Source organism: Somniosus microcephalus, chromosome 18, assembly GCF_052327205.1.
Source record: "Somniosus microcephalus isolate GS21.2 chromosome 18, FLI_Smic_1.0, whole genome shotgun sequence".
In the NCBI taxonomy this organism is placed as follows: domain Eukaryota; kingdom Metazoa; phylum Chordata; class Chondrichthyes; order Squaliformes; family Somniosidae; genus Somniosus; species Somniosus microcephalus.
Genome location: NC_141004.1, coordinates 24388855 through 24460943, shown reverse-complemented (window position 1 = coordinate 24460943; position 72089 = coordinate 24388855). Strand labels below are relative to the sequence as shown.

Below are 72089 nucleotides of genomic sequence, written 5' to 3'. Positions count from 1 at the left end.
GCTTCGGCCGCGATCTTCTATAGCGCTCCCTGACTTACCGCCGGATGCTATGTCTGACAGGGTTAAGGGGGGCCTACCTGCGGCCGGGGCGGCGCAAATTAAAGGGAAGGTGCCGGGCCGCCATTTTTGTTGCTGGCCGTCTGCCAGCATCTGCCCCCTCTGCCGTCCCCGGCCTCCTCTGCACCCTCCCCCCCCCCTCGCAGAGTGCTGGCTGCGCTCCGTGAGCCCGGCACTTCCCTTGAGTGCCCGGGTCGCGCTGCGCTTAGCCCCTCCCCTTTAATAAGGGGAGGAATGCCTGCAGTACCGCGGCGCGACGTGCCACAGCGCTAATATTCACTCACAGTGCCCCAAGAGGGAGGTGGGGCACTTCCAGTAGTGCTACCGGTGAATTTCGGCCGCGGGGGCTCTAATGTTTTTCGGGGCGCTAAAAGTACCGCCCCGGCAAAGTTAGCGCCCCAAAAAGGGGCGCAACCCAATTTTTCCCCCATAGTGTCTTACAGGATCGCTGCTTTAAGATGGGCTGAATGGCCTTCCTTATCCACAGGTACCTTGTGATCTTATGAAATTGGTTAACACCTCCGCTAAAATAGTAGAGAAAGAATTGTCACACAAACAGTCGTTTCTAAGTTATAGTGAGAAATCACTGAATAACTTGACAGTAGGTGCGAAATTCTGTCATTTGAATTTTAAGTCAAGTTTTATACCTAATTTTTCATGTTTTAATATGATAAACTGCAAGTAATTACAACTATTTCACATAAGCTGCTTCTAGTTGAAAAGTACCTCAGACTATGTTGAAAGTAGGGATGGAGTTTCATCTTATAAAAGAAAAAACTAGCGCCTTTCACAACCCAAAGCGCTTTACAGCCAATTAAGTACTTTTGAAGTGTAGTCACTATTGTAATGTACATAAGAACATAGATGTAGGAGCAGGAGTAGGCCATTCGGCCCCTCGAACCTGCTCCGCCATTCAATGAGATCATGGCTGATCTGATCTTGGCCTCAGCTCCACTTCCCTGCCCGCTCCCCATAACCCTGGACTCCCTTATCGTTCAAAAGTCTGTCTATCTCCACCTTAAATATATTCAATGACTCCTCCTCCACAGCTCTCTGGGGAAGAGAATTCCAAAGATTCACGACCCTCTGAGAGAAGAAATTCCTCCTCATTTCCGTTTTAAATGGGTACCCCCTTATTCTGAAATTATGCCCCCTAGTTCTAGATTTCTCCATGAGGGGAAACATCCTCTCTGCATTTACCCTGTCAAGCCCCCTCAGAATTTTATATGTTTCAATAAGATCCCCTCTCATTCTTCTAAACTCCAATGAGTAAAGGCCCAACCTGCTCAACCTTTCTTCATAAGTCAACACCTTCATCTCAGGAATCAACCTCGTGAACCTTCTCTGAACTGCCTCCAATGCAAGTATATCCTTCCTTAAACATGGAGACCAAAATGTAGGTAGCATTATACTCAGAGTGACTGGAGATTTCAGGTAAACTTTAATAATATGTCTTCTAGTTGTTTTCATGGAGGTTCTCTCCAATTAAGCAGCAATGGTGGTGAAGTAGACACTCACTGGAGTAGGAGCTCTCTCGATCAGGCCTGTCCTAGGTACCAAGCCCATTGTCACAGGGACATAAGGCAAGAAATCAGTTCAGTCTGACACCAGTAACTGTCTGTTTCCTTTTTAACATGTCTTCTTTGCTCAACTGATTAGAGAAGAGGGAAATTTTACAGCTTTCTCTTTTTGGGAGATTTTACCCAGGCTATTTTTTTGGTCTCTCTCAGGATGGAAAATTAGGGCAAGTCCATGCCAGTGGAAAGAGGGATTGAAGGTTTAGGAGTAAGTGCAGCCACTATTAATAAAATACTCCATGGAATACCATAGGTCAATGCTGTGCGGACTAGGGAGTCACCTTTGTGGAATGAGGTTAAATAACGTACCTTATAATTGTGAATTAATGTTCTGGAGACTTTGCTTGATAGCCTTGGGAGAGAGGAATGCTCACAGAGAAATTTCATGTTCTTCAAGGTTCTAAGGGATATTTATTAAAATGGCAAGAGGTTATGCAACAGGCTTTTGGGCTCAATGGGTTAAATAACCTTTACTTACACTGATGTTGAGCAATGAAAAAGTAAGCCATAATTCTGCTTTTATCTGATAAGCATCTTAGGTCGAGTTTAATATAGAAATCCGGGCATAGAGGCGGCTTCCGCCGCACTGCCAGTGAGGTTACGGTTCAGGGCCAAGAGTTTTCAAAAATGGCCATGTCAACTTATGTCACTCTCAGCTTCCAGAGGATATTGCCTACAGTGCCAGTGTGACGTCACCAGTCCCCATATGTTTTGTTGCCTTATGGTTTTTCTGAACAACACAACTAAATAATTAGTGTGAAAGCCAAGGTTAAGTTAATACTGGCTGGCCTCATTCCGACTGGCAAGTGGAATGAGACAGCATGAGCTCGATCTGCCCTTTAAGCAAGCAGGAAGGCTTTGTAAGTTAATGAGAATTTTATATACTCATTAACATTGCTTCATTTAATTTTTATTTGCCCCTCTCTGTTCCTGAGTTATTTTTCTTCCTCCACTTTGTGGTCATACCCCACTGGCTGACCGAGGGTGGGTAGGCCTCCCGGCCTCCCAGACCTCCGCCAGTGTAGCCAAGTGGTTTATTCAACTTTCCCTCCGACCTTTCCGTGGGGGGCATGATTTGACTCCTCGGGATGCCTCCCCCTGATAGCCAGCTGAAACTGGAACTCACTATGTGGGGAACTGCAGGCCTGCTGCTGTGTCCAGTCACTGTACGGTGCAATGCATTAACACACCAAGTGACTGTGCCGCTTGTTCACTCCTCTGGCTGGATTACAAGCATTTTCAGATCATCTGTAATCAAAACTGATAAAATGAGATCGAGAATACTCTTATAAACGGAATTTAACATGAATAAGCATATTCATTAATTGGACAATTAAGGTAAATCATTTATAAAAATTATAGAAGGGCTAGGTGGAGAAATAATTTTAATTACTTTTTCTTAGGACCTGGAGTCCTATCCAACTCAAACAGATGTGTTGAAATTCCTCTCTCCGATGAATGTGGTCGATTTATATGAAATGAGTTTGGAAATGTCTCAAATCAATTCTAAATGGGCATGAGTCCAAAACACCAAACCACCCTTAAACATAAGTACAGTACAGAGCTCAGTGATGGAGGCCATGAGAATAGACTGGACGGGACACATTAAGTTCAAATACAGCAGAGGATTGGGGAGGTTATTCGAAAGGGGAACCCTGACATGTTGCCATGGTACAGTAAGGGGCCACTCTACATTGCATCCGGCCTGGGTTGGATCTGACCTGGAAGTACTTGGGGCCGTCATTAGGTGCGTGTGGAGATGTTTCATTTCCTAGTACTTGTCAGGCTCTTTTTATCTTGATGAACCAAAATACACACAAAATGGTTACTACATTTTGATTAATTCCAACAAAAATCATTTCTAATTGTTTAACCTTTTACAGCCACAAGCTAAAGGGGGTGAAATTGGGTGCCTTTGTGCCTCCCGTTAGTGCCCTCGGGAGGGTATGGGGCACAAATGGCTTTGCGACCGGGCGTGGCGCTGACATCGACTCCCGCCATATTCAACTTGAACCCACAAACGTCTGACTCAGAGGCGAGAGTGATACCCACAGAGCCACTTGTATGCTTCTGGTTGAAGCAAACTTCAATATATGATAATGGCTGGATTCCAGTTGAGCTGCTTTATATGATTAGTAGTGACAAAGCCAACAGCTTGTGTACTATATTTCTGTGGCAGTCTCTTTGCAGAATATATTTTCCTCCATGTTCAATGTCACAGATGACTCCTGTAAGTTAGCCCTTGCTCCCCATGGAGCAGAATGTTCCTTATCTTACCAAATAGCTAGGAAACCCTAGTCATAGGGGAAAAAATTCATCCCCTTAACACCTCCCGTTAGCGCCAATAGATGGCGCTAATGGGGCGCTAAACCAGTATTGCCTGGGCGAGGCGAATCCAGCGGCACACGCCAAATCTGCCACCCCCCCGTAGCGTTGCCAGTAAGAGGTATCGCCAGGAACGTCAATATCAGGTAGATCGTGACCGCTCGATTTGCAAAATTGATTCTCGCCACTTACCTCACTGCCTGGAGTAAACATTAACAGGGAGAGCTGGTGTGCAACACCAGGAAGCTGGCTCCAGGGAATCATCAGTAATCACTCGCAGCTGTCAGGTTAATGCAGTTTCAGTGGTTTTTTTGTTAGTTTCACCCACTGCAACAGTTTCATTCAGTAATTTAAAGGTTCTTTTGTATCAGGAGTCTTCTGGCAACTAAAAAGTAGCTACATTTATTCTTCAAAGATTCCAACTGCTACACTTGGTTACATTAATGGGGGCTATACTGGCGCCACCTCACCCACCAGGATCTATGGCAGAGGGAGCGTAGGCAGTGAGAAATATGGGAACATGTACGCAGAGAGATGAGGAGGAACATCAGGGCTCTCATCAGGCAGCTATACCCTCTGAGGGTATTCCAAGATCACTTCTCCTACCTTCAATGAAGCGAGGAGCAGTTTATTAGATGGCTCTGCTTCACCAAGGAGGTGGTCACAGAACTCTGCCACCTCCTCCAAACAGACCTCCAGTCTCACACCCAGGATGACTTAAACCCCAGATCCCCATTGCTCACCACATCCCCATCGTTGTGTCCCTGTCACAGACCATATCACACCGCAAAGCTGAAATGAGAGACACCATAAAAGAATGGTAAGTGAAGTCATAAATTCATAAAAAAGTAGTGGACACATATTTACACCAAAGATATTAACTATTCACCCTTGTGCAATCCCTTAGTGCCTGTCGTTACTGTCCCTTTGCCTACACTAGTGCTCCTACGAAGTGTTGGCCCAGTGGCTGCAGCACGGCTGGCGGAAGACTGCTGAATGTCCGTGCGGGAGACTTCAGATGGCCTTGCAGGACGTCCTCGACCAGCTCTGGGCCTGGAAGGCTTGGCTGTAGACTGCACCACCTCATCATGTACGGCAGCAGGCTGGGCTGGCTCAATGACAGGCAGTGACAAGGACAATGGCGGAGTGCCAGTGGTGGGAGCAGGAATGCTGTCATCCTGAGAGAGGACAGCAGGTTCCTGCTCCACTGACCCACTGCCACTTCCTTGGGGCAGCACCTCAGCATCCCTAACAATCTGTTGCAGCACAGATTGCTGGCCTGCTGCGACACCGTGAAATCCCCGGATGACAGTGGTAGACCCAGCCATGATGGCAGCAGTCAGAGCTTGCATGGCATCAAGCTGAGACTGCATGAGAGCAGTCTGAGATTGAATGGCACCAAGCATAGACTGCATTACAGCACTAAGACGTTGTGTTGCTTCCACCTGTGCTGCAATGGAAGCTGCCAGACCGCCCATCACACGTGGCATCAGCTCTGGGTTGCCACGGTCTCTCTGGGAGTCTATCATCCTTGCAGACTAGAAATGATGGGTTCCATAGTGTACACAGAGCCTTGTGCAATGTTGGAGACAGACTCCTCCACATCCCTTATCATTGCCGAGAGGCTCTCACGCATCCTTGCCAGTGCACCTATCATCTCCATGTGCATGCCCATCACCCTTCTTCTAAAAGCCTCCCCATCGAGGTCCTCATCTGAGTCCTGTGCAGCAGAACTTGCACGCGAACTCGCCCTCCGGGGAGCTGGCCCCCGAGCTACTCTTTCCGCTACTATGCTAACCTCTAAAGAACGCATAGTGCCAGTGTCTGAGCTGGTGTCTGTGGGTGAGAGATGCAGTGACGTGGTGTGTTCTTCCTCCTCCTCTTCTCTCGCCTCACTCTCTACCATGCCCTCAGGGACAGGAATCTCAAGTGCTTGCTGATTATCTGAAAGCATAAAGGCACAAGAGTCAGGTTAAGGTGAGGGGAGGGGGGCAGAAAGGCAGAAATGCATGCATACAGCATGAGTAGCTGGAAAGTGCGAAATGCTTGTGGGGTGAGGGCGATGTAGGATGTGAGAAGAAAGAGTAGGGATGAACATACCGCTGTTGTCTCCAAGGGGGTCAACGTCGCCGGTGGCCACGGCACCCACCACCTGGCACCCGATGATATGCAGCACTCGATTCTCCAGCGCAGACAGTGGTTGGATGTCGGCTTGCCCCCACCTGTGCACTCCTGCTCCCTCCTGTTGCGTGCCACTTTGGCCTGCAAGAGAAAGGAAAGTGTGTGAGTGAGTGTGGAGCAATGTTGAATAGCTGTCATTATGTGCAAGGTGTGAGATGTGGGTGTGAATGTTGGTAGGTAGAGATTGTTGGTGGGTGAGTGCTGGGGGTGTGGTGTTTTGGGCAGTGTGTGAAGATTGTGGTACAGTTGTAGCATTTTTTGAAGCATTCACTCACCCTGACCACCTGAGTGAGGTCATTAAATTTCTTCCTCCACTGTGTGTGGGTCCTGGAGACCACAGTGCTGCCCTAGATGTGCTGCACTGCCTCCCTCCACATGGTGTGGAAGACTTGGGTCAAGGGCCTCCTGCCACTTACCGGGTAGAGCACCGCCCTCCGTCTCTCCACAGTGAAAATCAATGCCTCCAATGCTTCATCGGAGAATCTGCGGGCTCTCTCCCTGAGGCGTGGACCTGCCATGAGCACACCTGGTTCAGTCCTCTGGCACCTTCTCCTTGTTCTGCTTCTGCTTGCTGAGGCAGCTGCACAGCCAGCAAGGCTGAGAATGAGGTGCTGTAGCATCAATGAATCTCCCCTTTAAGTAGTGAAAAAAGCCTGTGGCAATGATGAGTTGCGATTAGACTGTACCTGATATTGGTCCACCCTTTAAGTGTAACACCAATGAACTTGGCTTTTAAGACTTGATTTAGGACTCCAATCATTTTATTGAGCAGTTAGCACAAATTTTTCGTGCAGTCTAAAGCATTTACGCCTGGCGCTCTTTTGGCTTGTTATGTCACCATGTGCTTGCCTTAATTTCAGAAGTAAAAAAAAAGAAATGCTCTATCAGATGTCAGTTGGGTTATAAACCAATAGACAGATTTATTGAACAGTAAACAGGTAAATGAATAGTAGCAAAAACAAACAGATTTACAACAGCTAAAAGAAGGAAAAAGAAAGAACTTACATTTCTGTAGTGCCTTTCACGACCTCAGGACATCCCAAAGCGCTTCACACCCAATGAATTGCTTTTGAAGTGTAGTCACAGTTGTAATGTAGAGAAACACGGCAGCTAATTTGTGTACAGCAAGGTCCCACAAACAGCAATGAGATAAATGACCAGTTAAACTGTTTCAGTAGTGTTGGTTGAGGGATAAATGTTGGCCAGGACTCTGGGAGAACTTCCCTGCTCATCTTCAAAATAGTGCCATGGGATCTGAGAGGGCAGATTGCAGGGGCTCTGACACAAATTTTCAGAACCTCCCTGGCCACAGGGGAGGTGCCAGAGGACTGGAGGACAGCTAATGTAGTACCATTATTCAAGAAGGGTAGTAGGGATAAACCAGGGAATTAAAGGCCAGTGTGCCTAACATCAGTGGTAGGGAAATTATTGGAATAAATTCTGAGGGACAGAATTAGTCTCCACTTGGAGAGGCAAGGATTAATCAAGGATAGTCAGCATGGCTTTGTCAGGGGGAGATCATGTCTAACCAATTTGATTGAATTTTTCGAGGGGGTGACTAGGTGTGTGGATGAGGGTAGTGCAGTTGATGTGGTCTACATGGACTTCAGTAAGGCTTTTGATAAAGTTCCGCATGGGAGACTGGTCAAGAAGATCCCATGGGATCAAGGACAATTTGGCACATTGGATCCAAAATTGGCTTAGTGGCAGGAGGCAGAGGGTAATGGTCAAAGGCTGTTTTTGTGACTGGAAGCCTGTGTCCAGTGGTGTACCGCAGGGATCGGTGCTGGGTCCTTTGCTGTTTGTAGTGTACATTAATGATTTAGGTATGAATGTAGGAGGTATGATCAGTAAGTTCGCAGATGACACGATAATTGGTGGAGTGGTAAATAGCGAGGAGGGAAGCCTCAGGCTACAGGAAGATATAGATGTGTTGGTTAGACGGGCAGAACAGTGGCAAATGGAATTTAACCCTAAAAATTGTGAGGTGATGCATTTTGGGAGGACTAACAATGCAAGGGAATACACAATGAATGGTAGGACCCTAGGAAGGTCAGAGGATCAGAGGGACCTTGGTGTGCATGTACATAGATCCCTGAAGGCAGCAGAGCAAATAGATAAGGTGGTTAAAAAGGCATATTGGATACTTGCCTTCATTAGCCGAGGCATAGAATATAAGAGCAGGGAGGTTATAATGGAGCTGTACAAAACGCTAGTTAGGCCACAGCTGGAATACTGTGTGCAGTTCTGGTCGCCACACTATAGGAAGGATGTGATTGCTTTGGAGAGGGTGCAGAGGAGATTCACCAGGATGTTACCTGGGCTGGAGCGCTTCAGCTATGAAGAAAGACTGGACAGGCTGGGGTTGTTTTCCTTAGAGCAGAGAAGGTTGAGGGGGGACCTGATTGAGGTGTACAAAATTATGAGGGGCATAGATAGGATAGATAGAAAGGAACTTTTCCTCTTAGTAGAGGGGTCAATAACCAGGGGGCATAGTTTCAAGGTAAGGGGCAGGAGGTTTAGAGGGGATTTGAGGGAAAACGTTTTCACCCAGAGGGTGATTGGAATCTGGAACTCACTGCCTGAAAGGGTGGTAGAGGCAGGAACTCTCACAACATTCAAGAAACATTTAGATGAGCACTTGAAACATCATAGCATACAAGGCTATGGACCAAGTGCTGGAAAATGGGATTAGATTAGACAGGGCTTGATGGCTGGTGCGGACATGATGGGCCGAAGGGCCTCTTTCTGTGCTGTATAACTCTATGATTCTATGAGATGGGACCTCAGTTTAATATCTAATCCAGAAGACAGCACCTCCGACAGTGCAGCACTTCCTCAGCGCTACCCTGGAGTGTCAGCCGAGATGATTGAATACTTAACTATTCTTAAGATATAGAAGACCATAAGACCAATTCTCCTCAATATAAGACCGAACCTGAAACAATTTCCCTTATTTTGATGATGTGCTGCTGATCTACCACAAAATCTCAGGCTTGCTCTTATCGCCAATGGCTTCTGAACAATTGTCAACTTGGAGCAACTCAGACCAAAATATATATTCAGAAGCCTTTGAAGATAAGTTGGAATAGAGGAAATTTGAAATGGATCTCTCAAACTCAAATAAAGCAACCAAACAGAGATATGCTTTAGAAAGGATACTTGTGATTGACTTGAATATCTTGGTACCTTCTTGAAACGGATTCTTCTGTTCCAAAAACTCTTTGGATAACCTGTTAGACATGTCCCTTTACAAGAACAATGGCAGTCGTAAATACTTGCATATCATCTCTGTGTAGGTCAGCTAGACTGGGCCACAGTTTGACTTTAACCCCAAATGTACCATGGCAAGAGAAACAAATGCATTAATATAATCCATCATAGATGTCACATCCATATCCTACAGCTCTGTGGTACAACAACAACTTGCATTCATATAGCACCTTTAACATCGTAAAATGTCTCAAAGCAATTCACAGGAGCATTATCAAACAAAATTTGACACCGATCCACATAAGGAGATACTTCGACGGGTGAGCAAAACCTTGGTTAAAGAGGTAGGTTTTAAGGCGAGAGAGGTAGAGAGGCAGGAAGGTTTAGGGAGGGAGTTCCAGAGCTTAGGGCCGAGGCAGCTGAAGGCACGGCTGCCAATGGTGGAGCGATGAAAATCAGGGTGTGCAAGAGGCCAGAATTGGAGGATTGCAGAGATCTCAAAGGGTTGTAGGGCTGGAGGAGGTTACAGAGATAGGGAGGGATGAGGCCATGGATGGATATGAAAACAAGGATGAGAATTTTAAAAATCAGGCATTGCCAGACTGGGAGCCATTGTAGGTCAGTGTCTTAACACCGCAACATAACACGCCAGCAGCTCATCCCAATTCTTGTTGTTTTATTTTTGAAAGCAATTACTATGAATACCATTGTCATTTAATCTCTCTTCCCGTCCATCCTCTCACAGACCCTCCCTTTTGATCTTTCCTCTCCTCCCCACTTTTCCTGCCACTGTACTTGCTTAAAACCTGTTACATCTCTTAACATTTTTCAGTTCTGATAAACCTGAAACGTTAACTCTGTTTCTCTCTCCACAGATGCTGCCTGACCTGCCGAGTATTTCGAACATTTTCAAGGTTTGGCTGTTAACACATGGCACAATTTACATAAAAATTGAATTTTTAAAGTACTCCTGTGACAATAAATTCTACTGTAACAAGGACATTATTACAGAAGCAGAGGTTTAAAATGGTGCATTACTGTCCCAGTATAGTGAGGCTGCTAATGGCATTACAATGTTCAGTCAGATCATTAAGTAGGTGGCAAACTGCCTATTAGATTTAATTCAAGTTAGAGAGACTGGGCGACAGCTTGATAAAATTGGGTGCATTCCAAATTCTAGATTGGATCGTGCTTTATAAAGCAAAAACAAAGTTGTACTTAATTAGTAGTAATTACCATAATCTGAAAACCCACTCAATTTTAGAGTCTATTGAAACTGATGGTTAGCATGCCCCTCATTGAATGATGGACCTGGCTGGACTCGAATCAGTGAGAAAGATGTCTTGTAGTCGCAAGTAATTGGGCTCGTAGTAAGAAATTATTTTAAAGAAATCTTTTGGCACAAATGTTCGATCACATGAAAGCCACTCAGCGCGCCAGCTCTTGAAGTGTTTCTTTGGTGTTTGGAAGTGCAATCTTTATTTGCTAACCTATCATTTACATACAAACCGAAAACCACAGACTTTAATTGTGGCTGTGGACAGTCTTAGTTATTCATTCTGAGTATCTTTTATTCCATCATAGACTTACTGGAGTCTCGGCGAGGAATTTTAATGACCACGACAACCACATCCCTAACTCGGAATCAGCTTTGCTAAAGTGAGATCACATCGGTATATTTTATAAATGCCCCCCGCCCCCGCACCGCCCGCCCCCCATCCCATCTTTCAATGATTCAATCCCACATGTAGGCTTGAACAAAAAGAATTTCAGCACAGAGTGAGGCTTCACATCAGAGGTAGCTACTCAAAACGAATTTCCCTGTTCTTTTTCCATACCCTTCACGTGTTCATCTAATTCCCTCTTAAATGCAGTGAGTGACTCAGCTTTAGTAATCCCTTATGGTAAAGCATTCCGTATCCTAATTACCCATCCCCCCCCAAACAATTCCTCTAGCTGTTCCCTTTATGCTTCTAGTCCTAATCCTAAATTTATGCCCCTTGTTCATTGACCAGTGGAAATAAACTTTCACTATTTACCTTCTCAAAGCCTTTCATACAGTAGGCCACACTAACCTTCTCCTATCCAGTGAATACAGGCCTAGTTTTCTGAAGCTCTCATGAATGTATCCTCTATAAGTATATTGTCATAAATCGCAACTTCTACAAGGAAGTACTACTGAACGGCCAGCTGAGGGCGCCGCCCGAGGAGTATAAATACTAGGGCGTGGGCCCAGCTTGGCCAGAGACAGTCTGGAAACAGGAAGCTAGTGGCTACTAACTAGACCTCCATGTTTTGTTACAAGTTGATTAAAGCCTTGCTTTATGTACAGCCAAGTGCGTAGTGAGTCTTTATTACGTCAAGTATATCATCTTAGTGAAGGCACATTGCAACTTTTCCATGACTTTGATATTCTATCTGTAATAAGGTTGCACAGTGCTCCAACTGTAGTCTAACCAATGTTTACTCCGACACGGCAAGAGAGCCCCAGGTGGGCAGAGGAAACGCTTCAAAGACACCCTCAAAGCCTCCTTGAAAAAGTGTAACATCCCCACCGACACCTGGGAATCCCTGGCCCAAGACCGCACAAAGTGGAGGAGAAGCATCCGGGAAGGCGCCGAACACCTCGAGTCTCTTTGCCGGGAGCAAGCAGAAGCCAAGTGCAGGCAGCGCAAGGAGCGCACGTCAACCCAAGCATCCCACCCACCCGCCCCTACAACCACTGTCTGCCCCACCTGTGACAGAGACTGTAAGTCCTGCATTGGACTCATCAGTCACCTGAGAACTCATTTTTAATGTGGAAGCAAGTCATCCTCGGTTCCGAGGGACTGCCTAAGAAGAAGAAGAACCAATGTTTGTATACAGATTCATCATTACCTCCTTGGGTTTTGACTTTTCCTTATTTTCAATAAAATTTTAGATCTGCATCTCTTTAAACGCAAATTAGATGCAATAATGATTTTGTGGATGAAAACACACTTTACACACATTATATATATATATTGATTAAGGTAAAAAGTTATACATCGAAGTCTATGTACAAATCTTGAGGAAATCATTTTAATGTTGCATCATAATAGTGTAAGTCTCTTCTCCCTGTCCCATGATGTAGGATTGCATGCTGGCAATGGTTGCATTTTGTTGCAGTGACCAAATACAGTATTGGCATAAGCTTGACCTGAGAAAACTATTGGCCCAAATGATACAGGGAAACCGTATCCATAAAATAGCATAGTCATTTGCAGCATGTTGCTGGCGAGCAAAGATAACCATTCTGCCCTAGCCCTGAACCCACATCTTTCCTCATACCCTCACACTGAGGCCGGAATTTTACCAGCGCTCAGAGGGCGGGTTCGGAGGCGGGTCCGCTGTCAAAATCAAAAAGATTGACAGCGGGTCAGTATCTTACTGTCAACCCGCCTCCGTGTTAGTTTCCCAAGGGTCGGGTCTGTCATTCCTGAACAGACCCCACACCAAGCGACGGGTCAGCCAATTTAGATAATTAAAAGCTTGTTAAAAGGTAGTTAAGCAGGATTTTACCATGTACTTACCATTTTACCAGCTTTTCTATGAGTTTCCTGGCACACGGGGATCACGTCAGGTAAGTAGGTCAGGTATTGTGTCAGCATGGAATGATTTACTAACGTGGCAGCACGGTGGCATAGTGGTTAGCACTGTTGCCTCACAGCGCCAGGGACCCGGGTTCGAATCCGGCCTCGGGTGACTGTCTGTGTGGAGTTTGCATATTCTCCGTGGGTTTGCTCCGGTTTCCTCCCACAGTCCAAAGATGTGCGGGTTAGGTTGATTGGCTATGATAAATTGACCCTTAGTGTTAGGGGGATTAAATACGTGGGGTTACAGGGATAGGGTGGGATATGTGTTGGTGTAGGGGTTACGGGGATTGGGTGGGATATGTGTCAGTGCAGGCTCGATGGGCCGAAATGGCCTCTATCTGCACTGTGGGGTTTCTGTGATTTCTGTGATAACCTGACAGCTGCAAATGTTCTATGAAAGCTCCCATTTCATAGGTATTCACTTTTCAAGCTCAGAAGCTGTTGCTTACTGCAATTGGCAGACAGATTGAGCTTTATGCAGCTAGCAAGTGTTTGGAGCAAACTCTCTATCCAGTGTCACCTCATTGGAACCACCTCTCTCACCCTTGACAGATTGCTTCTGTCATCTCAACATCACTTGCCATCTATTCCATCAGCATCGGAGCCCTTGAAAAAATCTCACCTTGGTCTTCAGAATTCCAACACGATCAGCCCCAACACCAGCATCACCAACGTCCACACCAACCTTCTCCATAATCAACTGATGCTACACAGGACACAGGACATCATCACCCATGCACATTGCTGCCCGGGACATCAGCAATGGCCTCACCATGTCCAGATTTACTTCACTTAACACTGTACACCCTGGCTGCCACATGATGCACCAGGTTGGCACCACCCCACACCAGCACCATAAAGCATCCCTACTATGCCCAAGCCATTCTTTTCATACTCATTACCATTGGGGGCTTGGGGGGGGGGGACATTATGCCTCACCATTCACTGGAACTCACTAAGACACTTCCAAAGTTGCACACAAATCAATCCAAGAACACAAAGTGTTGAAAATAAAGATTTAAATGTTTGACAGCACATTAACAGAAACTTCGCATGAACATTGGCTAAACCACCCAAGTGGCTACCCTTGTGTGTTGTTAGTTGGTATGATTGGACTAGGATGAAGGTGAGTGTGAGGGGTGGCTGGTGAGATGGGGAAGTGATAATGTAGATAGAGGGGGATGGGTGGAGGTGCACGGTAAGTTGGTGTGAGGATGTGCAGGAATAGGGTAGGGAAAGCAGAGTGATGGAGGTGTGATGAGTGGCACAGCAGGATGAGGTTGAGTGTGGCTTTGCAGTAACATGTCGTGATCTACTGAGATCATTGAAAGGTTGGCGCCACTGCAGCCTGATCTTTCTGACAACATCCCTGCTTGTATCCTCCTGTGCAATGTGCAACCAGGCTGCGTTGGTCTCCTGGGGGGGTCTCTTCCAGCCATTTGTAGGGAAGAGAACCTTCCTGCATGCTGTGACTCTCTCCATAAGCATATGGAGGGAGTCATGGGAAAGCCTGGGTACAGCCATGCACCTCTGTGCAGTGATTGACAGTGTTAGCAGCACCTCAATGCTGTAGAACACTGACGGCACAACTGTCAAAATCAACGTGGCCATGGTCCCTTTAAGGAAACTGACTGATGACACGTCATCAAATGACGTCATCAGACCCGCTTCCTATTAATTGGCTGGGAACCTCGCAGGGCGGGCTTAACATTGTCCCTCGGTTCTCCGACACATCAAATTTAAAATGTTCATCCTCATGTCTAAATCCTGCAATGGCCTTGCACTTCCCCATCACTGATACCTCGTCCAGCCCTACGACCCTCCTGAACTCTCCTTTTCTTTGCCTTTGGCCTTCTTGTGCCTCCCTCCTCCCTTTGCCCTACCATCATGACCATGCCATCAGCTGCCTAGGCCCCACGCTCAGCAATCCCCACCCTAAACCCCTCAGCCTCTCCATCTTCCTCTCCTCCTTAAAACTGTAAAATATAAAATTAAAAGACCCTCCTTAAAACCTAGCTCTTTGATCACCCCTCCTAATATCTTCTTCCTTGGCTCTGCGTCCATTTTTTTGCTTATGGCTCTGTGAAGCATCTCGGGGCTTTTTGTTTCATTAAAGGTGCTTTACCAACGCATGTTGTTGCGTTATATTTAATGCTGAGAAGACCAAGCCAAAATGTGAGAAAGCTTGATGTTATCTGCCTTCTTCTCCCCTATAATGGTAACAAAACTCACTTCATTTACAAATACCCAGCTCTTTGTCTTTGTAGTCACATCTATGCTACACTGTAGGCAAGTAAGTGGTGATGTCTTGCTCCTAGTTGATACAGTCAGGGACACTGCCATTTTACAGGGTATGTATCTGTGAATGATGACTGTAAAATCTGAATAATAATGGAATAGAATGTAGTAGGTGAGTTAAATGGTTTTATTTTGTTCCTTATTTCCCACTGTAGTGGTTGAATTCCTGTTCCAGGTTAAAAAATCATAGAATAATACAGCACAGAAAGGAGGCCATTCGGCCCATCACGTCATTGCCGACTCTTTGGTGATGTGATCTAATGTGTCCCACACCCCTAATCTTTCCTCATAGGCCCGCAATTTTTTCCCTTCAAGTATTTATTCAATTCTCTTTTGAATGTTACTATTGAATCTGCTTCCACCACCCTTTTCAGGCAGTGCATTCCAGATCACAACAACTGTAGGGGGCATCCTTTACCTGGTTTACGGTAATTTACCTTTATTTACCTGGTTTACGGTAATTTACCTGGTCAGGCAGCCTTTTTGCCACTGCACTTTGACCAGCTCCAATCAGCGGTTTCGAATCGCTAAACCCCTCCTTCCAGTTCTGACTGGAGGAACTTATAATTAATGATATATTAAAACGGACAAATGGTCTGGATGCAAGAAAGTCAAACTTTATTAAAACTAAGAAACTACACCACACGATCTTGTAATCACGGTAAAATTGCTTAAATAGGGGAGAAAAAAACAGACACAACGAGGGAAATCGACTAAAATACAATTCTAACGAAATCCCCACCCCTAAGCCTATCCTAAGTTGCCTTGTGGAAGGCCAGAAAAATATATGCTCACCACTGCAGTGCCAGCTCCGTGTCCCACGAGATCTTCACTGTCCTGAAGTAAAGAAACACCCCAGTGTTTTAAAAGTTAACTGCTGTTGTTCTTACTTCTTCAGACAGACTCCCATGCTGTGGAGGGCACACGGAGGCAAGCCAGAGAGAGAGAGATGCCTCTGAGAAGCTATCTCTTATACCCTTGTTTTGGGGCCAAAATGTTCCCGCCGAGATCCGGAAGTTTCTGGGCTAAAACAAAAGGGATCCAACTGTCCCCATTGTCCAGTAATGGGTGATTCAAACCCATTCATTTTAAACTGTTCCCTTCCTCAGTTTAAGTGTTTCTTTTCAAATGTCTGTGCTGAGCCTTCGAACCATCTCCATTCACCCTGATGGGTTTTGAATGGAGTTGTATTACTATGTAAACAGAAACCCATTATCTTGTGGTCACTAAAACCGCAGTCAATTGGTTTAATCCCTTGTGCAAACATCCTTGTAGCAGTTTCTGTAAACAAACATCGATTGTCTCTGCAGGGAGGGGAAACTCCCCTTTTGATTGACAAAATTTGACTGCCGTTGCTTCACAGACACAGAAAGCTGCTTCCAGGCCCTTTGTCCTTGGCCACGTAGTCTGACGGCCATTTTATCCCATGGCAATTTACCAAACTCAAGAGTACCTTTTTTTAATAAAAATGTACTGTCTTAAGGTGTGCGATTTTTTTTACAAAGTTCTTTGATTCCAGTGTTGTCCAAGTGCTGCCTAGCTTAACGCAGCCTTCTTGCGGTTCTGGGTATGTTTTAAAACATTGTCCAACCCAGAGACAATTTAAATCACGCAAAGTCTTCGTCCACGATGTGGATTAATATTTCCCGATCTTCGGGGGCTGAGGGGATTTTGCGAACCCCTACACAACTCGCTGTGTAAAAAAATTGTTTCCTCATGTCGCCTCTGGTACTTTTGCCAATCTCCTTAAATCTGTGTCCCCTGGTTACCAACCCTTCTGCCACTGGAAACAGTTTCTCCTTATTCACTCGATCAAAAAAACATTCATGATTTTGACCACCTCTATCAAATCTATGGACTGCGGCAAACACAAAGCAAAGCTGCTTATCGTTTTATCACAGTAACTGTAGGGGGTTTTCGGCGTGTGTGCCCAGTCAGCTCTGTCCCTGACTGTCTCTGAGCAGTTCGAATCGCTCCACACCCCCTGGGTTCTAGACACCGGGCTTAGGTACAGGCGGCGATACAGAAAATCGAGTAGACAAGTGGTTTCGTGCAAGAAAACCAAATTTTATTAAAAGGCTGAATAAAGCATAATACTACTGAGAATTACTGGTATAGTTACAGACATAAAACAATTAATATACTTATATGGGAATGGGGAACACACGGCACATTGAGGGAAACAAGTACATTAAAAAAGCTATGAGGGGCCAGGAATTCATGCTCACCAATTTAAAACCTGTCGCTTTAGATGGTGGGGTTTGAGGTCCGCTCTTCCTGTCCTTTGGGGTATTCCGTCACCACGTGGTCACAGGGCGCGGCGCTGAAGTTGTTTGTGCGAGGCACCCTCCCTTTTTCTCCGTTAACGTCTTCATCGAGTACTTCGTCGCGATGGGCCTTCTTCTCCTTTGGGCGGTCGCCGACGGTATTGCTGTGGCCGGGGGTCGGTTGGCGGTCTTTACCGTCTAATGATTTTGCTATCCAAGCTTGGAACACCAGCTTATTCTTCAACTGGGCTATTACTGTCCATGTGACAAACGCCAGCTTATAACTAGGCCGTTTGTCTCGATTTTGCTACCCATTCTTCGAACACCGGCATATTCTTAAATTGGGGTTTTACTGTCCATGCATGTAACACCAACTTATTCACAAAACACCAGCTTATAACTAGGCGTTTGTTCCCCAAGGCGTCTTTCGCTGCCCTTCTCTGCTCTTATTGGTTTACCATATTCTTCATCTCATCTCGTCTCGTCTGCCCGTTTGTGGCCTGTGTGTCCTGTGTGGTTTCGAACTCGGGTCTTGTTCTCCTCCCGCATTGGGCCCTCGGTGTAGTAATGGGCGTCCTTGGTGTTGAGTGGCACGGGGAGCCAGAAGAGAGCCTGCCATGAGGCCAGGGCACGAGAACGAGATGCAGCAGGCCAAAAGTCAAATGATAAGAGGCCAGAGCAAGAGAGAGCTAAGAGACCGATCACAACCGATGGGCCTACAATTATACCCGATTCTTCATTCCTTATCTGCGCGCCAAATCAGGTCAGTCCTTTGTCTCACTTTTGGTGGGCTCGTTTAAACTGATTACAGCCATTTACTTTAACGACTCCTGAAATGGTTGTCTCTGTGTTTTAATGGTTTTGATGTCCTGGCTGTTGGGTATGTATGAAACTTAATCGGGTTTTCCTGACTTGACGGCTTCTGTGAGCTGTTACCGATTAAATATGCAGAAACCTGATGGCCTTGATTGAGGCCCATTCTAACCTGATCTGTTTCAAGGCGAATGGAATGCATATTCTGTGTTTGCACTGTCTGGCCCCAAAGAGTCTATTCACAGGTCTATGCATTTTAAGTTTCGTTCCAGGCTTGAAAAAAAGGTGCCTACCTGTTTGCAGAGCCTTGCTTTTAAAATCCTGTCCTTTTGGTCATGAGGTTGCAGAAGCCATTTTGGGTACCCTGTCTTTTCATAACTTGTCCATGCAGGGTCCCTTTATCCATAACTTTGGGGAATGTGGGAATTTTGAGAACCCTACATAACAAAGAAAGCTTTTACTTTCTTCACAACGCTGGTTGCTTCAGGAATTATACTGAAATTTGTGTTTTATTTATTCATAAATCCCATAGGCTAGGAAAGATGAATGGCTTTGAGTTCCACCCACCTGTGCCCTCCACACTGTTGGAAGACTATTCAGCCTGAGGTTGGATCCAGTTGCAGCGGCATATGTCGAGAACATAACAAACCCGAAGGCAGAGTTTCTGAAATTTTAAGGCGTATTTCTCGGATTGTTTGCTTTTTCTTAACCCATTCTCTGTTGAATATTACATGGAGCTGCGATGTTCCTCTGGAGTGAAGGTACAGAGCAGAAAGCATTTTCTACAAATCCCACGCTGGCAGCAAAAGCAACCGTAGACTATACCAATGTTTATAGGTTTTTTTATTGAAGGAAAGATAAAGCAGGGATCGGATAGGGCCATGCATTAGAATACTGTCCGTTCACATAACTCTAGAATTATCTATCATCTTGAAAGTTCCGGTTTTATCATGGTCAGCAATATAGTTTTTGTAATGGCCATTCCACTGGTACCTTATCACATATGTGACACATTGCTGATCTCTGTTTTTAAGCATGTTAGTGAATCAGTTGTTACTCCCTTAGACATCTCCAAAGACTTTGGCACGGTTTGGCACATTGTCCATCTAAATAAGATGCCTTTTCTGGCTTCCCATGAAATCTATGTTCATGGATCCCAAAACAACTTTGAACCTTAAGCACCACTCCCATTATCTCTCAGACAGCGGGTGCTGGTAATGGAGCATGGCTACACCGGAGCCACTGGGAGTGGAGGAGGTGTGGGCTAGTGCTTGGAGTGGAGGGCCCCTGTTGGTACATGGCTGGCAGGGTGGTCCACACCCCTGGGGTCCACCTACAACCATACGCCAATTATATAGGGCCTTGGTGAGACCACACCTAGAGTACTATGTACAATTTTGGTCTCCTTACCTAAGGAAGGATATACAGTACTTGCCAACGAAGGTTCACGAAATTGATTCCTGGGATGGCGGGACTGTCGTATGAGAAGGGACTGAGTAAACTAGGCCTATATTCTCTTGAATTCAGAAGAATGAGAGGAGCTCTCATTGAAGCATACACAATTATTACAGGGTGGATGCTGGGAGAATGTTTTCCCTGGCTGGGGAGTCTAGAACCAGGGGCCACAGCCTCAGGATAAGGGGTAGGCCATTCAGGACTGAGATGAGGAGTAATTTCTTTTGTTCTTTCCCTGCCCCCTTTCCCTTGGCTCTGTACTTGCTTAAAAGCTGTTCATCTCTAAATCTTCCAGTCCAGAATTTTTTGTGTTTATTGCAGATTTCCAGCATCCGCAGTATTTTTCTTTTATTTCATGGTTATCTAGTTTCCTCTCATATTGGTCCATCTATACTGTTGTTGATGACCCATTCTCCACTATTGAGTAGATTGGGCCTATACTCTCTGGAGTTTAGAAGAATGAGAGGTGATCTGATTGAAACATGAGATTCTGAGGGGGATTGACAGGGTAGATGCTGAGAGGTTGTTTCCCCTGGCTGGAGAGTCTAGAACTAGGGGTCACAGTCTCAGGATAAGGGGTTGGCCATTTAAGACTGAGATGAGGAGGAATTTCTTCACTCAGAGGGTTGTGAATCTTTGGCATTCTTTACCCCAAAGGGCTGTGGACACTGAGTTGTTGAGTATATTCAAGGCTGAGATAGATAGATTTTTGGACTCTAGGGGAATCAAGGTATATGGGGGATCAGGCGAGAAAGTGGAGTTGAGGTCGAAGATCAGCCATGGTCTTATTGAATGGTGGAGCAGGCTCGAGGGGCCGTATGGTCGACTCCTGCTCCTATTTCTGATGTTCTTATGTTCACTCTTCTTTCATTAGCTCATAGGGATCCCCCATTCTGTCTCTTCTTTACATCAGTGACCTCCTTCACTCATACAACCCTATCTTTTGCTGATCGTCCCTCACATCAATTTTCTTCAGGTCACCCAATGTTAGCACACACAATGACCATTCACATCTCTCTTCAAGGAGTGAATGACTACACCTTGATCTTCTCTGTGCCCTTCCAGCGGACAAAGAAAATCCGATTTCTTTCAATTCTACAAGCCATCGTCTCTTCGCGTCTCGCACATGTCTAAGCAACTGCCACTAAGTTAGTGACCTTTTCTGAATATGAAAAGGTTCACTGTCCAAACCAATTATCTCCAAGTAAATGACTGAATTGAATTATAAATGGGTTCAATTACAATTGGGTTGTATTGCATTTAAAATTGCATTTTTTTTTTAGTTTATTGAAGCTTCCAGTTGTACACAGACAGATATTGCCCACTGATTAAACACCAGTCTTCCTTTTGTTCTTGTGTAATCTGGAATTCGCATGTAGCAATTTGCATTTAAATGAACTATAATGACATTGAACCAAATGGGGGAATTTGGATTTACGTTTCTATTGCATTTAATTGTATATTTTGTTATGGGAGTTTGAGGGGAGTGTGTAATCTGTTTGGTTTGTGGTATGCGGTGAATTATAGTATTTGAATGCCATTGAAGGTTAAAACGTTACCCAATTCATGCACGTCTCATTTATAGAAGTGATTATGAGCAAACAGTCCACCTAATGATTAACATATTTAGATGATCTTGCCAATAATGTGTACAGCACATAAAGGTCACACTGGAAAGCTGTGCATAAGTACAGTTCAGGGCTTATCCACCCAGACCAGAGCTCCTGAAAGCCATTTTTTTGTATTTATACATACATAGCATAGATAGAAAAACAATATAGTCAGTAAACAGTTTTTGTGTAATATAGACAGAAACAACAAACATTTTAGGTTGTTTGGCACTTGATACAGAGGAGAAGGAGGTCCTTAACATTATTTGCTTACATCTGGACTGAGATTCATTGATCGGTCTTTTTGAGATCAGAAGATGGATTGTTAACTGAAGACCTGAAAATGGATGATTGATCTGGACTGAAACTGTTTACTCTGTCATCTAAGAGGGAGATACCTGACAGAAGCCTAGCCAGTCTAGCAAATTGCATCCAACTTAATCCAGTGTTCTTAAATATACATCTATCGAAAACATTTGTTGCAGTGTTCATAGTGTAGCATTAGAATTGGGCCAGGAAGGAGCCCAGAGATCAGAAGCCTGGACTGGTCTAACACAGCGAGCAAGAGAGAGGAAGTGGAGCTAGTGATTCATCAGAGAGAGACAGAAAGCAGGATAGGGCCACTGATGTAGTATAAGGAGCATGGGGAAGTGAACCAGGGTCTCGAGAGCACAAAGAACTAGAGGGTGGGCCGGAGAGCACAGAGTGGGGGCTGAGCAGTTTGGCAATTGGGAGGGAGCAAGAGTTCAGAGGCTGGTACATGTAGAAAGAAAAAGGCTTTGGAGCTCAGACACTTAGTTGATTCAGGGGATTGCTGTCTTTTACATCAAAGATGGACTTTTGTGCCTCTGAATATTGTTTGTTTGCATGAGGACTCTTATCCAAATTTGGACATCTAATCTAGCAGCGAGCTGGGTACGGAACGTGTGGTGGTGGGTGGGGAGTGGGTGGAATAGTGAAGGGAAGGGAATGCATACAATCCAGGATGTTCAGAGACTCAGTGAGCTGTTTGTGGAAAAGGGTGGAAAGTTGTTGATGCCAGGTTTATGAGAAAGTTTGTGAATTTTCTTTTGTACGTTTCTTATGCAGTACATTTTATTTTCAGGGGAAGATAATGAAGCGAGAAACTGTCAAAGTGGCTGCATGTCACAGAGAATAACTTCAGTAAAATATGTTTTGCTCATTCATAAAACTACCAGTCAAAATGACACTTAGAGATGGATTAGGGATGTGATTGGATCCTGGACGTGATTGGTTGAAGACACAATGGTTTCTGATTCGTGAAGGGTCTCTACAATGTATAGTGTTATATTTAAAACCACAAAAGCTATTAACAGTATAGATGGGGATACAGATTTAACGTTTTGGGCAAGAGATACAGGAGGGATGTGAGGAAAAACTTTTTTACGCAGCGAGTGGTGATGACCTGGAACTCGCTGCCGACGGAAGTGGTGGAAGCGGAGACACTCAATGTTTTCAAGGGGAGACTGGATAGGCACTTGAGGGAAATAAACTTGCAGGGCTATGGGGATAGAGCGGGGGAATGGGACTGACTGAATTGCTCTACAGAGAGCCGGCACAGACTCGATGGGCCGAATGGCCTCGTTCTGTGCCGTTATGACTCTATGGGCTGGATTTTGCCAGCCCTGGGGAGGCGGGTTTGGAAGCGGGACTGCCGGGAAAATGGCAGAATCTGGGGGCGGGTACCCATTACGCCCCCAACCTGCCTCCATGCCATCTTCCCAGGAGGCGGGTAGCCGACCCGCGCCGGGTCCTGTCTCCTGGAGGCGGGAAGGGGATTACAGCCACTTAACTGCCAGGGTCAGCGAGGCGAGTAGTGGGTCTGCGGGGGTCGGAGAGATCCAAAAGTGCGCTGTGGAGGTAAGTGTGGAGAGATAAGTATGTGAGGTGAGTGGAAAGTGATAGAAAATGTTTACTTACCTTTGTTTCTTCCTGCAGGCTTCAACAGTTGGGGATGCGGAGAGTCTCGCATCTCACTGGCAGAGGTGACAGAATAGCTGCTGCATTCTCCGATGCAACAACCATCTAATTTCTGCTCACAAAAAAAGTTTGATGAGTCTTGAATACAAGAGCTCATCAAACAACATAGACTGTCAGTGTTTGACAGCTTCACAGAGCTGTCAAACAATGACAATTCATCTGTCAAAAATGTTTGACAGTTGAAACGTCATACGTTGTTGTTCTCTGTAACCGGCTTCCCCTTAATTAGCCTGCTAAGCCCACTGGGCAGGCTTAACAAGGTCAATCAAGGGAAAATAGTGTGGGTTGGCCACAAGTCGATGGAGGCGGGACTACAACCCGACAAGCAGCAGTCCCGCCTCCAACGCGCCCCCATTGACAAATTCACCCCCATGATCAATGAGATATTTTAGAGCAGTTTATCAATATCAGTCCTTGCCTTGGTCCAAACCATTAAACCAACCATTAAGCAACATTTTTCTATTAATTATTCTTACAGAGATCTTTAATAAGAAAGCAAGACAATTTAGAGGACACACAAGATAATATAACATTTGCCTGGTATTAAATGTATTTTATGCTGAATTATCAAAAAGGAATTATTTTAATTGTTGGTCCACGCAATATAGCGATAATTTTTAAACTTAGACATGCTCAACAGAAAGTAGGCTCAAAAGGTCAGCAGTACTCTGTGCCTACTGCTTGGCAATCTAGGCCTGCAGATTCCTGTGGGCATTGTGCTTACTGATGTGCCTCAATAAATCCGAGACTCGATGTTAGCGAAACAAAACAAGGCTTTTATTGACTTAGAAGGTAACACACAGAGGAGAATGTATCTTCCATCCAGAGGTCTGCCATACTGGATGTGCTGCAGGCTGGGCCAGCTTACATAGGAGCCAGGTATGGGCGGAGCCCTACACACAGTACAATACAATGGAAATGAAACTGAAACCAACCACAGTCACAGGCAGAGAAATACTGATGAGTGATGAATGGAATATTTCATCACACTTACCACCTAATTTCTGAACTGGTGCTAGGGGGCAAATTCTCCCTGCATCTACCCTGTCAATCCTGCAACAAATCACGCACTGCATGTTCCACGATTTTCTGCCCGAGCACTGCAATGTTGTATAAAATGTCCCAGAGGCACTAGGAACGATTGCTTGAGTAGATCCAAGGAATAATAGCTCTCCTTTTTGCTTCAACAAACCACCTGCTACAAGAATGAGATAACATACAAGGAAAGTCTCTTAAGAAGCTAGTTGTCTAGCCATGATATACTCCAGCTATAGAGGAAAGTTTACCTGATAAGATATATGAATACACATTAAATGTCTATGATTCTTGCTTGGCGAAGACAGTGATGCATTTCATGTGGTATATTATCTCGCTTGATGCTGTTGCCATCCAGTCGAAGCACCTGAATCTTGGAGAAGTTCATTAGTCCCATGGTTTTGCAGAAGCTGTCCACCGTAAACTCTGCAAGCACCACAAACTGAAAGGTTATGCTTGAAAGTGTACAAGTGTACACAGAACTGATACTTAAAGAATTACACATCAGATATTGCATCAAATACAATGTGCTGTAAATCCTTGGAAATGCACAACAATAAATTACTTCAGGAAAATGTTGTTGAACTGTAATATTTATTGCTTAGACCATTTGGTTACTCATTCTGTTCTTTAGTCTTAGCTACATTCACAGTAAAACTGCAGCGTCAGTGTGAAAGAATTTCTGTGCCAGTGCTCCAGTCATAGGTAAATACTGTACAACTTGAGCCGAGAGCAAACCAAAGAGATAGAGATCTCCTGGAGGAGTTAGTCTTGGACAGGAAAAGACCCCCTGGTCCAACCAGCCTCTCAGTTCAGAGACGATTCACACGGTTGATTCCTGAGATGAGGGGGGTTGTCTTATGAGGAAAGGTTGAGCAGGTTGGGTCTATACACATTGGAATTTAGAAGAATGAGACGTGATCTTAATGAAACATATAAGATACTGAGGGGGCTCGACAAGGTAGATGCAGAGAGGATGTTTCTCCTCGTGGGGAAATCTAGAACTCGGGGGCATAGTTTCAGAATAAAGGGTCGCCCTTTTAGAACTGAGATGAGGAGGAATTTCTTCACTCAGAGGGTCGTAAGTCTGTGGAATTCTCTGCCCCAGAGAGCCATGGAGGCTGGGTCATTAAATACATTTAAGGTGGAGATAGAAAGATTTTTGCAAGATAAGTGAGTGAAGGATTATGGGGAGCAGGCGGGGAAGTGGCTTTGAGCCCAAGATCAGCCATGATCTCATTGAATGGCGGAGCAGGCTCGAGGGGCCAAGTGGCCAATTCCTGCTCCTATTTTTTATGTTCTTATGTTCTCTCCCACGCAGTTGTGATACCTTTTGTACCACAATATATACACTCTGCACCCCACCCAACCATGTGGTCTTCTGGGAGAGGCAAAAATTCAGATAAAAACCCAGGCCAATTTGGGGGGGCAAAATCTGGAAAATTCCTCTCCAACACCCCCCTGGCGATCAAAACTAGTCCAGGATACCACTCTGGCCCTGATAATTCTATGCAGTGCCTATGTTTTGTACGAGGTGATCTCCACCCTAGCCAGATACAGGTCCAGCTCTTGCTTGATATAAGGGGTCATTTTAACCCCCAGGAACGGGGTGGATTTGGGGCAGATGGGAAGTAACATTTTTTAAAATTTCAAACCTGACCCCAACCCACCTCCAACACACCCACTTCTTTTTAATGGGGGCGCGGGTGAACAATCCACTCTCAGGAGGTGGTCGGTCATTGAAATCTTTTAAGGAGGCTGCATGCCTCTATTTTATCATGAGTTTTATTTTTTAACTAATGTTGGCTGGGTTACCCGGACCTCGGGAAACCCGACAGGTCAAAGGAGACGAGAAGGGCCGGATCCAGAAGGTAAGTGCCTTTACAGCACTGCTTGTGGGTCAGGAGGAACGGGAGTGTTTCCTCCAGGCCCAACAAGCAAACCTCTTCACAGAGCCCGCGATTAGCTGATGCCGCACCTCATCTCTCCGCCGCCCAACCCCAACCAAACTCAATGATCTCCCCTCGACCTCCGCTATCTCCCCTCTACCGATTTCTTCCCTCCTCTCCGCTCTGCTCCCCGGCTGTGGCCTTGTGTGGGTCGATTTTTTTTTCTGTATGTTTCCCGTCTGACAGCCAGCCTGATTGACAGGCTGTCAGTCAGTAAACTTGCAGAAAAAAATTAAACGACATCCTGCCATTAACTTCAGTAGGACGCCCAGGGAACCCGTACCTCCGGGTTTCCCATCTGGAAATCCGACCCACTCCTGCTCCTGCTCTCTCCACAGTAAATATCGGGACCATAGCCTCTGTATAGCATCAATATTAATGATCTGGATGAAGGTGGTGGGGGAACTGCTTGCCAGTTCACAGATAACACAAAGATTTGTGCTCGTGTTACAACCTTGGATATATCCGATCTCAATGCGATGGAGGAATGGGCCCACGTCTGGCAAATGGCACATAATGTAGATAAAATGTAGTATTATGTCCATGGGCAGGGTTAATGCCTAGCATGTGTATACCATGCAGGGTTCTGAACTAAAGTCTGTTGAGCGGGAAAGATACCTAGCTGTCTCTAAAAGGTACACAACCTGTGCCACAAAGCTTTAGGAATAGGAAATTAGAGTATTGGGATATATTGCTATGAAGATCCAATATAAAACATAAAGCACTAAAATGTCCTTGTACAAGACTTTGGTTAAGCCTCATTTAGAATACTGTGTCCAGTTTTGGTCCCCTAACAGGGTAGGTGATGTAGAGGCCCTGGAAAGATTCAGAGGAGGGCTACTAAATTGATTCCCAGTTTTACAGCTCTTAGTTATCATGATAGTCTTGGAGAGCTGGGTCTTTTTACTCTAGAAAATATAGACCTCGGGGAGATTTGATTTACGTATTTAATGTGATGAAGGGACTAGACTGTTCAAATAGATAGGCTATTTGAATTAGATAGGTTAGGAAGAACGAGGGCACATGCATATAAGTTACATAAGCATAGAACTAGATTTGATGTCAGGAGGTTTTCCTTTTCGCAGAGGGTCATCAACCTTTGGGACAAGTTATCAGGTCATGCAGGGATTTGCTGCGAGTGCCTGGCTGAGGCTGATATAACTGTGTACAAAAGGTAGGTGAGCTGTTGGGTGATATGCTTCATGGTCAATGTGATCTCATGGAACTTGTTACGATCGCCTTCGGGTGTAGTAATGAAATCTCCCAGAATTCTTTTTCCCCATGATTGGCCTAGCGCTATTTTTACTCAGTTTTTTTTAACCTCTCCCAGTAGATTACATAGCTACTGGTGGGTGGGAGCACTGGGGACCATGACACAAGTTTTAATGTGATGGTGTGGCACAGGCTCGATGGACCAGATGGTCTTTTTCTGTCCATCAGTTTTATGTGTTTGTAACTTGTTATTATTTGAAAGATGATTAATAGGTGCTCGTAGTCAGTAATTGTTTTCTCATACCCCAATTCTCATCCCACCTCCTCCCTTTCCTTCCACCTATCCTCTACTCCCCCCAGCCTGCTTAAGGTGCTGACGCTGGCTCAGGGACATGTCCACAGGTGTCACAGTTTCCCTTAGCCAAGTGGACAATGTTCAGCCAAGTTCCACAGTGGAAGTGTGATGGAGTGCGTGTCAGTGTATCCGGGTCAAGGGGAGGTCACTTAATTTACATGGCAGTGGCAAACACTTGCATCACTATGGACACTGTAATGTCCTTTAGGGAAGGAAATCTGCTGTCCTTACCCAGTCTTGTCTATATGTGACTCCAGACACATAGCAATGTGGTTAACTCTTAACTACCCTCTGAAGTGACCTAGCAGCTACTTAGTCTCAAGAAGAAGACCCACCTCTATTTTTTTAGGGCAACTAGGAATGGGCAATAAATGCCTGCCTTGCCAGCAATGACCACATCATGAGAATGAATTAAATTTAATTTAATTTAATTTTCACCAAGGAAGCAGGAAAGGTTAAAGGTAGCACTGGCCAGTTGCTAGTGCTACTGGCCAGCAAGTTGCTTGCCCATCTGCCCCATCAGCTCCCTTTATAAGGGGATTGAAAGCCATACTGGTGCTGGCATTTTGATTCAGTGACCAGGCCAAGACCCAATCCTGGACCTCCAGGTAGACCTTACAGACACCACTGAGCAGACCTGTACGTTGGGTGTGTAATGTATATACCTTTAAGGGGGGAACTACTTTTTACAGCTCATGTATACTGTAGTGCCGGCAGTGACCACATCTGTATATAACGCTGAGTAGTAATCTGTACAGATCAGTTCCCGTTTGAGCCACGTTGAGTAAACACCTGTTGTACCATTCTCCTGCAGTCTGTGTCTTATTATACCCAGACACAACAGTGGCGACGAGGCAAGTTCGAACCTACCTGCAACTCTGCATCACCTCCCGGGGATTCGTTCCTGGAGATCAGTGGCTTGGAGGTCAAGGCCAGAGACTTGGGCGTCGACCACGGGCAACCGCCCAGTCATCCAGCAGAGACTCGAGAATTGCGGGGGAGGCTGTCGAGAGCCAGGCTTGGCTTTCCAGTCGAGGTGGACCAACGAAACGGGCTGGCAACAGGTAGTGCGCAGACCCTTCCTGGACAGCGGCGGGCTAGAGCCCGACCGAGCGGCACAGCAAAGGGCCGAGCAGCGTCGACGGGGGAGAGAGAGAGAGGGCAGAGCGCACAGGGTGCAGCCGGTGTTCAGGGGCCGAGCAGCGTCGAAGAGAGGGAGAGACGCGCAGAAACCCGCGAGGCACCGCCATTGCCACGAGGACCGCCGAGAGCGATGTTGGCAGCAGCGGGGGAGGAAGGAAAGCGCGGGAGACGCCATTTTAAGCCATTGGGAGACGCCATTTTAAACCACACCCAAAATGCCGAAGAGCGGCAGTATCACCGCGTTTGACAATGAAGTCAAAGATTGGACTACATATGTCGAATGAATAGAGGTATACTGCAAGGCAAATGAGGTGTCAGATGACAAGAAAGCGTCGGTATTGTAAAATTTAATGGGTGCAAAGACGTATGGTTTATTACGAAATCTAGTAACCCCAACGAAGCCAATGGAAAAGAGTTTTGAAGACATAGTAACGATACTACAGGAACATTTAAACCCCACACCGCTGCTGATAGCAGAAAGATTCAAGTTTCACAAACGGAACCAGCATAAGGATGAAAGCAATGCTGATTATTTAACAGAACTGCGCAAACTATCGAAACACTGCCAGTTTGGAGCGGGACTGGCAGATACCTTAAGGGACAAGTTTGTGTGTGGGCTTCAAAGTGAAGGAACCCAGAAACGGCTTTTATCTGAAAAGGACCTTACGCTGGAAAAGGCTTTCAGCATTGCGGTATCATATGAAGCAGCAGCACGGGGCGCTGCAGAGATACAACAGAGACCGCAAGAATATGGCACAAACGAAATGTCATATGGAACAGAGAAGTGCTATCGCTGCGGCAGAACAACACACGACCAGAATGATTGCTGGTTCAAAGACAAAGTATGCAGACAGTGTGGAAAAGTAGGACACATAGCACGAGTCTGCAGGTCGGGAAAGAAAACCAGCAATAAGAAACCTACCAAAGGAAAGTACCAGAAGGTACATAAGATGACGGAGAATAGTTCAGACGAACAAAAGAGTGATAACGACTCCGAAAGCAGGGAACTGAGTTTTCTGAAACTACATAATGTGATCACAACGGAGGATCACCGAACCATTTGGGTCACTCTCAAGATAGCAGGAGTCCAGGTAAAGATGGAATTGGACACAGGATCAGCCCTAACAGTCATAAACCGACGGGACTACGAGCAGCTATTGTCACACATACCCTTGAGAGACACAAAAATTATTTTGAAGACGTACACGGGGCAAAAAGTCTACCCCAGAAACAGTAGCATCGGAAGCTGATGAACCAACCGACGACAGGGGGCCAGAATTGCCTCCGCACCAAGAGCAAGACACTCGGGAAAGGCGCTATCCAGAAAGGATCAGGAAGCCTCCCCAAAGACTGAATATATAAATAGACTATTTTCAGCTAATGTTGCATGTTAAAAGTGTTAATTGTAATTAGTTTGATATTTAATTGTTAAATGAGTGTTATGGTACTGTTAATCTAAAAGGGGAGGAATTGTAATGTATATACCTTTAGGGGGGGGAACTACTTTTTACAGCTCATGTATACTGTAGTACCGGCAGTGACCACACCTGTATATAACGCTGAGTAGTAATCTGTACAGATCAGTTCCCGTTTGAGCCACGTTGAGTAAACACCTGTTTTACCGTTCTCCTGCAGTCTGTGTCTTATTATACCCAGACAGGGTGCATCCTGGCATCCAAACTCTTCAGAATTAGGGAGGTTGGGGGCCAAGGAAATTCCCAGTGTGAGAATTCCGTCCCCCCCTGGCCCCATTCCCTCCAGCGTCATGGATCATGTTTGGACTGGACAGAGGTTCCGTCCCAAACAGATCCTGACGGAAACTTAGAGCCACGGATCATATTGCTTCTGGCTCACTGACAGTGAGGTGTAGAGTGCTTGCATGTGGACATTCAGAGCCTGAGTGTCAATTGGCTATTCAACCATGAAAGGCATCATAGCTAAGCCCAATTCTGTTTCCACCCAATGCCCGTACGCATACACGCACGCTGTTTACATTGAGGTTTCAGTGGATAAGAATCAGAACTTCAGAAGTGAGAATTCTGGCTGATTTTCCGGTCTCCTTCCAAGTCCAGCTACACTGAGGTCAGTAGTGACAACCTTGGCTGAAATGAAATCATTCAGCGCAGTCTTGGGACTTCCTGATCTATATTGCTCAGCATCACGTTATCATCATGATTAGCGTCCTCATGTTCTATTATATCCAATTCAGTCGTTGGATTCCCCTTCTGCCAATTTTGGAAGTGTTGACTCTTGCTGGGGTCTGGTTCCCAGTCTAAAGATAAGGGGTAAGCCATTTAGGACTGAGATGAGGAAGAATTTCTTCGCCCAGAGAGTGGTGAACCTGTGGAATTCTCTACCACAGAAGGCAGTTGAGGCCGATTCATTAAATATATTCAAGAAGGAGTTAGATATATTTCTTAAGGCTAAGGGGATCAAGGGATATGGGGAGAAAGCAGGGACAGGATACTGAATTTGGATGATCAGCCACGATCTCATTAAATGGCGGAGCAGGCTCGAGGGGCTGAATGGCCTACTCCTGCTCCTATCTTCTATGTTTCTATGTTCCACAGGCAGCTCTCCAGTAGCTCAGTCAAGTGGCCGTTCTTGATGCGTGAGCCCAGCAAGTGAGTGTTAGCAGATTCTTCAACTAGACAGGATATCACAGCTGAGCCCAAATGGATTGCACACTCAGAATTCCCAGCTGGGGTCACTGGAAAGCCATCAGGAGCGAGAACCCTGGCTGGTTTCTTTTTGGGCTCCCAGTGATATCACCAGCCATTGACATTCTCCAACTGCTCTCCCAGCTGAGGTAATCTAGCTCAGCACAGATTGGGGATTAAACTGGGATCTTCAGGTCTGTATGGCTCAGTACCAGGCCTCGTGGTCAGTGTAGATGTTGGCTTGGGTTTTCCACCAGCCCCCCAGTTTTCTGCCCATTAAAGTGAGTGGAGGGAAAATCACAGATGGCAACCGCACTAGTGGAAAACTGATGGGAAGTATGGATACTGGCATCGGGCAAGATCGTGTAGGAGAATTTAATTTGCATACACACCGTTGATGCTGACTCAGTGTTACAAATGATAAATCTGCTCTTAATAGTTATGATTAAGAGTTTAAGGGGGGAAAATTAGTTAGCGACCATTTTGTGTCGCTAACATCGCCTGGGCGCTACATTTAGCGCCTGGCAAAAAATAGCACCGGCGATCGCTAACTTCAGTTTTAGCGCCCCAAGAGGGAGGTGGAACACTAATTCAAGAGCTTCACTTCCTTCTTAGAGCGCTAACCCTGAATATCGGGCCGGTGCGTTCTGCAGTGCTACACACTGGGCCACATAGCGCTGCCGCATGGAAGAGCTGTTCCCCCCATTAAAGGGGAGCGCCCAAGCCCACAACTCTGCGGGGCCCTACCTGGCCCACCGGGGAGCGGGGTGCTGTGCCAGCAGCCCGGCGCACAAGAGGAGTGCCGTGCTGCCAAATTGCGGCACGGACCCCGCGTTCAAAGAGGCAAGTAAGTTGGCCGATTTTTTTCCCCCACCTGCCACCTCCCCTTTAGTCAGCGCCCCGTTCCTGCTCTCTCCACAGTCATCATCTCCATGACTAGATCAGTAGAACATTTGGAGAGGCTGATGTGCACACTGTTGTTGGGCCATTAGGAGAACTAAATAAAAGCGTAGTTATATGAACACCTACATCAGCCAGTCCTTTCCAGAAATGCAAATTGATCAAAATGGAGTTTTATGTTAACAGAGGGGACATGTTTAAGTCTCAATTTCTTAAAGGGCCAGGGGCATCTGAATGAGGCCAAAATCCTGTTCCATTTTTCCCAGATATTTGAACCTCAATCTGAGCCTGCTCACTTCAGATTTTTGGTTTAGATTTGACGCTCATCCCTACCACCAACTTAGAATTCTATGCATAACAGCTGCAAATACATTTTTAATGCAGGATAATAAAGTCAAAGTTTTGGGCCAAATACTATCTTCTGACTTAACTTTTGAACAGACTCATTTCTATCCTTCACCCCCAATGTTGGGTTATTATCCAGCCGACCTTTTCCTGAAGTGGATCTATGGTGACCACCAAGCTTTCCAAAGTAAATTAAAGAGCAGCATAAGTGACAGACAGAGCAGTAGGGGGTAATAATAGCACCAAAGGAATGAGAGTTCTTGTTAGATCCGTGGTTCAGTGGATAAATAATTACACGGATGCTGTACATAAACAAATAACAGGTCTTTACTGGAGGAGGGTAATCTCTAGACTGGGGTACAGAGGCATGCGCACAGCTTATATACCGGTGTGGTCACTGCCGGTACTACAGTATACAGGAGCTGTAAAAAGTAGTTCTGACTTAAAGCACATACACTACAATTCCTCCCTTTTTAGATTAATAATACCCCCTTAATATTCAAATAACAATTACATTTTTACATGTACATTCAATAACAAAAGTCCATTATAGATTCAGTCTTTGGGGCGGCTTCCTGACCCTTTAGGGATAGCGCCTTTCCGGAGGTTCTTGTTCTTGGTGCAGAGGCGATTCTGACCCCCTTTCATCGGGTAGTTCATCGGGTTCCACTGCTACTGGGTCTGAAGTAGATACTACCGGTATGTCGGGTTCATCCCCAGGTACTCGAGACATGGGGTTGACGCATTCCTGTGATGCTAAGATCTGATCAACGTGGCGTCTCACAATGTTCTCCCCGACATCCACTGTGTACATTAATGGCCCCTGCCTTGTACATATCATTCCGGGTTGCCACTTCTCTGTTCGATAGTCCCGGGCCAAGACTGGTTGCCCTATATTGAAGCTCCTTGTCGGCTTCTCGTTGATGTGCTGGAATTGTTTGTCCTCAACATTTCTTCGCACATTTGGTCTGAGCAAGTCCAGACGAGATCTCAACCTTCGGTTAAAGAACATCATGGCCGGGGTCTGGTTGGTAACTGCATGTGTCACGTTTCGGTAGGCTAATAAGAAATTGTCCATCTTATGCTGTAGTGGAATTTCCTCGTTGCACATGGCCTTTATTGCCTTCTTAAAGGTTTGTACGAACCTCTCAGCCAATCCATTGGTGGCTGGATGATACGGGGCGGATGTGTAATGCCTTACCCCATTCCTTTTCATTAATTTTTGGAACTCATCGGACACAAACTGTGGTCCATTATCAGAGCAGATCTGCTCTGGCAACCCGTTTCTGGCAAATATGGTCCATAGGACTGCAATCGTTTTCTCTGTAGTGGTTGAAGACATCTTTATCACCTCAGGCCACTTTGAATGAGCATCCACTGCTATTAAGAACATTGAGTCCATGAATGGACCAGCGAAATCAATGTGCACCCGTTGCCATGGAGAGGAGGGCCACTCCCATGGGTGTAGAGGGGCATGTGGTGGTGCATTTTGGACCTTCTGGCATCCTAAGCAGCTCTTAGTTAGGTCTTCGATTTGTTGATCGATTCCCGGCCACCACGCATAAGCCCTAGCTAGGCTTTTCATTTTCACTCCCCCCAGATGACCTTCATGTAGCTCATTTAGCACTCTCTCCCTTAACTTGGGTGGAATCACCACTCTGGATCCACACATTACTGTCCCCTGGCATACTGACAGCTGTTCTCTTCTGGATGAGAATGCTAGCAACAGTGAGTCGCCATGTGTTGGCCAGCTCCTCACCGTCAATTCATATACCCGTGACAGCGTCAGATCATTGCGGGTCTCCTTCTCTATATCCGCGTTTGTTGCTGGCAATCGTTCAATTATCGACGAATAAAATATCTCGATAGGGTCCACTGCTGGTGCTTCCTCCACAGTAGGCAGTGGCAGGCGCGATAGCCCATCAGCGTTCCCATGCTGTCTCGTGCCTTTATATTCTATTTCATATTGATTCGCCCCTAGAAACAGGGACCATCTTTGTAACCGCTGTGCAGTCATTACTGGCATGCCCTTCTTAGGATTAAAGATGGAGACAAGTGGTTGGTGGTCAGTCAGCAAGATGAACTTCTGGCCATGCAGATAGTGGTTGAATTTTTTTACTCCCCATACTAGGCTGAGGGCCTCCCTGTCAATCTGGGCATAGTTGCGCTCGGCTGAGGTTAGTGACCGAGACGCAAAGGCTACTGGCCTCTCCAACCCGTCTGGGAATTTGTGCGACAGCACCGCTCCAATGCCGTAGGGTGATGCATCACATGCCAAACGAATTGGTAGTGCTGGGTTGAAATGGGCCAACACCTCTTTTGATGTGATCAATTCTTTACACTTCTGGAAAGCTCATCTATGTTCGTCATCCCACTTCCATGGTACCCCTGTTTGCAGTAGGGTGTTCAGTGGGTGTAGTACCGTAGACAAATTTGGTAAGAACTTGTGGTAATAGTTTACCAGCCCGAGGAACGACCTCAGTTGTGACACATTTTCCGGTGCTGGAGCCTTGACTACTGCCTCTATCTTGTCAGGGGACTTATGTAACCCCTCTTCATCGATGACGTGGCCGCAATACGAGATCTGTTTCTGGAAAAACTCGCACTTGTGGCGATTAGCTCGTAGCCCATATTCCTTTAATCTGGCGAGCACCTTCTCCAAGTTAGCGAGGTGATCACCATCATTTTCGCCCGTGACCAAGATGTCGTCCAAATAACACTGGGTCCCTGGAATCCCTTGCAGGACCTGATCCATCGCCCTTTGCCAGATAGCCGGAGCCGAGGCTACTCCAAACACCAGCCGGTTGTATTGATAGAGACCTTTATGGGTGTTGATCATAAGGTAATGTTTCGAAGCTTCTTCTACCTCCATTTGCAAGTACGCCTGGGCTAGATCAATTTTGGTGAAGCGTTTACCACCAGATAGCGAGGCGAAAATATCCTCAATTCGTGGAAGCGGATATTGCACCGTGTGAAGGACTGGGTTCACTGTCACCTTAAAATCCCCACAGATGCGGACCTTCTTTGGTTCCCCAGGCGTATTACTCAACGACCTCTTCATTACAGGAACGATGGGTGTAGCCCACTCGCTCCAGTCCACTTTGGACAGTACTCCTGAACGTTCCAACCCTTCCAGCTCTGCTTCAACCGCTGGTCTGATCGCATAAGGCACTGGTCTGGCCTTCAGAAACTTTGGGCTTGCATTATCCTCTATTTTGATTGTTGCTGTTATTCCTTTTAGTGGTCCTAGTCCCTCCTGGAACACTTCTTTTGCGTCAGTTAGCATTTTTGACAGTCGTCCAGGTGTGACGTCGTCATCCTTTTTGGCCTCCACCTTCAGTGCCTGTATGGAATGCCAATCTAAATGTATCTTCTGGATCCACTCACGTCCTAGCAGTGGTGGTCCTCCATTTGGCAATACATATATATCCATTTTAGGTATTTCCTGACCTTTATATGTCACTTTCACCCTTATTTTTCCTTTGGGGTAGACTTTTTGCCCCGTATACGTCTTCAAGACAATCTCTGTAGCTTTCAAGGGTATGTGTGAAAATAGCCGCTTGTAGTCTCTTTGATTTATGACTGTTAGAGCTGACCCTGTGTCCAATTACATTTTCACTTGGACTCCGTCTATCTTGAGTGTAACCCAGATAGTCTGGTGATCCTCCATTTCGGTTACATTATGTAGTTTCAGACAACCCAGCTCCTTGCTTCCGGAGTCTGTGTCCCTTTTCTGTTCGTCTGAACCACTGTCCATCACCTGGTGTACCTTTTTGTACTTCTCCTGTGGAGATTTCTTACTGTTGGTTTTCTTCCCAGACCTGCAGACTCTTGCTATGTGTCCTGCTTTCCCACACTGTCTGCACACTTGGTCCTTGAACCAACAATCTTTCTGGTCATGTGTTGTTTTGCCGCAGTGATAGCACTTCCCTGTTCCATAGGTCATTTTGTTGGTGCCATATTCTTGCGGTCTCCGTTGTATCTCTGCAGCGCCCCTTGCGGTTGCTTCATGTGATACTGCCATACTGAAAGCTTTGTCCAGCGTAAGGTCCTTTTCTGATAGAAGCCGTTTCTGGGTTCCTTCATTTTTTAGCCCACACACAAACTTGTCCCTTAACGTGTCTGCTAGTCCCGCTCCAAACTGGCAGTATTTCGATAGCTTGCGCAGTTCCGTTAGGTACTCAGCATTGCTTTCGTCTTTGTGTTGGTTCCTTTTATGGAACTTAAATCGTTCTGCTATCAGCAGCGGTGTGGGGTTTAAGTGGTCCTGTAGGATTTCTACTATGCTTTCAAAATTCTTGTTTACCGGCTTCTCTGGGGTTATTAGATTTCGCAGTAACCCATAAGTTTTTGCACCCATGGAATTTAACAGAACCAGTGCTTTATTAGCATCTGGCACTTCATTCGCCCTGCAGTACACCTCAATACGTTCCACATATGTCGCCCAATCTTCGACTTCATTGTCGAACGTAGAGATACTGCCACTCTTCGGCATCCTTGGTTGTGCGTTAACTATCACCAATGGCGCCTCCCGCGCTTCCCCTTCTTCTCCGCTGGCACAAAATGGCGTCTCCTGCGCTTTCCTTCCTTCCTGCACTTGCCCGTCTTCTCCGCTGCGGCTTCGCAAAATGGCATCTCCCGCGCTCTTCCTTCTTCTCCGCGGCTCAATGGCGCCTCCCGCGCGCTCCCTGCTTCTCCGCGGCTCAATGGCGTCTACCCTTGCTTCGCCCCGCGGACCCTGATCAGCCCGTGATCCCTGGCTGTGCTCTGCGCGTTCTTCTCTTGATATTTGTCGACGCCGCTCAGTCTAGAACCCGGCTGTTTCTTACCCTCTCTCTCTCCGGTTTGCAGTATTTTTCCTTGATGCCGCTCGGTGATCAACCCCCAGCTGCGTCCTGCTCTCTTCACCCTCTTTCTTACCCCGTCGACGCTGCCCGGCTCTCTCTCTCTGCCGTCGGTCGGCTCCAGCCGCCGCTGCTCGGGAAGGGTCTGCTCTGGACCTGTCGTCGGTCTCTTACTGCTCGTTGTGGCTGGGGAACCAAGCCCGGCTCTCCACAGCCTCCCCAGCGAAGTTGGATCTCTGCCTGACTGCTGGGCGGTTGCTCGCGGTCGACGCCCGTGTTCCTGGACTCGACTATTTTTTTTTTTATGTTGCAGGTAGATTCGCATCAACACTCGTCGCCACTGTTAGATCCGTGGTTCAGTGGGTAAATAATTACACGGATGCTGTACATAAACAAATAACAAGTCTTTACTGGAGGAGGGTAACCTCTAGACTGGGGTACAGAGGCATGCGCACAGCTTATATACCGGTGTGGTCACTGCCGGTACTACAGTATACAGGAGCTGTAAAAAGTAGTTCTGACTTAAAGCACATACACTACAGTTCTCAGTGATGGCTGTCGAATAGTAAATGACAGCTATAATAGGCCAACACTTGCCCTACTTTATTGAAACACCCTTAAGAACACCTGGCGGCATGCATACAGCAACGAGACCCACAGTGTCTTGCAAAAATGGATTTAGTTCTGAGTTGGTTTCCACCATTTATCTGTTTACATTCCCCCCTTTTTCTGAAGATGCTCGAAGAGTCAGGCAACTTCAAAAATGGCAGATGTTTCTCTTTAATTTAAAAGATATGGGCTGGTAGATTCCAAAAGGAAACCTTGATAATATGCCAATTTCCATGAAATCTCCACACGCATGAATACGCACTTAGGATTCCATAATGGATTTTTCCTATGGCCAGCCTCTGGTACTTAGCCCAAGTGGCCCCTCTTCATACGTGAGCCTAGGTACTGGGTGTGTTGTGGGGGACATCATAGCTAAACTTGATCCTGGCCTCATGTGAGATCAGCACATGTGCATTACACAAAGAGAGTTACTGAATAACGTTGGACAGTGGGAACCCTAGTTGGTTTCTTCCCCCCCTCCTGGACCAAGGGACATTGAGGACAATTTTAGTGTACTTACCACCAGTTAAGATCAGCTAACTTAGGTTCATCTTAGTTTTTTATTAAATAGACGATAAAAAAATAATTTGTAGCATTAGATTTTATTCTCTGTAGACAGCGACCTGGAATTTACGGTCCCGATGACGGCGTACGCTCAGCATACGCTGTCATAAGCCTTCGGAAAGGCCCCGCACGTTCCACCAGCGTAAGGGTTAATATAAATCTTAAATTCAAAATTATAAAATAAAAAATGATGCACAAACACTTAGGCCGCGATTTTGCTGACCTCTTCGGGTTCGTGGCGGGCAATGTCGGTGGTGGGTCCCGAACTCGCTGCTGTCTCCAGCCTACTGTCTGAAATGAATTTCTCCTGATTGGGTTTATTAAGCCCGTTCAGAATATTTCCTGGCCAATTAGAGGAAGCGGGTCTGGTGACGTCATTTCATGATGCGTCATCAGCCGGTTTCCTTAAAGGGACCACGCACAAATTTATTTTGACGTTTGTGCTGTCAGTGTTCTACAGCATTGAGGTTCTGCAAACACTGACAATTAATGCACAAAGGCACAGGGCTGCACCCAGGCTCTCCCATGACTCCCTCCATTTGCTTATGGAGGGAGTCACAGCATGCAGGGAGGATCTCTTCCATTCCGATGGACAGAAGAGACCTCCCCAGGAGATCAACACAGCCTGGTTGCACATTGCACAGGAGGGCAAAAGCAGGGATGTCATCAGGAGGACCTGGGTGCAGTGCCACAAATGTTTCAATGATCTCAGTAGATCACAAAATATTACTGCAAAGCCACACTCAACCTCATCCTGCTGTGCCTCTCATCACATCCCCATCACTCTGCCTTCCCTACCCTACTCCTGCACATCCTTACTCACACCTACTTACCTTGGACTCCCATCCATCCCTCTCTACCTATATTATCACTTCCCCATTTCACTAGCTACCCCTCACACTCACCCTCATCCTTGTCCAATCATACCAACTAACAACACACAAGGGTAGGCACTTGGGTGTTTTATGCAATGTTCATGTGAAGTTTCTGATAATGTGGTGTCAAACATTGAAACCTTTATTTTCAATACTTTGCATTCTTGTACAGATTTGTGTGCACCTTTGGAAGTGTCTTAGTGAGTTACAGTGAATGGTGAGACATAACGGTACCCCCGCAATGATGATGAGTGTGAAAGGAATGGCTTGGGCATTGTAGGGATGCTTTATGGTGTTGGTGTGGGGTGGTGCCAACCTGACGCATCATGTGGCAGCAATGCAGTCGGGTGCTGATGCCCTGTGTACTGTGCAGCATCAGTTGATTGCGGAGAAGGTTGGTGTTATTGTTGGTGCTGCTGGTGTGCCCGGTGCTGCTGGGGTTGGGGCTGATCGTGATCAGATTCTGAGGACCAAGGTGAGAGAGTATAAACGGTACCCATGCTGATGGAATAGATGGCAGGTGAAGTTGAGATGACAGAAGCAATCTGTCAATGGTGAGAGAGGTTGTTCCAATGAGGTTACACTGGATAGAGTTGCTCCAAATACTTGCAACCTGCATCAAGCTCAATCTGTCTTCCAAATGCAGTAAGCAACAGCTTCTGAGCTTGGTAAGTTAACAGCTGTGAGGTGGGAGCTTTTATAGCACATTTCAAGCTGTCAAGTAATCAGCTGATTCAATGGCCATTCAACTCCCACCTCAGTTTAACAGTCGTGATCCCCGAGCAGCGAGGACCCTGTGGGTGAGCACATAAAATCAAAAGGTGAGCTCAAATGTATTCTTAATCATCTCTAAACAAGGTCATAATTACCAATCGGGTCTCTCACCGCTGCGTGTCGGGTCTGCTCAGCGCTGACAGACCTGACATCGGGGAAAGGTAAGTGGCGTCGGGTTCAACGCGTGGTCCTGACCCGCTGGGGAAAAAAATCACTTTCCCACCTGACCCGCCACCGATTGTGCCCGCTGCCTGGAAAATCTCAGCCTTCAAATTAGTTTATGCAAATTTTGGCCTGGATTAAAATGTTTAAAATTATTTTTCAAAAAATTAACTTTTTATTGTATTTGCTGTATTGAAGGGACTTCTAATTAAATTTGAAGATGAAAACATTTATTTTTATTGCAGTTGTCTAAATTGTTTAATTATTTCGGGATTCCGTTAGGGTTCATGGGGATTCCGTTCATAAATGGAATCCTCCTTTCTCATTGGAGGACCTGGCCCACGTGATCCCAGGGACGCTTCCGAACCGCCTACGTCCCTGGGATCCATGGGCCTTTACGCAGGCGTATGCCTGCAGGCCCGAGACCCGAACTCTCCGTAGCTGTGAAGCCAGGAGGTAAGTTTGTAGGTCTTTCGCAGTCGGAGGTGTACTCCAGAGGTAAGCCTCCGACCGCAAATTCAGGGCCATTGTAGTGAAGTTGAGTGATAGTCTAATATGGCAATGGACTCCCTTCAATCTTCACCCCAGAAAAGAAGCTTTACTTCAGGAGGGTAATATTTCCCACCCTCTCTACTATTGATAACTAGTAGTGAATGGGGGCAGTTAGGGATTATGGGCTCAACTTCATTGGAAACTCTTATAGAGAAGTGCTTTTAGTCCTTCCATAATGGAATCATGGCTCACTCACCTTTGATCTTGTTGGCATGAAGATACAAGTTTTCCAAGTTCTCGTTGACAGGAGGAATCGTCTGCAGTTTATTATGAGAGAGATCCAGTTCAATTAAACTGGACACATTAAATGTGTTTAAGGGTATCCCTTTATCTGTCAGTTCATTATTTGAGATCCTCGCATACTGAAGTTTAGGAAATTGCCTGAAGTACTCATTAGGTATTGTGCTGATGTGATTGAAGTCCAGGTACAGCTGATGGAGGGAGTCTGGAAGTACATCAGGGAGCTTCTTTAAATTGTTGTTGCTGAGGTCCAGATAAGATAAAGACTTTAAACCTTTGAGAGACCCTCCAATATCTTCCAGCTGGTTGTCGTTCAGCAGTAGCATAGTTAAGTTGTCAAGCCCCTCCAATACATTGGGTTGGACCTTTGATATCTTGTTTCCTGCAACTCTCAGTTCCCTCAGTGACCTTGGCAAAGGAAAGGGAATCCTGGTCAGGTTGTTATGGCCCAAGTGTACTCTCTCGAGGTTTCTCAGCTTGGAGAACACCTTCTTGCCCATCTTTTCATTGGAGATTTTATTCCTGTGGAGGACAACCCAAACAAGGCCAGTGGCATTGTCAAATACGCCATCTGGCACAGCATCGATCTGGTTGTTTTGTAGGTAAACGTACTTCATCCGGGCTGGCACATTGGGGATGTATTTTAATTTACGGGTGTCACAGTACATAGCCGTGGGAAACACCCGAGGGCACGTGCACTCGGCAGGGCAATCGGTTGCCAATGGAGGCGCAGGCTCAGTATTAAAATATTGATTACTGTACAAGCGAGAATATCCCATAAAACGCGAGAGCCAATTGAAATATCCATAAGTATATTGGCAGGTACCTCCTCCAAAAAGGGTCGCAAACACTAGCAGGTGGGTCAGCTTCATCCTGGAAATTTAAAATTTATAAAATTAATCTTGGTACTTTGTCACTGTGTAATATGTCACTGTTGAATCAAGGGAGCAAGAATGTTACCAGTTACCTTTAACAATCTGCTTCACTTAGAGTGAGCATTTCAAAAAAACCTGCCACACTTAAAAGAATTGTCAGTAAGTATTAGTAATGATTTACCACCACGGTCTAGCAACATATCTTCCTCGTACATTGGTCCAATCATACTACTTTACAGCACAGAAGGAGGCCATCAACATGTTGTGCCTGTGCTGACTCTCTGAAGAAACTATTCACACTCTCATTCCCCTGCCCTTTCCCTATACCCTTTGAGACGTTTTTCAAATATTTATCAACTTCACCTTTAAAACCTATTATGGATTCTGGTCGGGCATTCTATATCCTGATAACTCCGCATAAAAACAAATATTACTAACCTCTCTCTTTGTTCTTTTGTGATGATCTTAAAGTTATGCTCTCACTGACCAATGGAAATAAGTTTTGCCTATTTACTTCATGAAAACTCTTCATAACTTGAACACTTCCATCAGAGGCTGTCCCTAACTTGCTCTGTTCTAATGAACAGAGTTCCAGTTTCTCTAATCTCTCCTCTTAACTCAAGCCTCTCATCCTGTCATCATCCTAGTACACATCTCTTCTATACCCTCTCCATGTTACATTTATTTGAGTTGAATCCACCGGGTTATCTGCTATTCAAATAGATTGCTGAATTGATTCTGGTGGACTCAACTTAACACCTAATCAAGGTTGTTTTAACTGATAGTGTAAAACGGGCGATATTGGACCATTGAAGTCAACGGAAAGGAAAATCGGGAGATGTGCAGAACGGGCGGCCAGTCCGATATCTCTCGTTTTACACTATCGACAAAAGTGAAAATAACCCCAAAGGAACGCAACATCAAAATCTGAGCCTTTAAGCATTGGGAAAATGAAAATGTCTCGTGGTGCAGAAGCAAATGCTCTTTTATATCAGAGTGACTGTTCCCTTTAAGAGAACAGTTTAGACTTAATGATGGGAACCAACTGTTGACTCCCAATCACAAGTCAATATAAACTAGTTGCAACAACAACAGAAAATGCTGGAAATACTCAGCAGGCCAGGCAGCATCCGTGGAGAGAGAAACAGAGTCAATGTTACAGGCCTGGGTCCCAGACCTGAAACGCTAACTCTGTTTCTCTCTCCACAGATGCTGCCTGGCCTGCTGAGTATTTCCAGCATTTTCTGTTGTTGTTTCAGATTTCCAGCATTCGCAGTATTTTGCAATTATAAACTAGTTGCAACTGGATTAGCTTAATTCTTTGTTTTAGAAGGATGTTTGCGGAAGAGGGGAGAAATCAATTACTTTGAATCTCTAACAAAGCGCTTTATCCTTTTTAGTAAATGAGGTGGACGTTTAAATAACGTTTCAAGTGAAATGGTTGGAGGAACAAGAACATGTGGTTAATGTGGCCTGATTTCTTGCGTTGTCCAAGCGTGGTTCGAAGAGGAAATACCGAGGACAGCAATAGTTGGGTAGTCAGCTGCTTTCTCCAAATCCACTTGCTCGAAAGCTTTTGAATTTTATGTTTAACTTTTAATACTTGGGGAATTAAACACCATTTCTGCAAAATATCAAAATGTGCAAGGGTCAGTTTTGTATCCAGAAAATGTAGACAAAGAAAAGCCTCATGCTTTGTCAAAGCTACCCCGTGGGGGAAGAAATGGTAAATCAGGCTGCCTCAGAGCTGCTAATAAATATTCAATTGTTGTGATCAGAAAGAAGAGTGACCAAGCCCCAAGGAAATCATTACATAAGAACATAAGAAATAGGAGCAGGAGCAGGCCATTCGGCCCCTCGAGCCTGCTCCGTCATTTAATGAGATCATGGCTGATCCGATTTTGGCCTCAACTCCACTTTCCTGCCTGTTCCCCATAACCCTTGACTCCCCTGTTGCGCAAAATCTGTCCATCTCCGCCTTGAATCTATTCACTGACTCAGCCTCCACAGCTCTCTGGGGAAGAGAATTCCAAAGATTCACGACCCTCTGAGAGAAGAAGTTCCTCCTCATCTCAGTCACAGCGTTAGATTAAAGAGCTCACAGGACTCATTTTGAATGACAGTGGAAATCGTTGTTATAAACTCCACAATTCATCTATCTATACCCCGTTTACAGATGCTCATTTGATCATCTGTTAAATTTACACTGAATTGTCATTGAAAAGCAATGGGCAAAGGCCCCAATTTTAACTCCAGGTGAATTCCCTGCTCAGACCTGATTTACAATGACAGCCGGGTCTCAATGATGTCATCAGGACTCAACATGCGTGTGTAAAGAAGGACCCTGTTGGTTCCGGGCGCCTGTTCTCACTCACTGCCTGCTCAGGGGAGCAGGTTAAAATTACAGATGTTGCCATCATGGTGTCTTTCGGAGAGGTAAGAGCCAGGGGTGATTTTAACTGCCCACCCGCCAGGTTTCTGCTGAGCGGGTAGGGTGGAAATTGCCTCCAAATCTGCTGTCAAAAACATACACAACTACCGCTGTTATTAAACCAGGCACTGATCGAAATGGTTAGGTCACGATTGGGTTATGTAATCAATCTGATTGGAACCTGTTGGTATTCTGCGCTGTCACATTGGGGGTAATTTGACATCTATCATGTGAGTCACCTGATCAGGTGGCCCTTATACGTGACTGAACAATTTCAGGAATACTCTGTGTGCTGATTTAAAGAGAATCTATAAAACTTCCAATCCTCCTTTACTACTTCCTTTCTTGCTCCTGGGCTATTATACCAACGCAATTTCTTGCATTCATTTCCCCAATTAAAATGCTCCAAAAATGGATGGTTACCTAAAAAGATTTTGATTTGCTTTGCAAGTTACAAAATTTCAATTTTATTCCCCGGAGTACAGCTACAGCAGGAGAAGACTAACAGTTAAATAAATTGTCACAGGCTAGTCATGGTTTTCTGTTACACTGGTGTGTATTTTGGCTCTATTATATTTAACAAGAGGTTTAAAAAAAAATCCAAAAATGTGAAATAGACTAATTCATTCATTCTCGGTTTATTGATGGAAACCCTCAGAAAGACTTGCGCATAATACCCCTTTTGACTGTCATAGAAGCAAAAACATTTACTTAAAACAGTTTCACTTTACTTTGAGAATACTGCACTTTGAATGGAAATAAAAAAAAGTTTCCATATTCCACTATTCTGGATCTTGTTGATGTCCAAAACAAAAAATAGAAAAAAGGCCTTTTGAGTAGACATTATAAGAAATTCCTTATACGGTCAAAACCAAGGAAAGAAGGCCCAGCTCCTCATAAAGAGCAACCATTGATTCCCATTGAAAAGAGACTTCAGTGCAGTACTGAGGGAATGCTGCACTGTCAGAGGTGCTGTCAAACAGATGAGGCGTCAACCAATGTTCCCTGTAAATGGCACTTTGTTCTGTGTGGCCTGTTTCTTTTAGTGTGTGGTCCCTTTAAATTTCCACGCACGTGCGGTATATACAATGGAGAAGCCGGTGAGCGGCCTGCTTGGGATCTTTCCCATTGGTGTTAACCCGTGGTGCAGGCTGCCTGTTCAGGTGGATGTCAAAGACCCAATGGCATTATTCGAAGAAAAGCAGGGCGTACTCCCAATGCCCTGACTAACATTCCCTCAACTGACAGAACCAGAAACAGATTATTTTGTTATTCAACTCATTTTTTGGTTGGGGGACAGATTGGAGCTGCTGTATTTGTCTTTGCAAAACTGTGACAGCGTTTCAGTAACTACTTGGCTGCAAATTACTTTAGGATATCCTGAGAATGTGACGATGTGTTCTATAGATACAAGTTCTTTTTTAAAATCTCTCCTGCTTTCTTAGATTAGAAGAAACAGATGCATGATTAAATACCTAGGGCTGACTATTTCCATCCCAGGGGACTTCCAGCGACTGGTTGGAGGGACAGGCCGTCTGGCTGCCCGGTGTTGCATCAGGAGGTCTGGTCCGCTTTGAGGGCCGAGCCTCATTTTCATCAGGCTGGCGGGCTGAGGTCGAAGTTCGAGCTCATCGGGGCAGCCCGCCGGCCCATGGCTGATAAAAATAGGTCCGTTGGGGAGGGGGTTTGGAAGACGGGGGAGCCTGAGTGGCAGTGGTCCCAGGCTGGATTAGTGGAGACTGCAGAAGCACTCCTCAGCCTCCTCCCAGCCCCGCAATAAGAAAAATGATCTTGCTTTTGGGATCCTCTTCGGCTGGGCCAGCAGCTGGTACTGGTTGGTGCATTCATAGCATAGGCCCCAGCCACGTCAGTCCAAAAATGGCAATCGGAATCCCCTTGACGTCATAGGACCACAATTTCCATTATAAATGGGCCTACCGCCTGACTCGGGGCCGCTCTGGCCAGCTAACAGTAGGCCCCAATGAACATTGTCATGGCTGCAGCGATGGCAGCAATGGGGCGGTACGTCAATGCCCACCAATTGTGGGGGCACGCCGTCCCATTCCCCAGGCGGAAGGGCTGGAAATTCAGCCCATACTCTTTCCTCTTTGCCCCCTCTCTACCCCCAGCAGTAAGAAGTGCTCCCCAAACATCTGCCATCAATACAGACGTCCTTATTCTCATCTCAGCACATGAGCTGCAGTTTGCGGTATCTTAGCAACAGGTAACTAAAATACCTGTCATGATAGGAGCATTTTTTTTACAGATGGGAAAAGCTTCTGAAGCTGAGTGAAATAAACGGCTTGCCAAACCATAACTTAATTTTGTGAGAGTAAAAAAAATATATATCTTTGGTGTCACTTCATCTTTTGCACATACAGTATATTCGTGATTGTATTCCACCTCAATCTGTAACCTCATGGCCTGGCATATCCCTCACTCTACCATTACCACCAAGCCAGGGGACCAACCCTGGATCAACAACGAGTGTAGAAGAGCATGCCAGGAGCAGCTCCAGGCGTACCTAAAAATGAGGTGCCAACCTGGGGAAGCTGCAACACAGGACTACATGCATGCTAAACAGCAGAAGCAGCATGCTATAGACAGAGCTAAGCGATCCCACAATCAATGGATCAGATCAAAGCTCTGCAGTCCTGCCACATCCAATCGTGAATGGTGGTGGACCATTAAACAACTAACGGGAGGAGGAGGCTCAATGAATATCCCCATCCTCAATGATGGTGGAGCCCAACACGTGAGTGCAAAAGACAAGGCTGAAGCATTTGCAACCAACTTCAGCCAGAAATGCCGAGTGGATGATCCATATCAGCCTACTCCCGAGGTCCCCACCATCACAGAAGCCATTCTTCAGCCAATTCGATTCACTCCACGTGATATCAAGAGATGGCTGAGCGCACTGGATATAGCAAAGGCTATGGGCCCTGACAACATCCCGGCTACCGTGCTGAAGACTTGTGCTCCAGAGCTAGCCGTGCCTCTAGCCAAGCTGTTCCAGTACAGCTACAACACTGGCATCTATCCGACAATGTAGAAAACTGCCCAGGTATGTCCTATCCACAAAAAGCAGGACAAATCCAACCCAGCCAATTACCGCCCCATCAGTCTACTCTCAATCATCAGCAAGGTGATAGAAGGTGTCATCAACAGTGCTATCAAGTGGCACTTACTCACCAATAACCTGCTCACTGATGCCCAGTTTGGGTTCTGCCAAGACCACTCGGCTCCCAACCTCATTACAGTCTTGGTCCAAACATGGACAAAGGAGCTGAATTCCAGAGGTGAGGTGAGAGTGACTGCCCTTGACATCAAGGCAGCATTTGACTGAGTCTGGCATCAAGGAGCCCTAGTAAAACTGAAGTCAATGGGAATCAGGGGAAAAATGCTCCACTGGCTGGAGTCATACCTAGAACAAAGGAAGATGGTTGTGGAGGTTGAAGGTCAATCATCACAACCGCAGGACATCGCTGCAGGAGTTCCTCAGGGCAGTGTCGTAGGCCCAACCATCTTCAGCTGCTTCATCAATGACCTTCCCTCCAACATAAGGTCAGAAATGGGGATGTTTGCTGATGACTGTACAGTGTTCAGCGCCATTCACAACTCCTCAGATAAGGAAGCAGTCCATGCCCGCATGCAACAAGACCTGGATGACGTTCAGGCTTGGGCTGATAAGTGGCAGATATCATTCGCACCGCAGAAGTGCCAGGCAATGACTATCTCCAACAAGCAAGAGTCTAACCACCTCCCCTTCACATTCAATGGCATTACCATCACTGAATCTCCCACTATCAACATCCTGGGGGTCATCATTAACCAGAAACTTAACTTGACCAGCCACATAAATACTGTGGCAACAAGAGCAGGTCAGAGGCTAGGTATTCTGCGGTGAGTGTCTCATCTCCTGACTCCCCAAAGCCTTTCCACCATCTACAAGGCACAAGTAAGGAGTGTGATGGAATACTCTCCACTTGCCTGGATGAGTGCAGCTCCAACAACACTCAAGAAGCTCGACACCATCCAGGACAAAGCAGCCCGCTTGATTGGCACCCCATCCACCACCTTAAACATTCACTGCCTCCATCAGCGGCGTACAGTGGCTGCAGTGTGTACCATCTACAAGATGCACTGTAGCAACTCGCCAAGGCTTCTTCAGCAGCACCTCCCAAACCCGCGACCTCTACCACCTAGAAGGACAAGGGCAGCAGGCGCATGGGAACACCACCATCTCCAAGTTCCCCTCCAAGTCACAGACCATCCTGACTTAGAAATATATTGCCGATCCTTCATCGTTGCTGGGTCAAAATCCTGGAACTCCCTACCTAACAGCACTGTGGGAGTACCATCACCACACGGACTGCAGCAGTTCAAGAAGGCTGCTCACCACCACCTTCTCAAGGGCAACTAGGGATGGGCAATAAATGCTGGCATTGCCAGTGATGCCCAGATCCCATAAACAAATTAAAAAAAATATTCGTGACACAATGCTTCACACCCTCCGATATTTCTGCTACCAACTTTTAATTCACCGTGATTCTAGCAGACTTGAATTCGGTTTGAGATTCATTCTTTATCCTGGAACTTCAATACCTTTGCAGAAAGACTTGGAAAAATGTAACAGCCCATTTCAAATTATAACTAGAATGTGAAAAGAATGCAGATATGTCTGTTTGATTCTTTGAAGTGATTGAATACAAATTTAATATTAATTGCAAGCGATAGCACGGAATGGATTTTAGATTTGTATTGTTTTGAAAATGAAAGCTCAGGAGACAGAAAAAAGGGCCCTTTTATAAGTTGCTGGAAAGAAGGCCAAATTTTAGTGAGGCTTCAAATGAGTTTGATAATCTCCTTCGGATTCCTCTAAGGACGTGAATTTTAATCCTACAGGCATTAAGTTCTTCTGGAAAAAAAATCATTTTTTGTAATTATTGATTCTTGTGAAGATACTAAACCTGACTGGTCACAGAATCCAAGCGTATGTAACTTTTTGAAATGTTACCTTCCTATATTTGCATCGATATCTTGCTTTATCCCAGGTTTAACTTTATAAATATCAAATTTTTAAAGATCTATGCTTCCCTTCTCCCCCTCTGCCGTGTTTGATTTAACCAGAAAAGGACAGCTCTAAGACCAAACTGCAGTAATGTATCCATAGCGCCCAGAACTCTGACTGCTGACCCACGATACCAATCAGTGAAAACTGGAATCAGTACCAAAGAGTTCAAAGTCGTCAAGTGAGGATAATATTTGCCACATGGCACTAGGCATGACACTCGTCATTTCCTGAGTGACAGAACTTTCCAATTCTCCTCTTTTAGGGGAAAGAAATTCTTCCAATTACAGTCTACTCCTGTTAGTTTAAAGTTGCTTAATTTAAATTGCTGCACAATTTATATAAAATGACCCTAAAACCATTTTAATGCAAGTGCTTAATTTAATTTACGGCGAATGATAGAATGTAGAGCACAGAAACAGGCCCTTCGGCCCAACTGGTCCATGCCGGTGTTTATGCTCCACACAAGCCTCCTCCCGCCCTACTTCATCTCAACCTATCAGCATAACCTTTTTTTTTTCGATTTAAATAAAATTCCTCATTGCATCTTTGAAAAGTCTCAAGGCACTACATACAATGAAAAGACAACAGAAAATGCTGGAAAAACTCAGCAGGCCAGGCGACATCCGTGGAGAGAAAATAGAGTCAACGTTTCAGGTGAACCCTTTGTCAAGACTAAAGAAGCACAGGAAATGAAATAGATTAAGAGGCCAGGCTGGGAGAGAACAAAAGAGAAGTGAAGAGACATTAAGAAGTATTCAAAACGAGACCTCTTAATGTCTCTTCACTTCTCTTTTGTTCTCTCCCAGCCTGGCCTCTTAATCTATTTCATTTCCTGTGCTTCTTTAGTCTTGACAAAGGGTTCACCCGAAACGTTGACTCTATTTTCTCTCCACGGATGTTGCCTGGCCTGCTGAGTTTTTCCAGCATTTTCTGTTGTTATTTCGGATTTCCAGCATCTGCAGTATTTTGCTATTGTACTACATACAATGAATTACTTTTTGGAGTGCGGAGACTGTTGTTATGTCATTGCTGCTCTCTAATCTGCCTCAGTATGCCATCAGTATGACCAGGTGATTTACTAGGAATCCAAATGGCAGCACAGGTCTGAAATACAACCAAAGCATCTCCCATGCAGCAAGCATGTACCCATATTACTAACAAAGTCATTTTTTGTTGTTGTCTGATTCATTTTAACTGGAAAATAACTCAATCTTTTAGTCATACTGCATAACTGAATTCATACAGTGATACACTCATTATGCCTAACACAATATCTAGCGTGGTTTTTGACCTCGTACACTGAAAATATAAAGAATTTTTAGATTTTATTTGTATTTAACAGCATGCCAGATATTTTCTCAGAAGTGCACGTTCTAATCCCTCCATATATAAAGTTGTGTGAATATTCGCGATAAGTAAACATAGGTCTGGCTTTAAAAACAAAGCACATAATAAGTATAAAAATTCCACATATACAGGTACCAACCTGAATTCCCAGATAAAGCTCCTGTCTCCTTGGTCATTCAACTAAGGTGTTTCATTTCAAGGAGGCGTTTAAAATTCTAGCAGTTTGTGAATGGCTTCATGCCAATGACAGTCTGATTACTGGACTGCTCCCAGTTAAAATACACAACTGTCCTTTTATAACCTTGTGTCAGCTTGGTACCGCAGAAATGTTGTGAGCTGTCTGTGAAAGGGATTTTTTTTTGCTCTTTATATTTCTTGATTAACTCTGTCTCTCTCGTTATAAATGTGAACCACAATTAAAAGCACAAGGGTGGAAGTTTCACGCTGTTTTATATTCCTGTCATTAAAAGAAAAATAAGCCTTCATGAAGCAACAGTTAATGGTGCTCAGTAACAACAACTTCATCAATTTGCTGTGCTTTAAAGAAAAAAGTAAGTAAATTGATAACTCCAATTAGTATGCATTAAGGAAGGGAACTCTCTTGCTTAAGCACAATGTCCAGTTTTAACCATTGTAACATTTTGTTTCATGCTTACAGTTTTATGTTTCATTCCGAGTTCAAAGTGATGAGGTGCCACCCTTCAGTTCCCCAGGGATCTCTTTGATCTTCGCTCTGAAATTTCAGTCCCGTACGTCCTGCTGCTGTAATTTGAGAAATTTTGCAACAACACACAGCTGAGAAGGGCCAACTAATGGAATCCACAATCCCCTAAGACTCCCATTTACTCGAGTTTAAATTAAAGAAGGATTTCAATTATAAAGTACAGGTACCTTTATGAATTTCCATCAAAAACCATAACCAAAAGGACCAGACATACAGTTGGTAATATTCCTGTTTGGTTTTCCTGTATTATTGACAAATGCTTGAGCAAGAAGTAGGACTCAAAACAACAGAGTTGTGTGCGGACAATATGTGGACAACTGTGCGAAAATGTATGCTCAGATTTAAGTATGCAGTCCTACCTACATACACATATCAATAGGAAGTCTCATGGAAGGTGATACACGTGCATGCATTTGGTTCTGTGTGAACTGTAGGGGCCATGATTTCTATGTCCTGATGTATCTTGGGATGCAGAGCGAATGTGAGAATGGAAGTAAAGCTGCATTTGGGTCAGGTTGACCGGATGCAAACTCAGCCTGAGCCCACTGGGAAACTAGCAAATGGGCTTTACACCCTGGACAGATCAAGGGGCTGTTATTGCAGCTTAGGCCCACCAAGGTCTCAAAGATTTTAATAGTCCCCTGCATGTTGCACTGCATTGCCTTACAGAGAGGCTTTACCATGAGCAGAGGAGGAGACTGAGCCACAGCCAAGGGCAGACCAACACACTAAGAACAAGCTAGAAAGGATACCTGCTGCCAGGAAGAGTCGTATACCACTTTCTAATGGATGACGCATTCCACTAAATGCTTAATCTAAGTGCTTAATCTGCCTAATACATAAACAGCCCTCATCAAATGTGTAGTGGCCCAACATATCATTACCAACATTGTACTCTGCACTAAAAGGAAAGAAAGAAAGACTTACATTTATATAGCGCCTTTCATGACCACCGGATGTCCCAAAGCGCTTTACAGCCAATGAAGTACTTTTGGAGTGTAGTCACTGTTGTAATGTGGGAAATGCAGCAGCCAATTTGCGCACAGCAAGCTCCCACAAACAGCAATGTGATAATAACCAGATAGTCTGTTTTTTATGTTTGATTGAGGGATAAATATTGGCCAGGACACCAGGGATAACTCCCCTGCTCTTCTTCGAAATAGTGCCACGGGATCTTTTACGTCCGCCTGAGAGAGCAGACGGGGCCTCGGTTTAACGTCTCATCCAAAAGGCGGCACCTCCAACAGTGCAGCATTCCCTCAGCACTGCACTGGAGTGTCAGCCTAGATTTGTGTGCTCAAGTCCTTGGAGTGGGACTTGAACCTACAACCTTCTGACTCAGAGGGGAGTGTGCTACCCACTCAGCAACAGCTGACACTCAATTATCATGGGGGCCCATTTATTATTCTTCTGATATCTTATTTCGCCCCCCATCAGAAATAAACTCTCTGGACAAACTTCATAAAGCACAACCCATTTTGTGTCATACAAGTAAAAAATTAATTTGCTGTTAAATGTTGTTATTTCCCCTAGTGACAGTTTATGATGTCTATCTTTTCCAACCTATTCTAATGTTAGTTCTAAGTAATCCACACCCCACGGGAAGAGTCATAGAGTCATAGAGTTTTACAGCACAGAAAGAGGCCCTTCGGCCCATCGTGTCCGCGCCGCCCATCCATCCCTGTCCAGTCTAATCCCATTTTCCAGCATTTGGTCCATAGCCTTGTATGCAATGGCATTTCAAGTGCTCATCCAAATACTTCTTGAATGTTGTGAGGGTTCCTGCCTCTACCACCCTTTCAGGCATTGAGTTCCACATTCCAACCACCCTCTGGGTGAAAAAGTTCCTCCTCAAATCCCCTCTAAATCTCCTGCCCCTTACCCTGAATCTATGCCCCCTTGTTATTGACCCCCCTACTAAGGGGAAAAGTTCCTCTTTATCTACCCTATCTATGCCCCTCATCATTTTGTACACCTCAATCAGGTCCCCCCTCAGCCTTCTTTGCTCCAAGAAAAACAACCCCAGCCTGTCCAGCCTCTCTTCATAGCTGAGGTGCTCCATCCCAGGTAACATCCTGGTGAATCTTCTCTGCACCCTCTCCAAAGCAATCACATCCTTCCTATAGTGAGGCGACCAGAACTGCACACAGTACTCCAGCTGTGGCCTCACCAGCATTTTGTACAGCAAATGAGGTGGATGGCTGCTGATTGTCGGTGTGGAGGTGGCAGCATACTTCCTTGTCATGAGTCATGAGGTGATCCTGCAGTACTTGCACCTTATCTGATGCTGCAGTGGTTGACCAAACCTGCCCACATTCTGACACATCTTGAGTGGGGAGGGGGCTGAGTGGGCTTGGTATGGCATTACTGCAAGGGACAGCAGCCTCATTCATGACTTTTTAATCATGCCTATGGCTCGAGGGCAGCAACTTCTGTGAAGCACTGTCTGAAGACTATTATGATGAATTTGGGATCTATTAGAATTACAAAATCATTAGGAAGGTTCAATATTTATACTATCTATCTATGAGATGTGATGGACCACTTTAAATTTGATTGCTGTTAGTTTGCTTTTCCCAGCCTGGAGAAGATGTACATTACTGTAGAAAAATATACCAAGGTGCCTCACAGAGGCATAATCATAAGTGAATGGATGCTGAGCCAAAGAAGGAGATATTAGGAGGGGTGGTCAAAGAAAGGTTTTAAGAAAGGTCTTAAAGGAGGAGCGGGAGGTGAAGGGGCGTGGTGAAAGAATTCCAGAGCCTGCAGCCTAGGCAGCATGGGCACCATGATGGGGCAATGAGAGTGGGGGCTGCACAAAAGGCCAGAATTGGAAGAACAGAGAGCTCGTTGGGGATGGGGGGGGGGTGCATCTTAGGGCTGGAGGAGGTTACAGAGATCGGGAAGGGTGAGGTAGGGATTTAAACATGAAGCTGAAAATTTTAAATTAAAGGCACTGGGGGACCAGAAGCCAATGTACTTCATCAAGGACAAGGGTAATAGTTGAGTAGAACTTGGTGTAATATAGCAGAGTTTTGGATGAGCTGAAGTTTACAAAGGATGGAGGGTGGGAGTCCACCCAGGAGAGCATGGAAATAGTCAGGTCTGGATGTGACAAAAGCATGGACCCAGGTTGCAGCAGCAGATAGCTTGAGGTGGGTAATGTTACAGAGATGAAAGTAGCTGGACTTTGTGATAAAGAGAATATGGAGTCAGAAGCTCAGTTTGGGGTCGAATAGGATGCCGACTTTGTGGACAGTCTGGTTCAGCCCGAGACAATGGGCAGAGAGCAGTATAGAATGAATCGCATGGGTATGGAGATTTGGCGGAGGCTGAAGACAATAGCTTAGGTCTTCCCAATGTTTAATTAGAGGAAGTTATGGTGCAACCAAAGCTTGGGCCATGAATTTAATTCTGGAGGCGGGATTGGGGCGGGTCAGCTGGTTTTCGGGTTCTGGTCCCGCCCCCAGCTGCCTCCACTCTGCAGACGTGATTTTCCCTTGATTGGCTTTGTTAAGCCCGTTACCGGCCAATTAACAGGAAGCGGGTCTGATGATGTCATTTGATGACGTGTCATTGCTGGTTTCCTTAAAGGGACCATGCGCAATTTTATTTTGACAGTTGATTTTTCAGTGTTTGACAGCATTGAGGTGCTGCAAACACTGACAATCGCTGCACAAAGGTGAACACTTGCACCCAGGCTCTCCAATGACTCCTTCCATATGCTTATAGAGGGAGTCACAGCACGCAGGGAGGTTCTCTTCCCTTCCAAGGGCGGAAGAGACCTCCCCAGGACACCAATTTACCTTGCACCTCCACCCAACCCTCTCTATCTACTTTATCACTTCCCCATCCCACTAGCCACCCCTCACCCTCACCTTCATCCTACTGCAAGCATACCAACTAACAACACACAAGGGTAGGCACTTGAGAGGTTTAGCCAATGTCCATGTGAAGTTTCTGGTAATATCCTTTTCCAAAAGCACCCCTTATTGGACAGATCTGAGCACTTATTGCGAAGTGTCTCACTGAGTTCCAGTAATTGTTCAGACATAACTCCCCCCCCGCCCCCGCTATAGTGATGAGTGTGCATGGAATGGCTTGGACATTAAAGGAATGCTTCACGGTGCTGGTGTGAGATGATGTCAACCTGGCGCATCATGTGGCAGCCAGGGTTTACAGATCCAAGTGAAGGAAATCTGGCCAAGATGATGCCTCTCAGCTGGCAATGTTGTCAGGGGCTGATGCCCTGTGTCCAGTGCAGCATCAGGTGATGGCGGAGAAGGTTGGTGATGTTGGTATTGGGGCTGATTGTGGAAGGGTTCGGAGGACCAAGGTCTGATTGTTTCATTGGCTCCGATGTTGCTGGAATAGATGGCAGCTGAAGGTGAGATGACAGAAGCGATCTGTCACTGGTGAGAGAGGTTTTTCCAATGAGGTGGCACTGGACATACAGTTGAATTTAAAAACTTGTAAGCTAAAGAAATCTCTATATATATTAAAAATGCAGTAACCAACATTTTCTTTGCTCTGAAACTCACCATCTGCAACATGGCATCCTTGACACCACTTCTGCAGCTGTCAGCTTTTCACAAACATCAGAGCAGACTCACAACACACTAGGTTGAGCTGGTGTGTTCCCCAAACAGTGAGTAACCAGTGGGGGAGAAGCTCAAATTACAGGTAAGCCTTAAAATCCTCTTAAATTGGCTCTTAACAAGCCATTTACGTAGCTGAATTGTCTCCCCCGCCGCTTGGTGTCGGGTCAGTTCTGCGCTGACAGACCCGACACCTGGGAGACTCACGTGGAGGTGGGTTGACAGCGGGTTTCCTACCCGCGGTCAATCTTTGCGATTTTGACAGTGGACCCGCCTCCAATCCCACCCCCTCAGTGCGATTAAATTCATGGCCTTGATGTCGGACAAGCAGTCTGGCAATACAGAGGCAGTGGAGGACTTCAGAGAGGAGGCGGAGTGGTTGAGCTGGCTGTCATCTGTGTACATGTGGAAGTTGATCCCATGTCTGTGGATGATGCCGCCAAGGGGCAGCATGTAGATGAGGAAGAGAATACAGGCCAAGAATAGATCCTTGGAGGGCCTCAGAGGTAATGGTGTGGGGGTGGTAAGTGAAGGTATTGATGGAGATGCTCTGGGAGATGCACAAAGTGAAGGCAGTCCCAACAAGGATAATGGAGAAGGGGTGTTTGAGGAGGATGGTGTGGTTGGCCATGTCAAAAGTTGCAAAGAGGTCAACAAGGAAGAATAATACACTAGGGTCATAGTCATAAGAGATATCATTTGTCACTTTGGTTAGGGCCATTTTAGTGCTATGGAATGGATGGCAACCTGATTGGAGGAATTCAGAGAGCAAACAGTGGTTGGAGATGGGGATGGTAGTTTGCAAAGACAGAGGAATTGAAGGTGCTTTTTTTGAGAAAGGGATGATGATGGCAGTTATGAAAGGAAACCAAACTCTACCTGAGGTTTGAGAGCAGTATGTTTACAGTATCAGCTAGCATGGGGCCAGGTAGGGAAGTTGAGTGATCAGCTGTTTAGTGGGAATGGGGTCAAGGGAAATGGGTCTCATGGGCAAGATGAGCTTGGAGAGGGCATGAGGTGAGACAGGAAAGAAAATAGAGGAAGACACTGGTTCAGGGCTAGGACAGGAGATACCACTGGAGAGCAAAGGGAAGGGGGGAGAAGCCACAGAGGCAGCTGAATGGATGGTCTCAATCTTAGTGACAAAGAAGTCCATGAACTCCTTGCATTGCTGTTGAAGGTAAAGGTGGAAGGGGAAGGAGAGAAGGGTTTGAGGAGATCATTGGTAGTGAAGACAATAAGCTGGGGTTATCTTTGCTCTCTCGGGTGATCCTGAGGTAGTGGTGGTTTTAACAGAGGACAGTGAGGTCTGTGAGCGCTTGATGTGGTTCAGCCAGATCTTATGATGGATGTCTAAACCAGTTGTCCACCAGATACATTCAAGTTTTCACCCTTTGGACTTGAGGGCGACAAGATGGGGGCCATACCAGGAAGAATGACCGGGATGGGAAAGAGCAAAAGTTTTGCCAGGGCCCAGGGCATCAAAAATGGAGGTGAGGGAATGGTTGAGCAGACCAATGGCTGCAGAATTATTGCAGTGAACGGGGGGCTAAAGGCTAGCTACAATGGGTGGGGGGCGTTGATCGTGAGTGCTATGGAGTCAGGGGAGCAAACCTGCCCTTCGCAGCTCCATAGCAATGATTACTGATTGATTTAAAAAAATGCACTTACATTTCATTGGCGGTCGCAGGGGCCGCTGAAGAATCCTAAACGAAGTAGGCCTGGCACCTGCTCCACTGATTGCCAGACAATTTTGGCGAAGGGATCTAAAATAGGCATTAGGCCTCTCATTTACATATTTAAGGGGCCTAACGGCTGTTTCAGTCAGACCATCTGGGATGCCTACAATGTCGCCCTTACCAATATGGCAGGACCCGTAATGCAGTCGCAGATCGGGTGCAGGATGTTGCACCTTGAAAATGGTCCTTTTGGCCCTCATGTTCCGCCCGAAAAACGGGTGCGACGAGGACCAATTTCTACCTCACTGAGTAAATATCTGGTTGGGAATGGGATTGGGGGTATTACAAATTCGGGTCTGCTGTGGATATTGTTTTGGGTTCACTTCATCTGACTGATCCCCTCTGGTTCATTGATCTGCTCTGGGTAATCCACCTTTATCAAAATTCGGCACTAACGATGTGACTCAAAACTGACTAACTTTATGGGGGAACATCAGACAGATAGGGGTTGATTTTCATTGACCCGTGGAGTCGGGATTGGAGGCGTGCGGGGGGTTAAAGTCCCGAATTTGGGGGTCCCGACACTATCCCGCCCCCAACCCGCCTCCATGTAAGTTTCAAAGGAGGCGGGTACCCGCCTCGCACTGGGACCCGCCTACCCGAGGCGTGAAGGGATTAGTGCCAATTAACTCCCTATTTCAAAGCTTGAAGTGTGGGTTTCCTGACAGCTCCAAACCACGCCAAGTTAGAGGAGTTGGGCCGTCGGGTTGAAGGACTTGGAGGGGTCGAGATGTCGGTGTTCAGGTGAGTGATGGGTGCATGAGTGCAAAGGTAAGTGTGTTTGGTGTGTCTAAAGTGTGTAAAGAAGTTTAAATTACCTGTACTTACCTTTTCAGCCTTCCTTCCTCTAGGTTTCGGGAGCCCATCATCTAACCGGCACAGAAAGCAGAACGGCTGCGAACTGTCAAAAGTGACAGCCTGCAGCTTTCTGTGCCGGTGAGATTTCTAACTGAGTCTGTGTAGAAGGCCTCAGGTTAGAAGTAAGACTGTCAGTGTTTGACAGCTTCAAACAGCTGTGAAACATTGATAATTCATCTATCAAAACGTCTTGACAGATGAAATTTCAGTCTGTGACGTCACCTGTTGCCGGGTGGCCCTTAATTGGCCTGCTGAGCCCGCTGGGCGGGCTCAACAAGGTCAATCAAGTTAAAATTGTGTGGATTGGCCACCTCCTTCCCGACTTCTGAATGAAAATCACCCCCTTAGTCTCTAAAAGGTTCTACTTTCTCTGGAATCTCAAACATCCTGAAAGTCTACTTTGTATGTCACACCGACTTACCAGAGAGCTTCACTTGTTTTTTCAGCTAGGCTAGGTATATAATGAGTATTATATGGCTTGTGGAGTAATGTAATATTGAGATAGATGATTGGCATCAACAAATGTGCAAAAATATCTGAAATCACAGAATCACAGAATCTACAGTGCAGATAGAGGCCATTTCGGCCCATCGAGCCTGCACCGACACATATCCCACCCTATCCACGTAACCCCATGTATTTAATCCCCTAACACTAAGGGTCAATTTATCATAGCCAAATCAACCTAACCTGCACATCTTTGGACTGTGGGAGGAAACCGGAGCACCCGGAGGAAACCCACGCAGACACAGGGAGAATGTGCAAACTCCACACAGACAGTTGCCCGAGGCCAGATTTGAACCCGGGTCCCTGGCGCTGTGAGGCAACAGTGCTAACCACTATGCCACCGTGCCCCCCTTGAAGAGATTAATATCATGAAGTATCAATACAGAACCAGGTCTTATTATAGTCTCTGAATAAACAAACGATAGATTTTAAATGAACAGAAAACAACTTGCATTTGTGCATTAACATCATAAAACGTTGCAAGATATTAGATACTGCGGCCCACAAAGGGAAGAGGCCTGCGTAAACTGGACGCGAGCCTTTCTTTAATCTCTGGTCTTTTATGATAAGTTTATTGGTAGCAGAAGTCATAAAAATGTGTGCAGCGGGTGACTTCCCCGCTGGCAATTATGCTTTTAGACTTTCAGCCATAGGGTCCATTCCTAAAGCAGTAGTGATTCCATTACTGCAAATAATTTTAATGCCTACCTTCAGGTGCTCGTACTGAAATCTGGAAGGCACATGTTCAAGATGCATTTGATTACTGGTGTGCCTTTGCATGCAACAAGGTAAAAGCTACCTGGGGTTTTTCACATCGGCAATGCAAATTTGAACTCATCCGCTTACTTTATTGACGTCAAACTACACTGCAGCTCTGCTTAGCAGCTGCTCAATGAAGTGCAAAGTTCCTCCTTGGGTTTTGTTTGTTATTTGTTTCTTTCAAGATTTGGCTGCAGCCGTCTGGATTCCATCAGTTTTATGTGCGTATCAAGCAGGGAACAATATGTCTGTGAAATGTTGACACCAAGTAAAAACATTTAGAGTTGGCAGCATTGACAGAAATAAGATAGGGCAAGTGTAGAGGGTTGTATAGGCAAGGCGATACAACAAATTAAAAGCTTGCATTTATATAGCTCCTTTAACATAGTAAAAAAAAGTCCCAAGGCGTTTACAAAATAGATCATATGGAAATCGATAACCTTTGGCTTGCTGTAAATCCGAAATTGCACTTGAATATGCAGCAGGAATATGCAATTAAAACAGAAAATGCTGGAAACACTCAGCAGGTCGGGCAGCATCTGTGGAGAGAGAAACAGAGTTAACGTTTCAGGTTGATGGCCCTTCGTCCTGACGAAAGGTCATTGACCTGAAACGTTAACTCTGTTTCTCTCTCCACAGATGCTGCCTGACCTGTTGAGTGTTTCCAGCATTTTCTGTTTTTATTTCAGATTTCCAGCATCTGCAGTATTTTGCTTTTGTATTATTGTAGGAATATGCAATTAGCAGGATAAATTAAATAGAATGGCGAGACAAAATCCTGCTCGAGCTTCACCTATTCAGAAATGTGATCGTTGTATCGGGAAATTTTCATCTGCCTAAAATCCACCAACCAGTTTAAATGTTTCAAAAGTCTTTCAGAAATTAGCTGGAGAAATTCTGAAGAAAACATTGTGCTATTATTTCCCTCTGGACTCTCCCCTGAGTGATCAATTGCCTGGAGCCCTGGAGTCAAAATCCCCCTCTCCTCCCACCTTCTCAATTATCCTGCAGTCCCTGCCCTGTTTTATCCCCTTCACCGCCTTGCAACTTGTAATCTGTCTTCCCTCATGGTTCAGTCAGATTAACTCACAGCCACTGATTATGGTTTGCCCTTTCAGTCACCGGGATGGGTGGAGGACAGCTTTTCCAAAGCAGGATGGAGCGCGCTGTCGACACAAAGCCCCCCATCACAAGACTCCTAGTTTTGTTGTGCTAAATTGTGAAGCTCTGCAGGCATCGGTGCAGCTGTATGTTTACCCTGTTTAAATAATATAAGGCTGGATATCGCTGTCAGCGTCGAGCTTAATGCAGCAGCAAACAAGCAATAGTGGGGAACAGTTTCGGGAGTGTGATATAACGCTCACATACTGTCTGTTTCCCAGCCCATAACAAAATTAATGAATGAAGGTTATTTATTTTGAATGCTGATGGTCTCAAATGATGCGGTATGCCATTTGAGCTGGTAAATGAGGCATTAAACAATCAATCGGTCCATACTGTAATAACGTATTGCTGGTTTGAAGCCTTTGCCTCTCAATTGAGACCGGTATTGCTGAAGAGTGAAAGAACCTGGGGTCATCATTTGAAGGTGAGCTGCTGAAAATTTTCTGTCTACATTCATCAGCTGTGGCTCAGTTGGTAGCACCCTCACTTCTGTGTCAGAAGGTTGTGGGTTCAAATTCCATCTCCAGAGACTTGTGCACAAAAATCTAGGCTGACGCTCCCAGTGCAGTCCTGAGGGAATGCTGCACAGTCAGAGGTGCCGTCTTTCAGATGATGCATTAAACCAAGGCCCTGTCTGCTCTCTCAGGTGGACACAAAAGATCCCAGAGACTTGAGCACAAAAATGTAGGCTGACACTCCCAGTGCAGTACTGAGGGAATGCTGCACAGTCAGAGGTGCCATCTTTCAGATGACGCATTAAACCAAGGCCCCGTCTGTTCTCTCAGGTGGATGCAAAAGATCCCATGGCACTATTTCGAAGAAGAGTGGGGGAGTTATCCCCAGTGTCCTGGCCAATATTTATCCCTCAATCAGCATCACTAAAACAGATTATCTGGTTATTATCACATTGCTGTTTGTGAGAAATTGGTTGCCACGTTTCCTACATTACAACAGTGACTGCACATCTAAAGTACTTAATTGGCTGTAAAGTGCTTTGGGATGTCCTGAGGTCATGAAAGGCACTATATAAATGCAAATCGTTCCTTCTTTCTAGATTTTCGTACTCTATAGGGACTGAACTCAGTGCACCACCAGCACTGGGCTTAGCATTGGAGGATCAACAAGAACTGGAAAGCACTTGTTTCAGGTGGCATGCAAGGCATACCATCAACTTTCGTTGCTCTGTTACACAGCGTATCTCCTCTAACAGGTACAGTTACCTTTGTAATTGTAGTGTATGTACCTTTAAGAGAGAACTACTTTTACAGCTCCTGTATACTGTAGTACCGGCAGTGACCACACCTGTATATAAGCCCTGAGCAGGCATCTGTACTGTTAGTTTTTAGACTACCCTCATCCAGTAAACACCTGTTGATTGTTGATCTGCAGTCTCCGTCTATTTATTGAAGAACAACATACCTTAAGATTCATGGATTTAATAGTGGTGACGAGGTCGATTCGAACCTACCTGCAACTCTGCATTTCCTCCCAAGGATTCGCTCCTGGAGGACAGTGGAAGAAGTCGAGGCCAGAAGCACGGGCGTCGACCACGAGCAACCGCCCAGTCATCCAGCAGAGAGTGAGCATCGCAGTGGAGGCTGTTGAGAGCTGGGCTTGGTTCTCCAGCCACGACGATCCAGCAACAGGCTGGCAACAGGTACAGCGCAGACCCTTCCCGGACAGTGGCGGCTGGAGCCGACCGACGGCACAGAAAAGGCCGAGCAGCGTCGACGGGGTAAGAGAGAGGGTAAAGCGCACAGGGCGCAGCTGGGGGTTGAAGACCGAGCGGCGTCGACGGAAAACAAAAAGAGAGAGAGGGTAAAGCACAGCTGGGGTTCAGGACCGAGCGGCGGCAACGAGAGAGGTGCACAGGAAAACACGCAGAGCGCAGCCAGTGCTCAAAGGCTGAGCAGCGTCCGTGAAAAAAAAAGGGAGAGTGCGGGAGACGCCATTTAAGCTGCAGCAGAGAAGAAGGGAGAGCGCGGGAGACGCCATTTTTGGAGCCACAGCGGAGAAGAAGGGAGAGCACGGGAAGAAAAAGAGAGCGCGGGAGACGCCATTTTAGCCAGTCTAACCACACCCAGGGATGCCGAAGAGTGACAGTGTCACAGCGTTCGACAATGAAGTCGAAGATTGGGTGACATATGTAGAACGTATTGAAGTGTACTGCAAGGCGAATGAAGTGCCAGATGCCAGGAAAGCACTGGTGTTGTTGAATTCCTTGGGTGCAAAAATGTATGGTTTATTGCGAAACCTAGTAACCTCAGAGAAGCCAGTGGATAAGGACTTTGAAAGCATAGTGGCAATCCTACAGGACCACTTAAACCCCACACCGCTGCTGATAGCAGAAAGATTTAAGTTTCATAAAAGGAACCAGCATAAAGACGAAAGTAATGCTGAGTATCTAACGGAACTGCACAAGCTATCGAAACACTGCCAGTTTGGAACGGGACTAGCAGATACGTTAAGGGACAAGTTTGTGTGTGGGCTTCAAAGTGAAGGAACCCAGAAACGGCTTCTATCAGAAAAGGATCTTACGCTGGAAAAGGCTTTCAGCATGGCAGTATCACACGAAGCAGCCGCACGGGGCTTTGCAGAGATACAACGGAGACCGCAAGAATATGGCACAAATGAAATGTCATATGGAGCAGGGAAGTGTTATCGCTGCGGCAGAACAACACATGACCAGAAGGATTGTTGGTTCAAGGACCAAGTGTGCAGACAGTGTGGAAAAGCAGGACACATAGCAAGAGTCTGCAGGTCAGGGAAGAAAACCAGCAGCAAGAAATCTCCACAGGGGAAGTAAAAAAAGGTACATAAGGTGACAGAGAGTAGTTCAGACGAACAGAAAAGTGATACAGACACCGGAAGCAAGGAGCTGGGTTGTCTGAAACTACATAATGTAATCAAAATGGAGGATCACCAGACTATCTGGGTCACGCTCAAGATAGACGGAGTCCAAGTGAAAATGGAATTGGACACAGGATCAGCCCTAACAGTCAGAAACCGAAGGGACGACAAGCAGCTATTCTCACATATACCCTTGAGAGATAGAGATCGTCTTGAAGACGTACACGGGGCAAAAAGTCTACCCCAAAGGAAAAATAAGGGTGAACGTGATATACAATGGCCAGGAAATACCAAAAATGGACCTATATGTATTGCCAGATGGAGGACCACCACTACTAGGACGTGAATGGATCCGGAAGATACAATTAGATTGGCATTCCATACAGGCACTGACGGTAGAGGCCAAAAAGGATGACGACGTCACACCTGGACGACTGTCAAAAATGCTAACTGACGCACAAGAAGTGTTCCAGGAGGGACTCGGAACACTAAAAGGCATAACAGCGACGATTAAAATAGAGGAAAATGCAAGCCCAAAGTTTTGTAAGGCCAGACCGGTGCCTTATACGAACCGCCCAGCCGTCGAAGCAGAGCTGGAAGGTTTGGAACGTTCAGGAGTACTGTCCAAAGTGGACTGGAGCGAGTGGGCTACACCCATCGTTCCTGTAATGAAGAGGTCGTTGAGTAATACACCTGGGGAACCAAAGAAGGTTCGCATCTGTGGGGACTTTAAGGTGACAGTGAACCCAGTCTTTCACACGGTACAATATCCGCTTCCGCGGATTGAAGATATTTTCGCCTCGCTATCTGGAGGAAAACGCTTCACTAAGATTGATCTGGCCCAGGCGTACCTGCAAATGGAGGTAGAAGAAGCCTCGAAACAATACCTCACGATCAACACTCACAAAGGTCTCTATCAATACAACCGGCTGGTGTTCGGGGTAGCATCGGCTCCGGCTATTTGGCAAAGGGCAATGGATCAAGTCCTGCAAGAGATTCCAGGGACCCAGTGTTATTTGGACGACATCCTGGTCACGGGCAAAAATGACAGTGATCACCTCTCCAACCTGGAGCAGGTGCTCACTAGATTGAAGGGATATGGGCTACGAGCTAATCGCCACAAATGCGAGTTTTTCCAGAAGCAGATCTCATATTGTGGCCACGTTATTGATGAAGAGGGGTTGCATAAGTCCCCTGAAAAGATTGAGGCAGTAGTCAAGGCTCCAGCACCGGAAAATGTGTCACAACTGAGGTCGTTCCTCAGGCTGGTGAACTACTACCATAAGTTCTTACCAAATTTGCCTACAGTATTACACCCACTGAACACCCTACTGCAGACGGGGGTACCATGGAAGTGGAATGACGAATGTAAACGAGCTTTCCAGAAGTGCAAATAATTGATCACATCAAAAGAGGTGTTGGCCCATTTCAACCCAGCACTACCAATTCGGTTGGCATGTGATGCATCACCCTATGGTATTGGAGCGGTGCTGTCGCACAAATTCCCAGACGGGTTGGAGAGGCCAGTAGTCTTTGCGTCTCGGTCACTAACCTCAGCCGAGTGCAACTACGCCCAGATTGACAGGGAGGCCCTCAGCCTAGTATGGGGAGTACAAAAGTTCAACCACTGTCTGCACAGGCAGAAGTTCACCTTGCTGACTGACCACCAACCACTTGTCTCCATCTTTAATCCTAAGAAGGGCGTTCCGGTGATGACTGCACAACGGCTACAAAGATGGTCCCTTTTTCTAGGGGCGCACCAATATGAAATCGAGTATAAGGGCATGAAACAGCATGGAAACGCTGATGGGCTATCACGCCTGCCACTGCCTACTGCGGAGGAAGCACCAGCAGTGGACCCTGTCGAAATATTTTATTCGTCGATAATTGAACGCTTGCCAGTAACTAACGCGGATATAGAGAAGGAGACCCGCAATGATCCGACACTGTCTCGGGTATATGATTTGACGGTGAAGGGATGGCCAACACATGGCGACTCACTGTTGCCAGCATTCTCATCCAGAAGAGAACAGCTGTCAATATGTCAGGGGACAGTGATGTGTGCATCCCGAGTGGTAATTCCACCCAAGTTAAGGGAGAGAGTGCTCAATGAGCTTCAAGAAGGCCATCTGGGAGGGGTGAAAATGAAAAGCCTTGCTAGGGCTTATGTGTGCTGGCCGGGAATCGATCAACAAATCGAGGACCTAACAAAGAGCTGCTCAGGATGCCAGAAGGTCCAAAATGCACCACCACATGCCCCTCTACACCCATGGGAGTGGCCCTCCTCTCCATGGCAACGGGTGCATATTGATTTTGCTGGTCCATTCATGGACTCAATGTTCTTAATAGCAGTGGATGCGCACTCGAAATGGCCTGAGGTGATCAAAATGTCCTCCACCACTACAGAGAAAACGATTGCAGTCCTACAGACCATATTTGCCAGGAACGGCTTGCCAGAGCAGATTTGCTCTGATAACGGACCACAGTTTGTGTCCAAAGAGTTTCAGAAATTTATGAGAAGGAATGGGGTAAGGCATTACACATCCACCCCGTATTATCCAGCCACAAATGGATTGGCTGAGAGGTTCGTACAAACCTTTAAAAAGGCAGCAAGGGCCATGTGCGATGACGACATTCCACTGCAGCATAAGGTGGACAATTTCCTGTTAGCCTACAGAAATGCGACACATGCAGTTACCAACCAGACCCCGGCCATGATGTTCTTTAACCAAAGGTTGAGATCTCGTCTGGATTTGCTCAGACCAAATGTGCGAAGAAATGTTGAGAATAAGCAATTCCAGCACATCAATGAGAAGCCGACAAGGAGCTTCAATGTAGGACAACCAGTCTTGGCCCGCGACTACCGAACAGAGAAATGGCAACCCGGAACGATATGCACACGGCAGGGGCCACTAATGTAAACAGTGGATGTCGGGGAGAACATTGTGAGACGCCATGTCGACCAGATCCTAGCGTCACAGGAACGATTCAACCCCATGTCTCGCGCACCTGGTGATGAACCCGACATACCAGTAGCATCTACCCCAGAAACAGTAGCATCGGAAACTGATGAACTCACCGACGACAGGGGGCCAGAATCGCCTCCGCACCAAGAACAAGACACTCAGGAAAGGCGCTATCCTGAAAGGATCAGGAAGCCGCCCCAAAGACTGAATCTATAAATGGACTATTTCAGTTAATGTGCATGTTAAAAGTGTTAACTGTTATTTGAATGTTATGGTACTGTTAATCTAAAAGGGGAGGAATTGTAGTGTATGTACCTTTAAGAGAGAACTACTTTTACAGCTCCTGTATACTGTAGTACCGGCAGTGACCACACCTGTATATAAGCCCTGAGCAGGCATCTGTACTGTTAGTTTTTAGACTACCCTCATCCAGTAAACACCTGTTGATTGTTGATCTGCAGTCTCCGTCTATTTATTGAAGAACACCATACCTTAAGATTCACGGATTTAATAGTAATGACAGAAGTGTCGTAACTATGGAGGCTGAGGCTCAACAGGAAGGCATTGACAGAGCAGTGCCATCTGCTTCAGGAAGACATGTATTGTGCCAGTGGCCATTAAAGGCAGCATGGTACTCAAGCTTTATGCACCAGCAACAGTTTTAGCTAGTTTTATAGATGTAACAAGCAAGTCATAGGTCTATTATCCAGTAGGTCCAATAACTTTGTCACTTTCACAGCAGCAACATGAGAGGGCGACACAATTCCACAAAACTGCAGGCTTTCCTAGAGACCAGAGGGCCGATGATGCATCTGGAGTGTCATTTGGGCCCCAGTACACAATGAATTCCCTATATGAGCCGAAAGGGCTTTTATAATGTGCACATGATAAGTGACCACCAGCACAGGATGTCCTTGGAAGCTCTTAAAGTGCCTTCATTCTACAGCCACCCTGTGACACCCTTATTTGCAAAAGAATGACGACTAGAAGGATGGCATCAGGAGACCAAGGCTATTTTATGCAGCCGTGACACAGACATTGCATGCGCCAGTCATGGACAGAATCAAGGTGCAGGTAAATGGAAACTCCTGCCACAACTAGGATTATTATCAAACATGTCATTGGCATCTAATTGTAGTTCACAGTTGGTTAAGAGGATTACTGCTTCTCTCTTTTCATTGACTGGTCTATTGTGTGGGAGACAGCCCACATACTGAAAACAGCAAAATAGTGAGTAAACCCAGAGACTTCCTGTTCCTCAGAGTAACTACGGTCACCCCTGAATAAAATACCAACAGCAAATTTTAAGCTATTATTATTTGGTTTAATTGTTGTTGACGCATAGAGAGTTCAAACTACTTTCTCACATATATTTTTGTAGATTAAATGCAATACAAAAATCACAATTGTCAGTTGTTCACAATGACCTGGAAATGAATGCCCGGAATTTCCTTGGAGCTGCTCCTGCTCTGCCGTCATAACTTCCCCGGAAGCGTGCCAGAAACCTCATTTATGTGGGTAAACGGGATTTCCGCTGCTCTTCCGAGGAAGTTACAGTGCTGGAACGCGAGCAGCTCCGAGGAAATTCACAGCCTAAATAAAATATAATTATTTAATTAGTTACTAAAATATTCCCACCAGTTACCTGGCACAAGAGGTGATTGCAGAAAGCTAATTGCAGGGTTTCATAACGGACGCTGTATCACCTCATAATGGACGCTGTATCACAAACATGTTGCCTGAAGTATGAGTGGCATTGTCTCACTAAAGCACTCAGTTAGTTTCCTGGAAGCAATTGTACAAATGATGATTTGTAAGCCAGATGTTTTTTGGCTTTCATTGGACACATACGCATTCAGGTCATTTAGTGTAGTCATGTCTGCCGGATCCCTACCTGTGCTTTCACTGTATTTAAATGTTTCAAGTGTGACTGAATGGGCAATATCTTGCGTCACACTGGCAGAGATCAGGAGGGGGGCCGAGGTGATCGGGAGGGGCATGATGTGATCGGGAGGGGGATGATGTGATCGGGAGGGGGATGATGTGATCGGGAGGGGGGCCGAGGTGATCGGGAGGGGGGCTGAGGTGATCGGGAGGGTGATGATGTGATCGGGAGGGGGATGATGTGATTGGGAGGGGGATGATGTGATCGGGAGGGGGGCCGAGGTGATCGGGAGGGGGTTGATGTGATCGGGAGGGTGATGATGTGATCGGGAGGGGGATGATGTGATTGGGAGGGGGATGATGTGATCGGGAGGGGGGCCGAGGTGATCGGGAGGGTGATGATGTGATCGGGAGGGGGATGATGTGATCGGGAGGGGGATGATGTGATCGGGAGGGGGGCCGAGGTGATTGGGAGGGGGATGATGTGATCGGGAGGGGGATGCTGTGATCGGGAGGGGGATGATGTGATCGGGAGGGGGATGATGTGATCGGGAGGGGGGCCGAGGTGATTGGGAGGGGGATGATGTGATCGGGAGGGGGATGATGTGATCGGGAGGGGGATGATGTGATCGGGAGGGGGATGATGTGATCGGGAGGGGGGCCGAGGTGATCGGGAGGGGGTTGATGTGATCGGGAGGGGGATGATGTGATCGGGAGGGGGGCCGAGGTGATCGGGAGGGGGGCCGAGGTGATCGGGAGGGGGGCCGAGGTGATCGGGAGGGGGGCTGAGGTGATCAGGAGGGTGGCTGAGGTGATCAGGAGGGGGGCCGAGGTGATCGCGAGGGGGGCCGAGGTGATCGGGAGGGGGGCCGAGGTGATCGGGAGGGGGATGATGTGATCGGGAGGGGGATGATGTGATCGGGAGGGGGATGATGTGATCGGGAGGGGGATGATGTGATCGGGAGGGGGGTCGAGGTGACCGGGAGGGGGGCTGAGGTGATCGGGAGGGGGGCCGAGGTGATCGCGAGGGGGGCCGAGGTGATCGGGAGGGGGGCCGAGGTGATCGGGAGGGGGATGATGTGATCGGGAGGGGGATGATGTGATCGGGAGGGGGATGATGTGATCGGGAGGGGGATGATGTGATCGGGAGGGGGGTCGAGGTGACCGGGAGGGGGGCCGAGGTGATCGCGAGGGGGGCCGAGGTGATCGGGAGGGGGGCCAAGGTGATCGGGAGGGGGATGATGTGATCGGGAGGGGGCCGAGGTGATCGGGAGGGGGATGATGTGATCGGGAGGGGGATGATGTGATCGGGAGGGGGGTCGAGGTGATCGGGAGGGGGGTCGAGGTGACCGGGAGGGGGGCCGAGGTGATCGGGAGGGGGGCTGAGTGAGAGCCGACAACTAACTTCGGCTCTGCAGTGGGGCTGGGAGGAGCCATAGTTGTCAGCAGGCAAGATCATATTCCCAATGAGCTACTAAATGGAGACATTGAGAGAATAACAACAGTAATAATGCAAAGAAGGTTAAAACTTGCTGGCCATTCCTTCAGAGCAAAAGAGGAACCAGTTTCAGAACTATTATTCTGGGAAACAAAAGGTGGAAACAAAAAGAGAAGCCGGCCTAGAATTAAGTACAATATTCAACTTGTACGGAAATTCCCATAGAATTACCATCATGCGTGAGGAATAAAGAGGTGTGGAGGACAATCACAGGAGTTCCAAAGACAATCATAAGAACACAAGAAATAGGAGCAGGAGTTGGCCATTCAGCCCTTCGAGCCTGCTCCGCTATTCAATGAGATCATGGCTGATCTTCTGTCTCAACTCCATTCACCGACCCTATCGCCATATCCCTTGATGCCCTTACTAGTCAGAAATCTATCAACTTCTGTTTTGAATATACCCAATGACTGAGCCTCCACAGCCCTCTGGGGTAGAGAATTCCAAAGATTCACCACCCTCTGTGTGAAGAAATTTCTTCTCATCTCAGTCCTGAATGGCCTACCCTTTATCCTGAGGCTGTGGCCCCTGGTTCTAGACTCCCCAGCCAAGGGAAACATTCTCGCAGCATCCTATCAAGCCCTGTAATAATTTTGAATAATTCAATGAGATCCCCTCTCATTCTTCTGAATTCAAGAAAATACAGGCCTAGTTTACTCAATCTCTTCTCATACAACAGTCCTGCCAGGAATCAATCTCGTGAACCTTCGTTGCACTCCCTCTATGACAAGTATATCCTTCCTTAAGTAAGGAGACCAAAATTGTACACAGTACTCCAGGTGTGGTCTCACCAAGGCCCTATATAATTGGAGTAAGATTTCTTTACTCCTGTACTCAAACCCTCTTGTAATGAAGGCCAGCATATCATTTGCCTTCCTAATGGCTTGCTGCACCTGCACATTCACTTTCAGTGTCTCATGTACAAGGACACCCAGGTCCCTTTGAGCATCTGCATTCCCCAATCTTTCACTATTTCGGAAATACTTTTCTGCTTTTTCTACCAAAGTGGATAACTTCACATTTATCCACATTATATTCCATCTGCCATGTTCTCGCCCACTCACTGAGCCTGTCGAGATCCCCTTGAAGCCTCTTCACATCCCCTTCACAACTGACACTGCCACCTAGCTTTGTATCATCAGCAAATTTGGAAATGTTACATTTAGTCCCCTCATCCAAATCATT

The 72089-nt window shown here is 46.1% G+C and overlaps 1 protein-coding gene across 1 annotated transcript; it reads right to left on the bottom strand.

Annotated features, from left to right (window-relative positions):
• Positions 1 to 24129: 24129 nt before the first annotated feature.
• On the bottom strand, positions 24130 to 51760 carry LOC147105128 (fibromodulin-like). The gene is made up of 3 exons (XM_086011747.1): positions 51497 to 51760; positions 41587 to 42503; positions 24130 to 24872 (listed from the first exon to the last, which is right to left on the bottom strand). Exons 2-3 carry the CDS (start codon positions 42500 to 42502, stop codon positions 24721 to 24723), a joined length of 1068 nt encoding a protein of 355 aa, XP_085867873.1. The 5' UTR covers position 42503; positions 51497 to 51760; the 3' UTR covers positions 24130 to 24720.
• Positions 51761 to 72089: the final 20329 nt, after the last annotated feature.

What these genes read in the sequence shown, in the direction of transcription:
- LOC147105128 (XM_086011747.1), bottom strand. Translation starts at nt 42,502, where the DNA reads ATGAAGCTGACCCACCTGCTAGTGTTTGCGACCCTTTTTGGAGGAGGT. An exon ending in TCATGCCAACAAGATCAAAG is followed by an intron (nt 24,873 to 41,586) that starts GTGAGTGAGCCA and finishes TGGTGCTTGCAG; the next exon opens with AGTTTACGGTGGACAGCTTC.